At 40.6% G+C, this 72089-nt stretch overlaps 1 protein-coding gene and 2 pseudogenes across 1 annotated transcript; 1 reads left to right on the top strand and 2 right to left on the bottom strand.

Moving 5' to 3' along the window:
* Positions 1–645, bottom strand: part of LOC127786227 (uncharacterized) — a 3967-nt pseudogene extending 3322 nt beyond the window's left edge.
* A 14659-nt stretch (positions 646–15304) lies between these two features.
* On the top strand, positions 15305–17873 carry LOC127785677 (uncharacterized). Its single transcript, XM_052313071.1, has 2 exons — positions 15305–17747; positions 17830–17873. The coding sequence occupies exons 1-2, from the start codon at positions 15305–15307 to the stop codon at positions 17871–17873; spliced, it is 2487 nt and encodes an 828-aa protein (XP_052169031.1).
* An 18316-nt stretch (positions 17874–36189) lies between these two features.
* Positions 36190–47510, bottom strand: LOC127753243 (uncharacterized; annotated as a pseudogene).
* Between the last annotated feature and the right edge of the window lie 24579 nt (positions 47511–72089).

The following is a 72089-nucleotide window of genomic DNA, read 5'->3' as shown; positions in this document are numbered from 1 at the left end:
CACACTATCAATGCCTTGCTCGGCTTCCCTTTTCTTCAGCTTCTTAGCTTCCCCCAAGACCAAGTATCTGTAGCCCTTCATCGAGCTAGGATCAGGCCTCTGCACGGGCACGGTTGTATGCTCATGCCGCATGTAGTCCGTCAGCATCTTCATATTCTCCCTTTGGACATTTTTCGCGTCTCCAGAGGAGATGAATCCGTGGATGATGCGCGCGGAGTTGATGGACCAGAGCAACCAAACGGGAACCTTGAGAAGCATGCTCACGTCATGAGAGCGAAGGATGTGGGCAGCCCAGAAGGAAGACATGAGATCAACAAGGGGAGTTTGCTTCATGGCCATGCCGGCAGGGCTGCCGATCTTGACGCTGTAACGGAGGGTGACCATCAGGACCGCCCACAGCTGGTAGTAGTTGGTTGTCGCGGAGCGGTGTTGCATGATCCCCAGACTGTACGTGATCATCGTGTGTGTCATTCTGTCGAGGAGGGCACACACGAAGATGACGTACACTCTCGAGATGTTGTCTCGTGACCGGTGCCACAAAGCATCCAGGCCGAAGCGGATCACCATTAGCAGGGTAGTGAGGGCGACGATGAATTGGATGAAACCGGGGGTGAGGTCATCTTGCCGGATAAAGATGGACGCCATTGGAAAAGGAGAAGCTAAGGGAGCCAGATGCAGGCCATAGCGCGGAGACTGGACCTCTAAATATAAGGACCAAGACCAAGAGAGAGTTCAGTAGTAAACCATAATTGAAAGCCATCAATAATAATTGTTCACGCTGAGTACCCCAAAAGCTTAAGCCTGCTGCCTGTGATCGATCTGACGAAACAACCTTAGCTCCTCCTTCCTTTGTGTTTACTAATACTAAACGACTTGACAGCAGACGACTTGCTTTGCTCCTGCGCGAGGCTCATCAAATTGTTGACGCGTGAGGACCAGCTTAATTTCTGTCTTTCACGGCTCGGGTCACCCTGGTGTACGTCTGCCTGCTGCAATTGTGTGTGCATGTACGAGAACTCAGACGAAGCAACCTCGCTCCTACTACTTGTTTTATTACTATTATAAGACTTGAGAGGACGACTTAAAAAGGTTAAGGGCATTGACAGGGCGATGATTTCTCCTTTGGGCGCTGTTTAATGAAAGTTCCAGATCTTTCCCCGGGAAAACAGGGCGATGATTTAATAGATAGATACATGGTACGCATCTAAAGTAAAGGGATGTGTATATATATTCGTCCTTTTTATTTGTTACTACTAGGAAGACTCAAGGAGAGGACTTAAAAAGTTAAAAGGTGGAGGGGATTCTAATGCACACATGGTCGCGTTTCGAAAAATAATCTGGGGAGATGATTAAAAAATAGATATAGAAAGAAAATTAAAGTAAATGATATATGTATTATTCATATATATATATATATATATATATATATGGTACTACAATTTTTTTGGGCTGAAAATTTTTAAATATAATTGTATAATTATATTGTGGTTACAGTGTAACTATAATATAACAACATTATAACTTTGCTGACGCAAAATACATCGTGACACATGAAGGCCTGGGAGATCTGCTTAGCTTCAGTGCAGATTCTAAATTTTGATGAGATTCGGACGTGCCGGTTAGTTTGATCCTGCAACTAACAATATAGATATGCATATCGTATAAGACCAAAAAGCCGATCATCAACATAGGAAGTTGATCATCAACATAGAGAGCCGATCATCAACTTAGGGAGCAGATCGGCCAATAGGCAGATGTGATGTAGCGAGATCAGCTGATGTTTTGATAGGGTTTTGATCAATCGACTGTAGGTTCAATGTGAACTCAAATCATCACATAAATAATGAGATTTGTGCTATCATCAGCTAGAACCAAACTATGTATGTATGATCATCAATAAACCATTCTTTATCAAAGACAATTTTGATAGATTGGAACGAACCAAGACAGTATAAGATTGAAGTTGATAAAGAGATATTTAATTAGTGAATATACGAATCTGAATATAAGCCGATGCAACATTTAGAAACCGTCACAAGATAACTAATCGGCTAGAACTCCGATGAGACATTGCGTACAAACCTATCTGCTTAGTAGAAATAAACTTATTAATAGCAATATAATAGATCGGACCTAACCAAGATAGTATAAGCTTAAAGATAACAAGGAAAACTTATTTAGCTGATATATATTTACACAAGCATGACGGATATATTGATCAATCTAAAACAACAATGTGATTTAGAAAGAACATCAACTTGATCAGAATATCGGATATAACCGAGGAAGTTCTAACTAAGTTGATACGACTCTAAACAACAATGTAGTTATAGATAGATTCAATATATCTGATAGGCAACGGTTCATCAACTTAGGTACGTAGTATATCGGATCTAACTAAGGATGTTCTAGCCACGCTAATACAAGTGAAGTTGACGGAAATTACTTCCTCGCTAGAGATCAAACTTAACCGATGCAGCCCTGCTAGAAAACAATAACCCGTCGAAAGGTTGGTGTTGTGTCGAAATGTATTTGTATTGATGTGGATGCCCTTACAAAGACCCCGGGTGTACATATTTATACCCTCGAGTTGATACATATATTGATCGGACACGAGATAAGATTTTCTAAGAAAAGAAAAATAACTAATCCTGTGTATTTAAGAGATAAACTAAGGAATTATAAAATCACCTTGCTATGGTCTTCACGATTCCTCCTTGAATTCAGCCTTATCTATATAAATTTCCATATATCAATCAAATTATTTCCTTAACCGAATCCACGGAAGAATTGTATCAAATTTTGGTGTTAACAAACATCCATATAACTTATAGATAAAGATTAAAAACACGTGTAGTGTAGTTGGCCGTCAGCACACGCTTTTGCCCCCTGAGGTCCTATGTCCAATCACACACGCGCCGTGAAATTTTTTCTTTTCCTGCACAAATCTCAATGAGATCTCACGTTCCAGAAATCCTGATATATTATTCATATGTACTAGAATACTTGATGGGATTACTTTGGGAATTCTAATTCTCACATGGTATCATCTCCAAAAATAACGAGGAGATGATTAAAAAATACTAGATAAAGTAAAGGAATTGATTTATCTTTATAGCACTAAAAGGAATGTAGTGATTCTAAGGTAAGGAGGTAGGCAGTAGCCTTTCTCCGGATGGCTTGATCTAGGCCGTGCTTATGCTGACCTGGCACGAACAGGCCCGCCGTGCCTCTTCTAAGGAGCCTTTCGTTGTGCACATGGTGTTGTGCGCCCTGGCAGCGGCTAGGTCGGTTGGGGAGGAGGGAGGAGGGAGGAGGTTCAGTGGCACTGCATGGTTCCAATTTTCCTATGGTTTGGTCGTTACTTGATAGCCCTTGATGGAAAAAGTTCAAACACGGTTTCAATTTTCAAATTTGAGAATATTACTAAAGGCAGGGATTCAAAAGCGTGTTCTGCCCACTGGAAAGCTCATCAATTGACAACTAGCATTGACGCAATAGTGACCAATCTTCACAGTGTTGAGATAGAAAATGGGTTCCACACCAAGGCACCTTGTGTGCAAACCACGGTGGCATCCAAAGACACGTTGCCGAAGAGGGAAGATGCCGTCAAACAATTACCTAGGAGGGACCAAGGTGAACGCGTGCCAGTTTGTTCTAGGATCGGCATGCTACCTAGGACGTCCTGAAATGTCATAGAGACAAGAGACGACTAGCACTTAGGGATTAGACGGTGAACATACATAGAATATAGGATGCAAGAAGGAGGGAGATTATGTAGAATATAAAGGTAGGGGGTAATAGTAATAGATTCATTTTCACAATCCTTTGGTGATTTTTTTTCAATAGGTCTTAACCTCCTATATTTACTAGCACATCATGTCGCGCATTCACGTGACTCAAAAATTCTATTGCGTGGTACATGAGAGTGGCAACCCATCTTTCTTGTGTTTCTCATTGCTCGTAAAAGAATACGGGTCAGGATAAGTGATATATAATAAATTACATGTCATTTACTGTAAACTTTACATCTCATCCTATAGTTGTTTTCATCGTTGCATGACCCCCTATCATCCCCTTATTTTACTTTGGTGTGCACCCTTTGTAGCCACATACATATATTTTGTTTGTTTTAAGGAATATTAATGTTTTGTTTTAAATCATTGTGAAAATCATTAAATCTATATTTGGGAGACCATGACCTCTCATTGGAAGGAATATGTATGTCCTGTAGCAATTTTTTTCTCAGACGGAAACAAAAATTAATCATATGAGTATATATTTTGAATATGCTCTTAAGAGTTCAATCCCTACCGATGAATCTTACTTAAATGATGAGGGTTCATTTGAAAAAATATTTTACTAGGTGTAAATACTTCCTCTACTTATTTCATGGCTTTCTCTTTCCTTTTCCCTTTCTTTCCTGTTCTAGTAGCTTCCGAAAGCCTCTTGAATGATTTTTCTTATCATCCATCTAATCCAACAGTCAAGATTCATTCACCCTCTTTTAATTTTTTTAGTGAATTTAATGGTTAGTATTTATTGGATGATGTGGCTCATTCATGTTTCAGTTTAGGTTTCACCTTTCATTAGTTAAGATAGGAGCGATGGTTTCGCGTCTACAGGGCTGATCTCCGCATACTATTAGGCTTAGAGATCAATTGAAGAAACCCTAGCCCGAAGTAAGGAAGTATGAGAAATACCAAAACAGATATTAGATGGCAGTATACCTAAGGTAAGTATGTAGTTCAGCTACAGGTCTGTTCAACATTATAACACAGGTTCCCCAATTTTGACAAAACTTTGTTATACTTTGATCCTAGAAACAAACTTGGCTATGAACACATGACTCGCGCACCCATCTGTTTGCCTGCTGCAATTGTGCATGTAGGAGAACTCAGACGAAACAACTCCTGCTGACCTGAGAAGACGACTCAAAAGGGTTAAGGGCGCGTCATCCCCGCGCGGGCGGCTTGGGTAAGAAAACCCTAGCTGTTGCCGCCCCCTTCCTCCTACCCTCCGTCGCTGCCGAAGCAAGTCGCCAAACAATCGTGTGGCGAGCCATGATGGTGAAGATGAGGCCTTTTCCTGGCGGTGAGCCGTCCCTTACTCAGGAGAGACGTTACGGCGCAGCGGCACCCCTGAGCCGCGAGGAGGAGCAAGAAAGCACCGCACAGCGAGGCTGAGCAGAGGAAGCGACCGTGGCAGCGTGAAGGCAGTGAGGCACGCGGCTGCTCCCCCTACCTGCTTCTCCCAGGCGAGCTCAACAATGTGCGCCACCTGGGCTAGATCTAGTGCTAGCATGGCCACATCTAGAGCCGCCACGACGGATCTGGCCGGGGTACGTCAGACAACCTTGGAGGCCGACGTGATGAGGCGCCAGCAACAGGAAGCCGACGTGAGTGGCAACAATAGCGATGGAGGCCGGTGGTGGTCGCCATTCTTAGCAACGGTCAACGACATCATGGTGGTAGGATGCGGGATCAACGACGGGAACAACAATGGCTCTGACGGTGGGTAGGGCTATTGAAGGTGACCTGCGGCGGCGGTCATGAGTGGTCGCCAGTGATGCAAACTGCTGGTGTGGCACCTAGCGGTGGTCAGTGACTCCGACCGATGGGAGTGGTGCACTAAAGTAGGTAGCGGGCCAGCAGAGCTGACAGTAGGGTAGTGGCTAGCAGCTGTGGGTGTTAGGTTCGGTGGCAGCAGGAGTGGTTTGGCCCTGTGACATGTTGGAATATATAGGGGCTAGCTGTCGGTGGGCGCTGGTGTGTTGTAGGATGCAGGCTAGCGAGGGTCGTTTTGGTGGGAGGCGATGGGTTGCAACAATAGGGGAGTGGGGGATGCTACAGGCAAAAACCTAACCTACGGCCGGCAATGGTGACGCCATTGAGTGCCATTATCCCTGTTGAGGGCATTGTCGTGACACTGTCCACTCTTTCTGGAGGAATCCCCTAGGTAAGAACCAGGTTCAGGTTTCTAGACTGATAACGACATGCCTAGCGTCGTGACCTTCCTGGGGAGGTCATTCTAAGGATATCTCGTTCATGGCCTATCTCACCTGCAAACAATTGGTATTCGAAGGCACTGTTGGAAGTCATCATGGGGTTCGCTCGAGGGATCAGTGGATCTTCTTCTCTTACCCTCCCGTCGACAACTCTTTCTTCTTGTGGATGACCAAGACTCCTTTGGTGGCTTTCTAATTGGTGTTGTTATAGGGTGGCATGTTTGTGTCCTAGGGCCTGTTTGTTGGGAGCGCTTAAGGGTGTGTTTGGTTGGGTGGATGAGCCTGGATGGGAGATGGCCGCTCGATTTTTTGTGGTGTTCGGTTGGAGGGCAGGGTAGATGGGGCGGCCCAGAATAAGGAATATTCCCTAAATATGCTGAATAAGTGTATCCGGACGATTTGGTTGGATGAAGCCATCCAGTTTTGGTCTGGGTGATGTGTCTTATCCTGTTTAGCTGTGGTTGGTTTGATTTTCTGTTAAACAAGCTCTAAATGATTTTTTTCTTCTAAACCGTTTATCTAATTTATAGTTTGATTACACCATTATATTTGTTACAATTAAATCTTTAAAACAAGATCTCGGATGATTATATTATGATAAAAAAATATATATGACAAATGGGTCCCACTAACTTATGGCTTCTCCCATCCATACTATATCCCTCCAACCAAACAAGAAATTGGATCGACATATCCATACAAACCAAACAAAAAATTAGATCGTCATATCCAATAAAATATGGATGACCATATCGCATACATGCATGACCGTTAACCAAACACGCCCTAAGATTCTAAGAGTATCTCTAGTGTGTGAATAAATCGAACCGTCGCGCCCATCCGAACACATTATGGAGAGTCGAACCACATATGTCAGAAGCAAAATCGCATTCGTCAGAAGAGTTGAACTAAGCCGAATAAAAAATTGCACCATCATACCGTGAGCACATACATACTGACACATGGAAGAAAAAAAAGAGTAAATTTCACGAAACTACAGGTAGTATGACCAAACTATCATAAAACTACAGATTTAAGGAGTTGTATCACAAAACTACACATTTAGCATCAAATTTATCACAAAACTACACATTTAAGATGAAGTGTAACAAAACTACACGTTTAGTAACTAAATTATAATAAAACTACAGGTTTCGAACCAATTTAATCACAAAGTAATAATGTTTATAGCTCCACCATAACAATAGTGCTAGGGATTTAAACTCTAAAAGTTGTAGTTTTGTGATAAGTCCAATATTAAATATGTATTTTTGTGATACTTAACCTAAAATCTATAGTTTTGTGATAAATTTGGTGCTAAATGTGTAGTTTTGTGATACAACTCCTTAAATCTGTAGTTTTGTGATAATTTGGTCAAAATACCTATAGTTTTGTGAAACTTACTTAAAAAATAATATTTTAGTTGGCTTTCTCTTTGCTCAGTATGAGTGGCGGGACCCACAAAATTAAACGGTGTTTACACTATGAAGTTCGAACACTGTGTACGCTACTGATTTTGCACAGCAAAGTCGATGGAAACACTGGAGAGCAGTTGGTTTATACTCAACTTATGGAAACATGGAAAAGCTGGGTTTTATAGTTTTTGGCTTCTAATTTATTCTTAGATTATACAACTACAGCTTTTAGAATCTGAACGAAAAGCTGTATTGTTTAGGGTAACATCTGATTCTAGGAGAAGCTATAGCTGCCAGAAGCTCCGCCAAACAAGTCCCTATTAACACGGCGACGATTGGTCACGTATTGCGGCAGCCAATTCGGAGCTTGCTCTTTCCTTGTGGGTGTATGTTAAGAGCTGCTAGCTTGTGGTGGTGTCTTTTTTTTCTCTTTTTCCTTATCACAGTCTTTTAGGGTTGTGTTTCTTGTTTTTTTTTTCTGCTATATCAACACGAAATCTCGCACTGTCTTTGTTTTGTTTTGTTCGTTAAATAAAAAGGTTAACGGCATTAGATACACGCGGTCGCACGTACAAATATAACAGTGCGATTATTTCTCCTTTGGGCGTTGATTAGTGAAAGTTCTCTTTCCCCGGGAAAACAGGGCAATGATTGTACAGATAGATACATGTATATTCTCTGTAAAAAAATATAAAAGCGTTTGTGTATATTCTTCCTTTTTATTAGAAGACCTAGGGAGACGACTCAAAAGGTGGTAGTGAAGCACTCATATATGGTCACGTTTCCAAAAATAATGGTGAGGTGATTAAAAGATAGATATACAAAGAAATCTAACGTAAAATGATACTACATACTATATATTATTCCTATCTACATCATTTTCTATGAAAAAGTACCTACATCATTTTCTATAAAAAAGTAGACATTATAAAACAAATGGGAAAAAAAGTATCCAGAGTTTCCTTTTGGTTTCCCCGAAACCCTTTGTGCCCATGCAATGCTTTTCCTCGTTGTAATGTGTGCCTAGAGCTGTGTAAAGGAAGAACCTTTTTTCTCCAATAGATTTTTTTTTTACGGTCGTCACATGTACCCCATTGTGTAAAATATATAGGATGGTGCCTTGCGCAAACGCAGACATTCTTCTTAACTACAGATTATAATATTATAGTTTGCTCAAAAGCGGGTCTATATAATAAATTAAGACTAAGTTAACGAAAATGCTTATGCTCGGTTGCCCGTTACAATGCAAAAGATCAAGCGCCCCGCACTAATCTGCTGTATGCACCAGCGGACCAGCCTCTCTCCATGCAATATGCATGAAGCTCCTCCATTACAATTTTTTCCCTAAATGTATGGTTTAATTATATAACATTGTTATATTTATTGTAATTAAATCTTTAAAAAATATATCCCTCATGCATTATATTCTAATAAAAAAATATTCTTCGGATGTTTTGTATATAATGTAATTAAGAGCGAAATATTTTAATAGGCATACTGTGTATCACATATTTCAATGCCTATTTTTTTTCATACCGATAGTTGTTTATGATTTACGGATATATAGCATCTTTCTTAGAACCGGATTTGAGAATGGATATCTATTTTCATTAGATGTTAAATCTAAGAAGGCAATTAAAGTGTTCAAAAAAGATGTATCAAAAGATAAAAATTGTGTAATATTGCTTGTTAGCTCATAAAATAGCGATTAATCAATTTTTCATAGATGGATTGATAATAGATTTTTATTATGTTTTGAAAATATGGGACATATGGACCAATAAAATTCTTTCCATATTCTAACCTTTTTTTTGAGCTACGTTTCACCGTAGACTAGCCTCTTCGAGATGCTCATGTTTCGGGAGTTTAAAATTTTAAGAAGCAGCTGGTTAGTAACTTGTGATAATCTAAAAATACTTGGTTTCACAGCTTCTGGTTTTTTAGTTCATTTTCTAAATTCTACAATTACAGATTTTTAAAATCTGAACTAAAAGGTGGCCTGTTTAGGAGAGCTTCTGATTCTGCGAGAAACGGCAGGTCTGCAGCTACTATATGCTCCCCCAAACAAGCTAAGACACCTCTCCCCCTAAGACCGTAGCTTCTCTGTTTATCCTCTCTGCATAGCCGTGGACCGCGACCAAAGCCACAACCCAATCGTCCTTTAAATGGTCCATTGCGCCACACCACTCCTCGGCTCGCTCTCGTCTTCTCCGTCTTGAATCGATCGAGCCTATCGATCCGTGGTTCACCGGGAACAGACGCGCTCTCGTCGGCAGTCGGCACCGTGAGCGCACGCGCATGTTAACCAATCACTAGCTACCTTCTACTTCTAGACCTCACACTGACCTCATTAATCCATTTTTTTCTCCTTCACGCAGTCTACGCCGTCGAGCAGCCACCCAAACGGTGGCCTAAGGTGGTTTTGGATGATGGTTTTGTATATTTTGAAAGCTTAAACGAACAATTTTGAATAACTAATATAATATATTTGCATATCATCAGTTATAAGTCATTAATTTATCCTGATACAATGATATGATGCTAGTATTATGTTGGTACTTATATGTAAGTGAGAACTAATAAGCAAATGGAATGATTTAAGTCAAAATTTTAATATATATGTCCAAAGTGTATGACACATGTGATCAAACTCATCCAACTTTTATACAAAATAGATAAAAATTCATTATGCAAAACCACTTTAGAGGGTTATATAAACGGTATCTGAAGTTTAGGGTGTTGAATGTCTGGTTTCATAGTTCAGGGTGCTAGACGGGCTTCCATCGAAAGTTTAGGGGGGTTATTTGGACTTATTTTGTAAAATTTGTGATTCAAAAGTTATATACAATCAGTTAAACCTATATATCGCAAATTGCTTAAATCTGGCATGCATTTGGGCAATGTAAGATATTTTGTTGCAAACACCTTTGCACAACGTTATATCGGAAGAGAAACGTGGGATATCTACAGTGAGAGGGCCAGAGGCGGAGTATGCTTGCATCTAAAATCATGTATAACTTGTGTTAAATCACCTTGTAATTTTCAAGAAAAATCAACAATCCTTTTGATTTAGCAATTTCTGGCTCCGCCGCTAGAGAGGGGGATGCAAGCACAGTGGTGGGGATGGACGTGTAAGTATGAATGATTTAAGCAGAAATAAGGACCATACAATTAATTTGTTTTTTCTTTATTGGAATTTTGTTTAACTTATTAGAGTCACGCAATCAGAGAATTTTTAGGAGCAGGATGTTTAATGTAATCACAGATATTTCATTTGATTTAAAAATACTATTTTTATGTTTCTGCAGAGTATTTGTCAATTACAAGATCATTTCAGGGAATCCAGGTTTAATTTGCTTTTTTCTTTATCGAAAATTTTGTAGGCGTTAAGAGAGTATTAGGAGCAGGATATTTAATATAACAAAATTTTGACTTGATTTAAAAATATTTTTTTGCATGCTATATTTATCAATCACAAAATTATTCATGGAAGCCATACTACTGTCCATGTCCATGGAGTATAGATTAAGTGAAATTTAAAAGTTAACGAGGGCATGCACGTGAATTTATGTTTGGTGCAACTGCAAGCAGCTTGCCGCTGCTACTACGAAAATAATTTTTCCGTGCGGTCAAAATAATTTTTCCGTGTAGAGAATTTGTCCGTCCACACTAAAACACCTGAAAAAATCAATTTTCACATGCGAGCGACCCAACCGCACGGGATAATCATTTTCCCGTGCGGTCGGGTTAAGTGAACCGCATGAGATAATCGATTATCCCGTGCGGTCAAATTATACCGCCCCACGGAAAAAAAAGCAAAAAAAGCGAAAATCGCCGCGGGTGCCGCCGCCACCGCCTCGACCAGCCACGGCCCGCCGGCGCATGTGCACGTGGAGCCGGCGGCGCCGTCTCGTCGTCGTTGTCGTGGCGGCGCCCGCCGCCGTCCGCGCAACCAAGTCATTTTGGTCGTAGAAACCAAAACAAGCAGCAACTGCAGTAGTACTAGTTACAGCCATAGAAACCATCTCTAGGACAATCAGCCGAGTGAGATCAAAGCAAGAAGAGAGCAAGAACTCAAGCACTGGCTATATCGGCATAGAGAAATTAGTAGCGCATCAGCCTCAAAACTACCAAAACATTAGAAATAGCAGCCACCACCAGCGGTTTGGCTGGGGATTCAACTCAACTACTCAAGCTTGAGAGAAATCGTCAGGAGACTGGAAGCCATTAGTTCAACATCACAACCACACCACTTTGCTGTCGTAGCAGCCATGGAGAAGAAAGAGAGTAGGAGATGCTTGAGATCCAGCGCGTGCACGCGGAGTCGGCGCCGCCGCCTCGTCGTCGTCGTCGCGCCCGCCGTTGAGAGCCGCGCGGAGCCCCGCCACCGTCCACGCCCACCGCGCGTGCACGCGGAGTAGCCCGCCACGCGTGCACGCCGAGCCGGCGGCGCCGCCTCCACGTTGTCATCGAGGCGCCCGCCGCCACGACGACCACCACCACGCCCGCAGAGAGGGAGAGAGAGGAGAGAGAGGGGTGGGGAGGAGAAAAAGAGGCAAATAGAGGGGAGGGGAGGAGATCGAGGAGAGTAGAGGGGGATAGAGAATAAAAAGGAAAAATGAAGAGAGATAGTGTGAAAATTTTAAATTGGGTGAGAGAAAAAAGAGAAAGAGTATTTTTCCGTGTGGTCTACTTAAAATCCCGCACGGGAAAATGCATTTTTTCCGTGCAGTCCTCTTAAGTCGATCGCACGGGATAATGAGGTTTATCCCGTGCGGTCTAGTTAAGACGCGCAAGGGAAAATGCATTTTCCCGTGCAGGCAACAGTTCGGCCGGTCTCCTATTTTTCCGTGTGGTTTCAGTTATAGCCCGCCTGGAAAGTAAAGGGCCCGACGTCCAAGGAAAATCTTATCTGTAGTAGTGCGCGCGGAGACAACGAAACGTTGGGCCGTTGGATGAGGTGCACGGGAGAGGAGGGTGGGGCCAGTGGTTCTGATAAATTAGATTGTTACATGTACATGATGGTCTAGTAGTGTTTATAGCAATGCCACGTAGTAGAAATACTTTATGATGTTTAATAGACTTTTATCGTAAAATAATAAATATACATACACCTTTCTAGTGACTCTTAGGTTAAAAGATTTAACCATTAATTGGTTAATTTATGTTATTACGAGTGTCAGATTTCATTAAAATACCATGGCTATACATGCTGATTATATTAGGCACGAGCGGATAGGCCGCATGCAGCAAAGGATTAGGACTTAAAGAGATGGAGATGTGGTGGAGTGGAGTGGAAAGTTGGGACTTGACTCACCACCTCTCGTGTAATATTGAACTCAGGTGACAGTGACACACCCGAGCTATAGCCCACGTACATTGGTTATTAGCTAGTGTGTGGTCGTTATTGAAACAAATCAGCACATCGTAGATTTTTTGGGTGGATTGGTCTTGGTTTCGGTCTTCCCGCTGCTACGAGCCTACGACTAGGGGGTGGAAACGAGCCTGCTTCGGCTCGGATTGTAATGGCGCGCAATAAGTTAGGTTTGGCTTGGCTCGGCTAGTGATTAGGGAAACAAGCTAAAATATGAGCTTGGCTCGGCTCGTTTTCTGGCTCGAGCCAGATCGAGCTAGCTTGTGAGCTTTACCGTTGAAGTACCTTTTCATATATAATTTATAATCATTAAAAAAAGTAAAAACAAATCGTTGACATGTAAAATTAAAATAACTTTAAATATTCAATTCATCAAAATCTAGATAATAATTGCATATTGAAAAATAATAACTTCACTGGAAAATAAAAATAAAATCATCCAATAAATAGATGATGGCCTAGGCTCACGAGGCAAATAAGTGGCTCGCAAGCCATCTTGGGCTCGGCTCATTTCAGGAACGAGTTGAAGAGGAGGCTTGGGCTTGGCTCGTTTGGCAATCGAACCGAGCCGAGCTAAGCGAGCTTGAGCCAAGCCCGAGCTTTTTGTCCACCCCTACCTACGACCAATCAAAGCACCAATATTAGGGATAATTTAGTTTGAAGCCAAATCTTACCATACCAAAATATTAGCATGTTGAACAGTATTTTTGGCAAGTTTGATTTGCTACCAATACTTGCCAATGCCACATAAAATATTGGCATTGGTAAAAACTTGCCTATAATTTGGTATTGCCAAGTCTGGCATGGTTGCACACCAAACAAGCCCTCATGTCTTTTGGGTGGTTTGGTCTTGGTTCCGGTCTTGGGTCTCAGTTTTTCTCTACCTACCCTTTAACTCCGGATGTGACCTAAAGCCACTCGATCTGCAACAATGATGACTATATTTAGGTGCCGTTCTAAGTTCATAAATATATAGATTTTCTTGTTTCCGTTAGCATATTTTTTAAACTACTAAACAATATATTTTATGCGAAAATTTTCTATATAGAAGTTGCTTTAAAATATTATTTTTTAAGTTTATAATAATTAAAACTTAATTAATTACACATTAGTGATTTTCTCATTTTACGTGCCCACTTTTAATCTCCATCCGATCCTCGGAAGATTCAAACGGAGCCATAGTACAGTTGATTATTTTTTCTCGTTAATCATATTACCACCCCTCAATAGGTTTTTAAGGAAGACCCATACGATCATTCAGCCTCCAGTATGATTAATATAATGGTCCCATTTCCAATAGAAGAAACGGCAAAGGTTCAGCTACAAAGCTTGAGGGATCCTGGGAAAGAAACACACCGCTTAATACAACGGCCAGTAGACATGCATCCACATGACTCCCCATATATACTGCAATTTAGACTTTCTAATAATTGATGTTTATATATTAAATCGTGAGTCCATGAGTCGTGAGGCGGAACACTCTATCACTATTTATCACCTCACACACTTTAGACTTAAAAATGACTTGGACAAAATAAAATAGAACATAGAAAATGTCCACTGAGACTAAAGTGGATCGATTAGAGAAAATCAAGTGCTTAGATGCTAATTAATGACTTTCTCTCTATCCTATGCAGTGGCTCTATAAGTTTCTCCACATCTTACATATATAACCCACTGATATAATAAGATTTGAAAGTTGTATTTCTTACTATTAAATTTAAATTTTAATATTTACTTGGTTTTTTTCTAAAAACAACACTACAAATCCCACATATAATAGAGAAGAGGGGCACTGGTTACATATATGTATTCCATCTTTGATGATTCACATCAACATACTAGCTAAGTGAATACCAACCAATTAGATGGGACTAGCATGATGGTACAAATTAACAAAAAACATTTATTAGCAATAATAGTTTTTTCGAGGTTTATTGATTTATACTTAATTAGACCTTATTTCTTAAAAAAAATCTATGTTTTCATCTTAGATGATGAAGTAGCTAGATTGTTAATAATTGCTCATAGGGATGAATAAAATATTATATAGGATAGAGTTGATAAATAGTTTGGAAAAAAGTATCCAAGTAATATCCATGAACAAATCATCCAGATATCTAACCCTTACTAATTAAGTTTTTCAAACGTAGCTTAAGACGAATGCATGTGCATTAGCGCGGGCTACCTTCTTAGTTAAATTAATAAGGCTAACTTGAGAGTTCAAGATATGTACAAATTTGTATCTATAAATTCCAATATTATAATTTTGAAACAAAATAAACTAAAGAGTCCTGGCATCTCCATTTGCATCTTTTGTTAACACATGATATTACCATGGAAGCTCCCTCAAAGTGCCCTTAATTTCAACATTTGCTGCATTGTCCGCATAGGAAAAACTTTGGTTACTTCCATGAACTTTTGTTTTGGTTCCATATACGTACCCTCCTTAAGTAAGTTACTAAACGAATTATTAAGCAGTTGTTGGACGCTTTAACAGGAGAGAACATGGAGAAGCCCAGTGAAATCGTCAAATGGTTCTTTCTGTTTCTTAAATCAGAGAAGGCCATGGTCATACGGATCGAGTTCCTTGTGGTGGTCACTGCCTTACTGTTCCTCCTGATGTCTATCTTGGACATGTTCCGTCGTCGGTCACGCCACAACCTCCTCAAGTGTATTCTATTGGTCCTCGACAGCATAAGCGATTCCACATTGATTTACACGATTGGGCTGATGCAGAGTGTGCCCTCGATAAACAGGAACTTGTTCCCGGTGTGGGCGCTCATTCTGGTCAACCTCCGGAGCAGCGTGTGCTTCATCTCGGCGTACGGCATCCCCGACCAACAGAACCGCCGGTTTACGGAGATAGCGAGGGTGATGGCACTTATAGGTGTGGCCTTCTTGAACAGCACATTCAACAACCGGTTCAAGCATCCTATCTGGGCACTCTGGGCAATGCAGGTAGTGAGATGTGGCTACCTCTTAACGGTGTACAGGTTCGCCACAAGGTCATACTTGCATGGCTGGAGCTCACCGCTTCTGACAGCATACATGGGCACCCCCGATGGTATTGCTGCGAATGGTGATACAGCCACAATGCAAGGATACAAGTACTTGGTCTCTGGAGATCAAAAGCAAACAGTGCAAGTGAAGCCTCCTGAGTATAAGTTCACCCTGTTTGTGCCAGAATGCAGAAAGAGAATGCTCATCACACTTGACAAGGTTTGGCAGCCAAGGAACCAGCAGAACGCAAGCAATGGTCCGGAAAATGAGGCGGCCACCGACAGTTCGGCCGACATCCGGACACCGCAGATGAAAGACATGTGCCTGTCTTTTGCATTATACCGCTTACTCCGTTGCAGATTTGATGATTTGAGCCTGCCAAGTGACAGCGTGGTCAACACCAGAAGATTAATCAGTGAAATGATCGGCAAGAACAGCACGGATTTGGCTGCACAAATAAGCAACTACAGCGAGAGGACTTTCAGGATTGTGAGAGCTGAGCTAGCATTCCTCAACGACTACTTCTACACAAGATACCCCGTCCTCTTTTGGCGTGGCTTCCCAATCTATGCTGTCTGCCACCCTCTGCTAACAATTGCTTTCACTATTTGGCTTGGAAGGGATCTGTACAAAATTTACAAGCCTAAGCAGGGGGAAATTGTCCATGTTGTACACGGCGCCAATGTTGATATCATCATTACGTGGGGGTTCATGGGCATCATCGTGTTAAAGGAGCTTTGGAAGATGATCACCTACTTGCTGTCAGACTGGACCAAGGTGATGTTGCTGTGCGAGTACACTGCCGACAGCTTTAAGCATACTCCACGATGGCTTTGCAAGGACTTTCTCTGGCTTTTATGCACTCGAAGGTCCAAAATTGTCCAGCATTGGCACAATAAGGTAAATCAGTATGAATTCCTTCAATCATTTAATTACAAGCCTTCCAAGTGGAACACTCTCTACTATGGAACCCTTGGATTGGTCCCAAGACGAAGAGATGGCGAGAAACCAGGCAAATCAATCGAGCTGCCAGAAGACGTGAAATCCGCCATTTTAAGGTCGCTCTACTCGCTAAACCTTGAGCAAGATCGTTTCGAGCCAAATTTCCCAAGTTTGTTTTCGAAATTTGATCTTCCAGCATGCTCCCAAATCATCCTCTTGTGGCATATAGCAACAAGCCTATGTGAGATTCAGCTTTCTCAACGTTACAATGCATGCTTAACTAATTCTGAGTTGCAGCATGCAGTCAAGGCTGGTAAGAACTCCCAGCCATACATTGTAAAGGAAGAAAGGCTCGAAAGTGCATTGCGAGCTAATTACATAGTCGCAAGTTGTATTTCAAGATACTGTGCCTATCTGCTTGTTTCAGAGCCAGATTTGCTACCTGACACCTACTTAAGCTCTGCAGAGATATTCGAGAGTACCGTGGCTGAAGCTTCAGATGTTCTAAAGGGATCTGACAACCTGCAGAGCATATACAGAAAACTGATGCATCTTGGAGATGATGCAAATGGCGAGAATATGAAAAGACGTTACTCCAATGTGATACTCAAGAAGAGTGCACAGACTGCTAAGTCCTTGATTGCTATTGATCGCATGACTCGTTGGAAGATCTTGGCAGAGGTATGGGCCGGTATGTTAGTACATATTGCTCCGTCAGAGAATGCAGCAGCTCACAAGAAATGCCTTTCAACGGGTGGCGAGTTCATAACTCAAATCTGGGCCATTCTTTCTCATTGCAACATACAAAAAAGCAATCTCTGGCCACGGCTGAAATCCCCAGAGGATAATGAAGCAGAGGAACAGGAAGCAAGTGCAGGTGGCAATCAGGCAGCTGTTGGCCATGGCGGAGAAATGTTTGCACAGGGTGTGCCAACAAGGAATGATGAAGCTGGACCGAGTGGGACAAAGCCAAATGGTCAATTTGCATGGCAAGATGATCAAGAGATAAAAGAAGCAATAGCTGTTTCACCCCGCGAGCAAGATGAAACGTCAATAATTTCTGCAACGATGGGTGGAAATAATGAAACAGAAGATGTTGATTAATTTGAGTTCAAGAACACCAATAAAATGATAGCCGTACGTCACACTGTGAGTTATAATACTGAACTCGAGCTTTCTTATGTCACATATATGTTCCTTTCTTAAGAATATGTCCAAACATGTCCCTCGTTGTCCATGTAGTAGTTCATATGGTTGTTGCGTGTACTACGGTATGTTATCTTGTATACTTCAAACAGCTGCATTGTGTATTGTGTAACCTTTCTTTTCTTATTAGTGCTCCCCAGTTATTTTTCTGTGAGTCCAGTAAATTGCTCTTTGCTACTCGTACCAGAACTTATATGCACAATAAGATTGTATCAACACAGCCTACTTGTATAGTCGCATGATCTTTATTTAGGCTTTGAGTAAATTGCTCCCACGATACAAGAACTTAGTAAGTGGGTGCGATTCAGTGTAAGATAAGAACAATCACGTGCATTTTAGTCAAAAATACTGATCGGTCCTTCGATTAATCCTGGTACTATAAGCATAACTACTAGATTGTTGGCTCATGGATTCAATTTCGTGCTTTGCCATGTTCATAACCTGAGACAATTAATATGTTGATTAGTCAAATTGCTCAAAATTATGTTATTTGATGCACTTACTTTTGATAATCATATATCTTTTGGTTTCAAATCGATGGATTATTTATTATTATAACTAACCAATTAAAAGCAATACAAAATACATGTAGATCTTTGTCGAGATGGCATGAGTGGCTACATTTTTATATGTCATAAAAAATATGGTGTGGAATATTGATCTTTTAATCAAAATGCACGCACTAACTAAGTTGTTGAACCTATATGCTTATTTTTTAAGTTTTTACACTAGATCGCACTCACGTATACTAAGTTTATATACCGTAGACGTAATTTACTCTTTAGGCTTTCATGGAGCATAATCAGGAAAAACGCTATCCACATAGTACATACCAGTAGTAGTTATAGTTATTAAGTTTTTTCAAAGGAAAATGTAGTTCTTAAATTAGCGTAAATACTAGTATGAAAATGGTACCTGATTGATCGTGCTTCATAAACGTGGTCACTCGAGCTGCACCCTGCTGCTCTCCCCATCTTCATTTTCCATCGCCGTCCGAATCTGACGAGTCGTGACCTCGTATGTAGAGGTTAATCAGACCGTCGTGCGACTCGTGCCCATCTCCGTTCATCGCCGTGGCTGGCTTCCCTGCTCGCACGCGACCGTGCCGACCGAGCGAAGTGTTGTACTCCCTCCGTATTTTCGACCAACGTTTGAACATTCGTTTTATTTCAAATTTTTATGCAAATATAAAAATATTTATATCATACTTAAAGAACATTTGATGACAAATCAAATCATAATAAAATAAATGATAATTACATAAATTTTTAAATTTTTTAAATAAGACAAATGGTCAAGCATTGATTAAAAAGTCAACGGCGTCATATATTAAAATAAAATATAGAGGTAGTAGTTAATTGGCTGTGTTCGGCAGCCCGTGGCTGCGGCTGCAACGCAGCGCTGTCGCTGCATCATAGCAATCTGAACAACGTGTGTACTGTTGCAGCAGCTGCAGCCGCAGCCGCAGCAATAGCCACCGAACAGGCCCAATTTATTTCCAGAATTCTCTAGACATCCTATCAGCTTCCTACCAGCTTAATGTTTCTCAACTACTCTAGAACCTTCTCAACTATTAGTACTTTGTAAAAGGTTATAGGGCCCTGTTTAATTCACACCAAACATCCACCAAACTCCCAACTTTCTATCACATCACATCACATCACAACCAAAACTTTCCTACTCACATAAACTCCTAACTTTTTTTCCAAACTACCAACTTTCCCCAAACTTCTCCTCAATTTCAGAAACTAAACACAGCCTAGATTAGTGTAGTTCTATCCAGCAATGTGTAGCAGTACTAGGTAGCCAGTAGTACTAATTCTACTAGTTTCATGAAGCTTCAAGTAACGTTGGGTGTAAGCCTATAAATAGACAGCCAATGCTTGTGTATGTGACTGATGATAGTGTGCTGCCCAACATTCCAATGTACTTTCTAGCTCTCAAGCAAAGCAAGTAAAAGAAACCATTGGAAACTAGCACAAGACTCTGCTCCTCTTCTTTGTTCCCTTGCATAGCAAAATAATCAACACCAACAACTGGTATCAGAGCGCCCAGGTTCGAGTAGGGCGTGACGGAGTAGCGCGGTGTATCACATTATCAGTTGAAGCTACAAGTATGGCTTCAAGTTCGGGCGCCACAATGGTGCAGTCTATGGTTCCTGTATTTGCAGGAGAAAATTATGATATATGGAGCATCAAGATGCGGGCGCTACTGCTATCTCAAGGATTGTGGGATATTGTTGAGAATGGCTATCAAGAGTATTCCGCTGGAGAAACTATTACGGCGGAACAGAAGAAGTCTTTGGCAGAGGATCAGATGACTGACGCCAAGGCCTTGTTCTTGATCCAACAAGGAGTTGCGGAAAGTCTATTTCCGCATATTATTGGCGCCAAGAAATCCAAGGAAGCATGGGACAAGTTGAAAGAGGAGTTTCAAGGATCACAGAAGGTACTTGCAGTAAAGCTTCAAACTTTGAGAAGGCAATTTCAGAATTTGCATATGAAGGAGTCAGAGAAGGTAGAAGACTATTTCTCAAGAGTTATTGAGATCGTTAATCAGATGCGCCTCTATGGTGAAGATATAAATGACCAGAAGGTCGTGGAGAAAATTTTAATCAGTCTGCCTGAAAAATACGAGTACATTGTTGCTGCTATTGAGGAGTCGAAAGACCTGTCGACTCACAATTTAGCAACTAATGAGCTCGTTGGAATCTCATGAAGAAAGAAAGCTTTAGCGCGAAGGGAGCTCTGTTGAAAATGCATTTCAGTCGAAGTTGATCTTCAGGCCTCAAAACTCAAGGTTTCGCGGAAATTTTCAGAAAAATGGATTTCCAATGCGTGACCGTGGTTATTTTCAGAAAAATGGTTTTTCCAGGCAAAACATGCAGAAGGAAGATGGTCAAGAGAGAAGAGAAAAAGGTACATCCAGTTCAAATTTGTAGTGTGACATTTGCCAAAAATCTAGTCATACTACAAATATGTGCTGGAAGAAAATGACTTGCAATAAGTGCAAAAGAAAGGGTGATATTGCAAAATATTGCAGAACTCGAGAAATTAATCGTGCTAATTTTTGAGAAGAAAAGGAAAAATCTGAAGAAATGGTTTTCTCTTGCCGTACCGCTCAAGAAGAAAAGGATGATGTTTGTGTTATTGACAGTGGTTGTACAAACCACATGGCTGCTGACCCAAACTTATTTCGAGAAATGGATTCATCATATCATGCAAAGATTCACATGGGATATGGCTCTATAGCCCAAAGTGAAGGCAAAGGTATGGTTGTTGTTCATACAGCGGATGGTCCAAAATTTTATAAAGGATGTTTTGTTGGTACCCGATTTAAAGCAAAATTTGCTAAGTATTGGGCAACTTCTAGAACATGGGTACACAATTTATTTTGAGGATTTTTCTTGTAGAATATTGGACCATAAAAATAATCGTCTAGTTGCCAAAATAAATATGAAGAAGAATAGAATTTTCTGCTAAGGATGAATCATCCAACTCAAATGGCTCTCATAAGTGAAGTCGATATTTCTGATTTATGGCACAAGAGAATGGGTCATCTCAATTATAGAGCATTGAAGCTAATCAGGACGAAAGGTATGGTTCAAGGCCTTCCATTTATTACTCTGAAATCTGACCCATATGAAGGTTGTGTATTTGGAAAACAAATTCGGGCTTCTTTCCCACACAGTGGAGCTTGGAGAGCAAGTGCACCATTAGAACTAGTGCACACTGATATAGTTGGTAAAGTGCCAACAATTTCAAAAGGATGAAATTGGTACTTTATCACATTTATTAATGATTATACAAGAATGATCTGGGTATATTTTCTAAAAGAAAAATCTGCAGCCCTGGAGACATTCAAAAAATTCAAGGCTATGGTGGAAAATCAGAGTAATCGCAAAATTAAAGTATTGCCCAGTGATCAAGGAGGAGAGTATATCTCAAAAGATTTTAAAAATATTATGAAAATGCTGGCATACAGCTAACAGCTGGCTATAGTGCTCAACAAAATGGAGTTGCAGAACGGAAAAATCGGACAATCAATGATATGGCCAATTCTATGCTCCAAGACAAAGGTGTGCCTAAATTTTTCTGGGCTGAAGCAGTTAATACTGCAGTTTATATTTTAAATAGAAGTCCTACCAAGGCAGTACCAAATCATACACCTTTTGAAGCTTGGTATGGGAAAAAGCCTGTCATTGGTCATATGAGAATATTTGGTTGCATTTGCTATGCTCAAGTGCCAGCACAAAAGAGAGTAAAATTTGATAATAAAAGTGATCATTGCATATTTGTTGGCTATGCTGATGGTATCAAAGGCTATAGACTTTATAATTTGGAGAAAAAGAAGATTATCATTAGCAGAGATGTGGTTTTGATGAGAGTGCTACTTGGAACTGGAAGTCTCCAGAAGCCTCTAGTACTCCATTATTGCCAACCACTACCATCACACTAGGTCAACCACATATGCATGGTACTCATGAAGTGGAAGATCATACTTCAAGTCCACAGTCATCAAGTCCAAGGTCAAGCTCAAGTGCTAGTTCAGATTCAAGCCAGAGCAGTGAAGAGCAAATTTCTATACCGGAATCAGCTCCAAGACGGGTAAGAAGTATGGTTGATTTATTAGAATCTACTTCTCAAATAAGGAGGTCAGAACAACATGAATTTTGCAATTATTCTGTTGTTGAGCCACAAAGTTTCCAAGAAGCAGAAAAACATGATAATTGGATAAAGGCCATGGAAGATGAGATTCATATGATTGATAAAAATAATACATGGGAGTTGGTTGATCGTCCTAAAGACAGAGAAGTTATTGGAGTTAAGTGGGTTTATAAGACAAAATTAAATCCAGATGGCTCAGTTCAGAAATATAAGGCAAGACTTGTGGCAAAAGGCTTTAAGCAAAAGCCTGGGATTGATTATTATGAGACATGCTCCTGTTGTCAAGCTAGAGACAATTCGTACCATAATTGCTCTAGCAGCTCAAAAGAGGTGGAAGATTTATCAACTTGATGTTAAATCAGCTTTCTTAAATGGCTATCTTGATGAAGAAATTTATGTTGAAAAACCTGAAGGGTTTTTAGTTCAAGGGGGAGAAAATAAGGTATTCAGACTCAAGAAGGCTTTATATGGATTAAAGCAAGTGCTTAGAGCGTGGTATAGTCAAATTGACAAGTACTTTATTCAGAAAGGATTTGCCAAGAGTATAAGTGAGCCTACTCTATATGTCAAGAAAACAGGTACGGATATTCTAATCGTCTCACTCTATGTTGATTATTTGATATATATGGCAATAGTGTGAAGATGCAAGACTTTAAAAAGAATATGATGCATACATATGAAATGAGTGATCTGGGCTTGCTCCACTATTTTCTCGGTATGGAAGTGCATCAAAGTGATGAAGGAATATTTATATCACAAAGAAAATATGCTGAAAATATTCTGAAGAAATTTAAGATGGATAACTGCAAGTCAGTTACAACCCCCTTGTTGCCAAATGAAAAGCAAAAGGCTAGAGATGGAGCTGATAAAGCGGATCCAACAATGTACAGAAGCTTGGTTGGAAGTCTTTTATATTTGACCGCAACACGACCGGATATTATGTTTGCAGCAAGTTTATTATCAAGGTATATGTCTAGCCCAAGTCAATTAAATTTTACTGCTGTGAAGAGAGTTTTGCGGTATATCAAAGGGACCGCAGATTATGGTATATGGTATAAGCCAGTTAAAGAATCAAAATTAATTGGCTACACGGACAGTGATCTGGGATGGATGTCTTGATGATATGAAGAGAACATAGCTACGCTTTCTCACTTGGTTCAGGTATGTGCTCCTGGTCTACAAAGAAACAAAATATTGTTGCTTTATCTTCAGCCGAAGCAGAATATGTAGCAGCATCAAAAGTTGTTTCTCAAGCTGTCTGGCTGAGAAGAATTATTGAAGATATTGGTGAGAAGCAAATTGAGCCTACACAAATTTATTGTGATAGTAAGTCTGCAATTGCGATCAGCGAAAATCCAGTCAGTCATGACAGGACTAAACACATCGCTATTAAGAATCATTATATCCGAGAAGCAGTGGATCGATGGGAAGTTAAATTGGAATTTTGTCGCACAGATGAACAACTTGCAGATATATTTATGAAGGCTTTATCTAAAGAAAAATTTGTCCATGACAAAGAGCTGATCGGAGTCTGCAGGAAATAAATTAAGGGAGAATTTGTTCTAGTTAATTTATTTCCTGAATTCTCTAGACATCCTATCAGCTTAATGTTTCTCAACTACTCTAGAACCTTCTCAACTATTATTAGTACTTTGTAAAAGGTTCTAGATTAGTGTAGTTCTATCCATCAATATGTAGTAGTACTGGGTAGCCAGTAGTACTAATTCTACTAGTTTCATGAAGCTTCAAGTAACGTTGGGTGTAAGCCTATAAATAGGCAGCCAATGCTTGTGTATGTGACTGATGATAGTGTGCTGCCCAACATTCCAATGTAATGTCTAGCTCTCAAGCAAAGCAAGTAAAAGAAACCATTGAAAACTAGCACAAGACTATGCTCCTCTTCTCTGTTCCCTTGCATAGCAAAATAATCAACACCAACACGAAGCGCCCCCAAACCCCGTGACCGCGACCGCGCGCGCGCAGCTGCACACCGAACGGAGCAGCTGCGGCTGCGCCGCAGGAAAGGCAGCCACGTGACCGATGCAACAGAGACTCCTCTCGATCGAGGTCCTCCTAACGCGGCGACCGGCGACGGCCAGCACGGCGCGCGTGCAGCGGATCGATCGCGCGAACATGAGCTGCGGGCACACAACAAGGCCACCTGAACGGCGCGAGCCGCGAGGCCGAGGCCGCGGGGACGTGAACGCACGCAGACCGGGCGGGGCCAGATTTCTCCTCCCGCACAGGACGTGGTAGCAACTAGCAACTATAGAGAGCCGCATGGGCAACTCGGCATATACCTCCGTGCCAAGCACTGGCCCATGGTTTTCAGCCGTAGCGCAGACGAAACTTGATTTTTTTCAATTTCTATTTTTTATTAAAACTAGCTGGGTGGCCCGCGCAATTGCGCGGCTAGCACCTAAACAAAATCATATATTTTTCAGTATGATTTTACTTAAAATTTATTAAATAGCTATCTCGTTGTTTTAAGACTTTGAAAGACCAAACCTTATCATCCCCATATTCCTAATTATATAATTTTTAAAAGTCACATAAGATGCTACCCCTTACTTATGTCATATCATTCTCTATTTGCTTGCTTGATCCACCACTATTTCTATTTATTCTCCTTGAAATCTTTAAAAATTGGATTAAATAGTTTTTAGAGTTTATTATCTTGTTGAGTTTCATCTTTATAATTCTTAGAAGCCCCGTCAAATGCTAACATTATACTCCTCTACAGCCTGTCCATTGTCTTTTCTCTTTATTGTCATTGGGATTTTAAAAATCAAACATAATTATTGTTTGGATTCATTTTTTACTTTATAGAAATCCCGCCAAACCGTCAGCAGCTTTGCCACTGTACTCCTTTATGGCTCGCCCGCTACCTCTCCTTCTTTATTATCGTTGAGATTTTAAAATCAAACATGATTATCATTGGTTTTTTTTTACTTTTTAGAAGTTTCGAACCTTCAAAAATTAGACCATGAAGTTTTTAGAGTTTATCGTCTTGTTGGGTTTCATTTTTTATAATTTTTAGAAGTCCCGTCAAATGATGTCACTATACTCCTCTACGGTCCATCCGCCGTCTAATCTTTATTGTCATTGGTGTTCTAAAAATCGAACATAACTATCATTGGAATTTATTTTTTATTTTATAGAAGTCTAGCCAACCATTAGCGGCTCTCCAACTATACTCCTATACACCTCGCCGGCTACTTCTCCTTTTTATTGTCATTGAGATTTTAAAAATCGAATATGATTATTAATGTGGTTTATTTTTTTACTTTCTAGAAGTCCCAACAACCACCTTGCCCGTTTGCTTCGCGGCATGTCTGTCATCCCTCCTTTTATTCATGATTAGAATTCTATTTGGTTTTTATTAACAGTTTTTATATGTCGTATCAACCGCCACCACTCTACTACTTTATAGGCCAGTTACTTAATTTATCTCGTCATTTGTTTTAGATGGTCTTTTCTTTAAATAGTCTTTATTTTTTATCACCAATTTTATTTATTTATAAATTGCATTCCTAATTGAAATCTTGTTTTCTTTTTCTAATTTTATATTTTTAAAAAAAAAATTAATTAATACCGTATAGTGTTCTTTTAATATTTTAATTTTTTATTTTTGAATTTTAGTTGTTTTAAAATTGTATTCCTACTTGAAATCTTTTTAAATTTTTCTAATTTTGGATATTATTTTATTTTTTATTCTGAATTTTAATTAATCTTGTATTGGCTTTTTATATGGATTCTTTTTTTTTCTTATCGGAATATGGGTTCTTATTTTTAATTCCGAATTTCAGTTAATTTTAAATTGTATTCCTAATTGAACTCTTCTTTTCTTTTTGCTAATTTCGGATTTTATTTTTATTTTTATTCCAAATATTAATTAATCTCATATTAGATTTTTATATGGACTCTTCTCTTAATATTCCTTATTTTTATTTCCGAATTTTAGTTATTTTTAAATTGCATTCCTACTTGGACTCTCCTTTTCTTTTCAAATTTCGGATTTTATTTTTTTATTCCAAATTTTGATTAATCTCGTAATGGGTTCTTATATGTACTTTTCTTTCCATATTGCTTATTTTTAATTCCGAATTTCAATATTGCTTATTTTTAATTCCGAATTTTAGCTATTTTTAAATTATATTTCTACTTGGACTCTCCTTTTCTTTTTCTCCGATTAATGTGGGAATTTCTAGCCCCCACAGCGAACGTGGTGCCTCCTTTCAAAGCTGTTTTAATAATATAACTAGCTGGGTGGCCCGTGCAATTGCACGGCTAGCACCCAAATAAAATCATATACTCCCTGCGTTTCACAATGTATGTCAATGTGGAAAATGCTAGACTGACATACATTGTGAAACGGAGGAAGTATTTTTTTAGTATGATTTTACTTAAAATTTATTAAATAGCTATCTCATTGTCGTAAGACTTTGAAAGATCAAATCTTATCATCCCCATATTTCTAATTATATAGTTTTTAAAAGTCACACCAGCTGCTACTCCTTACTTCTATCATATCCTTCTTTATTTGTTTGCTCGATCTACCACTATTTCTGTTCATCTTCCTCGAAACCATTAAAAATTGGATCATATAGTTTTTAGAGTTTATTGTCTCGTTGGGTTTCGTTTTTAGAATTTCTAGAGGTCTCGTCAAACGCCGCCATTATACTCCTGTACTTCCTACCCACTGTCTTTTCTCTTTATTGTCATTGGGATTTTCAAAATCGAACATAATTATCGTTCGGGTTCATTTTTTACTTTCTAGAAGTCCCGCCAAACCATCAGCTGCTTTGCTAGTGTACTCCTTTATGGCTCGCGCGCTGCCTCCCTTCTTTATTGTTATTGAGATTTTAAAATCGAACATGATTATCATTGGCTTTTTTTTACTTTTTACAAGTTTTAAACCTTTAAAAATTGGACTTTATAGTTTTAAGAGTTTATTGTCTTGTTGGGTTTCATTTTTTATAATTTTTAGAAGTCTCGTTAAACAATGCCACTATACTCCTTTACGGTCCATTCGCCGCCTAATCTTTATTGTTATTGGGGTTCTAAAAATCAAACATAACTATCATTGGAATTCATTTTTTATTTTCTAGAAGTCTAGCCAACCATTAGCGGCTCTGCAACTATACTCCTATACACCCCGCCGGCTGCTTCTCCGTTTTATTGTCATTGAGATTTTAAAAATCGAATATGATTATCAATGGGGTTTGTTTTTTTACTTTCTAGAAGTCCCGGCAACCGCCTAGCCCGTTTGATTCACGGCCTACCTGTCGTCCCTCCTTTTAATCGTTATTAAGATTTTATTTGGTGTTTTATTAACAGTTTTTATATGTCTTATCAACCGCCACAACTCTACTTCTTTATAGGCCTGTTACTTAATTTACCTCGTCATGTGTTTTAGATGGTCTTTTCTTTCAATAATCTTTATTTTTATCACCAATTTTAGTTATTTATAAATTTTATTCCTAATTGAAATATTTTTTTTCTTTTTCTAATTTCAGAATTTACTTTTTTTTTCAAAATTTAATTAATATCGTATAGTGTTCTTTTAATATTTTTATTTTTCATTTTTGTATTTCAGTTGTTTCAAAATTGTATTCCTACTTGAACTTTTTTTTAGTTTTTCTAATTTTGGATATTATTTTATTTTTTGTTCTGAATTTTAATTAATCTCGTATTAGGTTCTTATATGGATTCTTTTTTCAATAATCAATATTGTTTATTTTTAATTCCGAATTTTATTTAATTTTAAATTGTATTCCTATTTGAACTCTTCTTTTTATTTTTGCTATTTTCGGATTTTATTTTTATTTTATTCTGAATATTAATTAATCTCGTATTGGGTTCTTATATGGACTCTTATCTCAATATTCCTTATTTTTAATTCCGAATTTCAGTTATTTTTAAATTGTATTCATACTTGAACTCTTCTTTTCTTTTTGCTAATTTTAGATTTTATTTCAATTTTATTCTGAATATTAATTAATCTCGTATTGGGTTCTTATATGGACTCTTCTCTCAATATTCCTTATTTTTAATTTCGAATTTCTGCTATTTTTAAATTGTATTTCAACTTGGACTCTCCTTTTTTTTTTCCTAATTTCGGATTTTATTTTATTTTTATTTTGACTTTTGATTAATCTCGTATTGTGTTCTTATATGGTAACTTCTTTCAATAGTACTTATTTTTAATTCCGAATTTCAACTATTTTTAAATTGTATTTCTACTTGGACTCTCCTTTTCTTTTTTTTCTCTTTTTCTCCTATTAATGTGGAAATTTCTATCTCTTGCAGCGAACGTGGTGTCTCCTTTCAAAGCTATTTTAATAATTTAATAGATAGATAGATAGATATTTATAAAATAATTGTTGGTTTTACAAATTTACGCATATACACCGCTCACGTACTTAGAAGAGCGGAAGAGGCTTAAATAAAAAAATTTACTGACGTCCGATGAAATCAAACTTTATATCAAAATTATGAAGATTGAGTATATCTTCAAAGTTGTTAACAATATTTTTATTGAAAATTGTTTTGGAGTCCAAATATTTGTTACAAAATCTAAATTTTATTTTACAAAATCTCAAATTTACATTTCAAATGACCTTCGATGAAGACGAAGAACTTCATATAAAAGCTATAGATCTAGATGAGATCTATAACTTTATATTTTACCAGTTTTTCTTTTAAAATTATTTAGAGTGCCAAATAATCATTTCTAGTTTTCTTAGGAATTAAAACCGATATGAGGGGTCTAAATGCTAATAAAAAATTTACATTTGAGGCCCTTCTCAAACGGCGAGTTTTAAAAAAGTCCTACTAGATGTCACTAGGTGTGTAGATATGTAAATTTACATAAAAGAAAAAAAATCATCGAAACTTCGTGTATCCTTCCATGTTTTCGGTCCAATGCAGCTAAGAGGAAATGGAATAGGGCCATTTGACTCTTTTAGTGGCTGAATTTGATTTGTATATCTAAACCGTAATATCGAATATCTCGACCCCCCTCTTAGCTATTAAAACCAGTACAATTTAATTTCTTGATAGTTTTGAAGGATAGTTTCGCTGACGTGGCGTTTTGACCCGATCCAACCTGCTGACTCAGCATATGGGACCTACATGTCATTGTCATATTTTTTCCTTTCTCTCTTTCTTCTCTCTTTCTCCTCTTTCGTCTAGGAGTGCAAGCGGCCGTCGAGTCGGCGGAGCGCCTCCACATCACTGCCAAGGCCAGCGCGCTAGTGACAACGCGGTCCCAAGGCGACGCTATGTTGGCCTACCCTGACACCGACACCGCTCCTGCTTATCGTCTTCGCGGTCGAGCACTTGAGCTCCTCCCCAGAGAAGAGGCGTGGGGCGGCGGCGAGGTGCCGCAACCCGCCACCGTCCTAGTCCTTAATTTGCGAGGGCCGCCACGGAACCGGCCGAGCGCCGCCTCCGTCCGCGAGGTGAGCCCGCGTCGCCACCGCTGGACCGGCCGGGGAAAAGCGTCGATGACGCTGCCACGCTGGGCAGACGGCCGAACACATCCGCCGGGAGGGATAGTAGCGAGGTGAGCAGCAACGCTGGCGTACGTGATGTCCTCACACGGTAGACCGCCGGAAGAGCGAGTAGCCGCCGACGCTTCGGCTTCTTCGCAGCAACGAGCCAATGACAGTGGAGACCGAGGCCAAAGATGCGGAGCAGCAGCACCGTCCTGGCGTGCGGGCAGGCAAGGCGGCCGCCTAGGATGGAGAGCAGCGTCGTCTTGCGGCACTTGCCGGTCCCTGATGGGCGGCCCAGCACCACCAGCACCTCCCCTGGCCTCGTCTCGCTAGTGATCCCCTTCAGTATCGTCCTCTCCTCCCGCGCGCTACGCTACCACCACCACCGTCGCTTGCCCTCGTGTGAGATATCCTCCCAGCGGCGGCCCCTTCGCCGCCGCCACCGCTGAAAACTCCACCTTGACGCGGTACGCCAACTGAGAACACCATCCAACCAAAGATCAATCATTCACCTCAAGTGAAGTACTGAACCGGAAACCAGCAATCAAGCACAAACATGCAACATCTAGCGATTTTTTTTTCTGTATACTGAAGATTGAGTAGCATGCAGACGGAGGACAAGAAGCAGTCCATCTTGAACGGCGGCAGCGGCGTCGCCGGAGACGAAGGAGAAGATAGGAAGACTACGCCGCCGCGGCAACCATGCAAGTCCTCGCCGTTCGGAGCCATTATCGCGACCTCTCTATTGCACTAGTATTTCCTTGACCATTATCGCGACCTCAATGCTGGGCGTCCGCGCCGCACCGAGGTTCATGGCGCATGACGACGTGTTCCACCCCCACCTCACCGTCCCCGGGGCAGGGTTTGAAATTTCGAAACTAAGATTTCTGCCGCTGGGCGAAAGAACCGAAATTTCGGATTTTTTCGTACGAATTTTTTTAAAATTTTGACTGATTTTGAATAAGATTTGACCAAATTCACAAAAAATTAAAAAAGAGTTTTTTTACGGTCCATCATGACTATTGGTACCTCCCGTACCTGTAATCAGAGCCATCAATTGAGCCCGATCTGACGAAGGAGAATCCTTGGTACTGCCAAGTGCCAGAATCCCCTCAATGGGATTCGGCTTCAATGACATAGGATATGTATGCCACACGGTGACATACCGTGCATCTCAACCATTCAAAACGAATCCAACGGCTGCAATACTTGGGCCCACCTGCAATCCAAAATAATCCCCAATCCATCCATCCTGACGAAGACGGCGTCACGGCGCCCCCAATCCATCCATCCAACACGCGGAGCATCGTCCTCGTTCGGCCGTCGCTGCGAGCCGACTGGGAGGCGCGCCGCCGTCATAACCGGAGCGTCGGGCTCGCCGCGAGTGGAGAGGGGACCGGGCGACCGCTGCGCGAGGCGCCCGTGCTCGCTTCGCCCGTGTCCGGCCGTTGCCGAGAACCAACCGGGGCCCTGCCGTGCCGCCTGTTTTTGTACATTCTGATTACTGAAATGTTGTTTCAAAATTATTGATTATAATTTAAGACCAAGCGAGACAAATTTTGGGATGACGAAAATTGATTCGAACTCAAACATTTTTTTTATAAAAGCTTATCTGTTATTGGGACTCTCTCTCTCTCAGGCTCTTAGCTGATCATGCACAGAAGCAGATCACCTTCCTACCATCAATCACACACCATATCGCAATATCACTCACAGAGGAAAAAAAAGAGAGTAAATTACATATTGGGCTGCTTTTTTTACCAGGCATAGGACAATGTTTTCACTTTACACCAGGAAAAATTGCATAATGTTTCAGTTTGGTCCACTTCTTCTTCAACCACTGTCTCCAGTCTCCACTACTACTATCCTCGAGCGACTCCCACCGGCCACCGCCGCAGCCCAGCACCGGCCACCACCGCAGCCCAGGAGAGCTGCCCGCTACCGCACTCGTGTGCTACTTTCAGTCCACCATCCTCGACCTCTGAGCAACTCCCTTTATTCTTGAGCTGTAGCCAGTTTCCTCGTTAGTTCGCTCCCCACATTTCACGACCACCAGCGTCGCCCTTGACCAATGGACACATTGCGATGCTTACATATGCCACTAGCTTGAGAAGAGAGAGGTGGAATGCTAGAGAAAAAGAGGCACGTCGCGACCTCTGCCAGCGGCCAGCGCTGGGGCCACGCTTGACCTTCGGCCATGGTCACAATGATCTCGATTTGGATGGAAGAAGACCGAGACAGTGATGGGGATACCGGATAACCTTGCGATGCTCTTGCTCCAATAGCATGGGTCTCCAAGCTCAAGCAGCCATGCGCACGCGTCTATTCGAGGAGGATAACTCCTGAATCACTGGATGCATCCCGTGCTCACTCATCTGCAGCTGGCATCCTCCTGAACGGGGAGAGAAAAGCACAGCATAGCAGAAGAAGGACCGGCGCCTCGGCGGTGGCTTGATGCTCTCTGCCAGTCCTGCAGCAAGTGGAAAGGAGATGGAGCAGGGGTCGGGCGCTGGCCACTGGCCAGCCCAGCAGCCGCTACTTTCTGCCATGAGGGGAAATTGATGAGCTCCCTAGATTGGACAAAGTCAAGATCAGGGATTTCGATCAGGGAATTCTAATGAGGAAGAAGGCTGCCTGACATGCGGGCCACTAGCCCAAAGTGCCAAATTGGTAACAATGTTTAGTCCAAAATGAAAAGACTTGCTAATGTCTGGTCCAATTTGCAAATTAGGTAATTAAACCTAGTCCAAAGTGGAATTCACTCAAAAAAAAAAAAAAACAGTACAGACTTTTGTTTTCCGAAGAGCCTGGAACCTTGCCCTTGTTCCTTCTGATTGTTTGAATCTCATACAACAACGGCAGCGTTGTCCGTCCACCGCCGCCCGCGTCAGCCGTGCCGTCGTACGTCTGCCGCCACCACGCGCGGGGATTGGAGGAGGCGAGCGGGTTACGAGCAAGACGGCGGAGAATAGGAGAGCCGTGGTCGCCATTGGAGGAGGTGGAGGGCTCACCTCGAAGTCCCAGCGAGAGGAGGCGCTGAGTGAGCCACTGAGCCGATGTTGGTGCCGTCGAGGAAGGTGGTGGACGCGTCGTCGTCGGGAGACTGCGCCGCGCGCGGTGTTGTGACCGCTGCGGCAGGCAATGCGGGAGCTGACACAGCCGGCGTCGCCAGTGCTCGGCTTCATGAGCAGCCGTTGGTACCTCGGCGACTGCGCCGGCGAGACACGTCGCTGCGGGCCACGTCGAGCGGTGGAAGCCGGGCTAGCTCCATGCGGGCGACGTGGCGCGGTCAGGTGAGCGTGGACGGGGGGCATTGTCGGCTTCGACGCGGACTCGGCAGGTGGGCGACGTCCGCGACGCCGGTGGCTGTGGCGGCCGCGACGATGGGCGCATGACGACGAAAGGCGGCGGCGGCTGGGTGCACATCGATCTCGCCGTGCCCTGTAGCCTGCACACATGGGCTGGTCCACCAGGCCACCAGCATCGTGGGACGTGGGCCATCTCTGTATTTTGTCTTGTGCAGCTGGACAAAAGAAGAAAAATACACTGCTCCCCTCTGGATATACGTCTCATAGGGTATTCGTACATCCGAATCTTGATGCCATCTTGTGGTTCCTAGCCAAGGTGCAGCTGCACCTAGGTGCTAAAGAGACTTTCCCGTTTCCTCCATATATGGAGCTTGTCGAAACAAGATTTCGGCAATACTAAAAGGGGGTGGCTATCAAGTTGAAAAAGTGGATGGGTTTAGAGACAAGGAATTTTATACAGGTTCAGGCCTTCTTAATCAAGAAGTAATACCCTACTTCTATCTGGGGATTGATCCACCAAGTGTACTATTGATTGTATGATCTGGGAGAAAAATCGTGCCTCTAGAGGGACCTGGACCCCTCCTTATATAGGGGAAGGGGTCCGTATTACAAAATACAGTCCATATCCCTAACGGAATATGTAATTACAGATAAAATACAATCGTAACCGACTAGGATCTCGGATATTTCCTTGACATACAAGTTTAAACCTAACCCGAGTCCTCTTAAAGATATTCTATCTATATATGGAACCCTGTACCCAGTCGGACTATACATGCCATGTAGATATGGGGTATCCATAATCTCCACGGAGCTCCTCCCCTCCTTGGTTGCTTGACGCGGCCACATGGATGGCCAGCTACTGCAGCTGACGGCGGTGGTAGGGCGGGTTGGTTCTGTGTTTCTGACTTTTCCCAACGTCTGCAGCTGGATCCCGCGATGGCAAGCAACAATGGCTGACGAATGGCGCGCGACGGTGGCAAGGCAGGCTAGATCTGGCTCTTTCCTTCCTCTCATGCTTGGCCATGTGTGGCAGGCAGTTCTGCGAGGGCCGAAGAATGCTGAATGATGGTTGGTTAGGTCTTGGTGAGTTGGAAGAAGGTTGGGGAGGGGTTGTGTCGACGACAGGGTTTGGTAAGCAACAGATAACCGATCGATTTCTAGCATGTTGATTCTTACGTCAAAGATTCTAGGGGCAACCTCAATGTATGTGGATGTGGATTTTCATTCCTTAAGGGGATATCCCCTTATTATTTGCATGTCATTCAAACAGTTATCAAAAAAAATTTGAAAAAAATTGAGAACATAGATTAATACGAAATATATCACTCCACAAGAATGCAAGACCAAATTCAACTTCTATAAGTTGCAACAAAAATAACAAATTAAAGTGAAAATAGTTATCGCACATTTGCAACTATATTTGCTATTTTTATTACAACTTATAGAAGTTGAATTTAAACTTGTATGTATGTTTGTAGTAATATATTTCATATTAATCTATGTTGTCATTCTTTTTTATATTTTTTTTGAGTATTTAGGTGACATGCACGAAACAAGGGGATATCCCCTCGAGGGATGAATTTACTTTCCCAATGTATGTTGCTAAACTTGAAAGTAGTGTGGGGCGCCCAAGAGTGGGACCAAGAGCAGGTGATAGTAGTATATGATAGAGTCCACGATGTATGTGTGTAAGCACTAGAAAATAAGCTGGGACCCTATTAAAGAAAAGCATCTATTCTCAGCATCTTGTGACCTTATTGTACTGTACCAAAATTATAGTTTATTTTTTATTGCCGGCAATAGCACTATAACCTGGTTGTTGTTGTTTATCACTTTCACAATACTTCTTACCAGGTAGTAGTGGTCTTTTCCATGCTTATTACCTGGTATTTTATACATTGTGGATGTCCTAAGTAGTCGAGCAATATGACATATTATTGCTACGTAAGGATAAATATAAAGTTAGAGCATGGACATAGAGGAAATTTTGAAGCTTAGTATTCTAGCATTCTTTCTTAATTAGTCCTATAGATTTCTTCTTTAATTTTTTTTATATTCCTCCGTATGGAGTCAAAGTACTCATGTTTGTAACGTTTGGTTGCAACAAACGAAAGGGTATCCTCTGAAATGATAATAACAATTTCCCGACATTGTGTTATAACCTGGAAGAGTGATTTTATCCCTCGAGGGGATATCCACTCGTTTCATGCATGTCATCTAAATAGTTATAAAAAATATTAAAAAAAATTTAGCAACATAGATTAATATGAAATATATCACTCCACAAACATGCAAGTTTAAATTCAACTTCTACAAGTTGTAACAAAAATAACTATTATAGCTGCGAATGTACAATAACTATTTTATGTTTAATTTGTTCCTTTTGTTGCAATATGTAGAAGTTGAATTTGGTCTTGCCTGTTTGTGGAGTGATATATTTCATACTAATCTGTGTTGTCAGTTTTTTTCAAATTTTTTAATAACTATTTAGATGATATGCAAACAATGAGGGGATGTCCCCTTGAGGGATAAAAATCCACATCCGTTATAGTCGTGAAATTATTTTACTACTACCACTTTTGCCCTGGCCGATCGAGGTGAATATATTACTAATCACAACCTAACATATAAAAATACCTATTATAACAGAAATATATACGAGGACACATATGAAACTGAAAATGTAAAATGCATGTTTGGACAAGTTTGCCAAAATTAGGGGCCAAAGAAATGAAACCTGAGACAATTATTCTGTTTTACATAAACACAAATATAACATGGCACATATCACACGTACTGCATGTTAAACTAACAAAACGCCGAAAGCTCTCCTATGACATTCGTAAGGATTTTGTTACCATTCTTGAGAGGATATTGGCAGAATATTGAGGATGCCATAAATTAACACTACCATCTATGCATGCTTTCTTAAGAATGGCAAAAATACTCGCCCCTTAATACTAAAACACTGATAGGAGATTAGGAGTACGACTGGTAGGAGATTAGCGAACTGCTTACCGTGCTCGTAGCTAGCGCGCGGTGAACAAACGTGGCGGATCCGTTAATTATTTCTCATCCTAAGTTGCGTTCTTGCTCAGAGTGGCGTGCTGCAGCTGCTGCACGATGAAGCAAAGCAGAGTGATGATGGCAACGATGCCGAGAAGCAGCCATGGGTTGGGGCAGTTGGCGTGTCCTCGCACCCAGCAAAGCAGCCTCAGCGTGCGGCTGCGGCAGTGCTCCTCGACCGCCCGGTACACCGGCCTGAGGTAGTTGTACGCGTCGTCGTCGGCGTCGAAGATGATGCCGTCGCAGAGCCTCCTGAGCCCGTCGGCGACGTCCCCGTCGCCGCCGAGCTGGTGCTCGATGACCCCGGACTCGCAGAGCAGCGCGACATCCTCGGCGGTGCCGGCGAGCTGCGACATGAAGGCGCAGTACGCCGTGACGTAGAGCCCCACGTGCGGGCTCCCTTGCTCCAGCAGGATGAGGTTCGCCATCTGCCTCCACGTGCCGCCGTCGATCTCCAGCCGCGGGATCTCCAGCACGCCGCCGCCGCGGAACGCCACGTCCAGGATGCTGCCTGCCGCCGGAGCCGCCTTGCCTCCGACGATCTCCAGCTTCTTGAACCGCACCATGAGCTCGCGGAGCTGCGTCGCGCGGCGCAGCCGGCCCACGGTCGCGCCGCCGCCGCCGCCGCCGCTCCAACGCCGGGTCCTTGGTCTCAGGTACATGTGGCTGAGGTGAAGCAGATGGTGGACGTGGTCGGCGGCGGGTGGCTGCGCCTGCGCGTCGGCTCCATCCGCGTACACGGCCATCACCTCCCGCACGTACGCCTCCACGGCGCCCACCACGCCGCGCTCCGCGTATGGATGGTTCTTGACGAGAAGCTCGTAGATCTTCTGCACCACGAAGAACGGGATCTGGTTCTCCGCGAGGAAGAGATCACGCGCGACGTTGAAATGGTGCCAGCTATCGACACCGCCACCGCCGCCGCCATTGTTCGCCGCGGCAATCTGATTCTCCTCGTCGCCCTGCTGATCCGAGCAATCGGAGCAACGATCGTCCGAGTTCTCCGACAACAAGCTCTCCGTACTCTCTGGAGTCAGCTGTTTGAGCCGCTCCGTCCCGCGGAGGGAGACGAGGACGAAGCAGCCGTCGAGGAGCAGCATCTGCGCCAGCGCCTCGTCGTCCATGCCGATCTCGTCGGCGTAGTACTCCCTTGCTCGATCCAGCACGCTCCTCATCTGCCCGAGCAAGTCGTGGCGGCTCCTGCCGCTCAGCTGGACGACCTCGTCGACGCATTGCTCCTTCAGCCTCTGGGCCTTCTCCGGCGTCGGCACGCCGGAGCGGGCGTGGTACGGGCCGACGGGGAAGGCCAGTGGCTTGTAATGCTCCGGGTTGCTGCTTCGGATGTGATCAGGAGCTCTGGAGATGTGGCATCGTTGCTGGTCGCTAGGCATCTTCAACACTGCACACATCGAAAAATAAAAAGCACAGTACGCACGCGTGAGCAAGTAGTATGGTGAGAGTGGCGTTGCTGGTCGGTTGTGCACGAGGCAGCGCCACAATACCGGTGTTGTGCGTGCATGCATGTCTCAACGGTTGACCATGTAGTATCATTTGGTGGGCAAATCTAGCTAGGACGTAGGTCCAGACAGGAGACTCCAAGTTAATAATTTGCTAACCAAGGGTTAATTACGGTCTCTTTTAGTACTCCGTCTCTTAACATAAGTGGGTGGCGGGGCCGCGAGGAAGAGTACACGGCCCACGCCTGAAATTGATCGGGCGGAAAGCACGGCCCAATTTTGACGAAGGCCTAAAAGGAAGCGGAAGTGACTTACTGTAGACTGTAGTCGCTGTGGGCTTCGCACATAAGGCCGGAAACAAGATAGACAGGTCCTGCGGTGTATATGTCTATTGTCCTTTCTATTTGGAAAAAGTACACCGTAGGTGGCTCAACTTGTCAATCGTCCTTGAACCGCAAAACCGGATACAACGCACGCCATAGCTAATACGCGCGCGCGCGTCGGCGGTGCGCGTTTCAGGCCCCAAAGACCCAGCGCCGGCACGCATGCGTGTGGACATCGTTCATTTTTTTTCGCTTTCTTTTTTTATGTGATTTTTTTCCTTTTTCGCTTTTTTCTGATTACTTTTTTATTTACACTTTCTTTTTTTTCGTGATTTTTTTTGCTTTCCTTTTTTTCGCTTCTGATTACTTTTTAAATCTTCAAACAACACATTTTTTAAAAATGTTTTGTGTTGAAAGTTTTTAAGTATTGACTTGAAAATTTTTAAATCTTAACGTAAAAATTTTTAAATCTTGAGTTGAAAGTTTTCAAATCTCGAGTTGAAAGTTTTCAAAATCTCGATTTGAAAGTTTTCAAACCCGAGTTGAAAGTTTTCAAAATCTCGATTTGAAAGTTTTCAAACCCGAGTTGAAAGTTTTTTCAAATTTGAGATGAAAAGTTGAAAGTTTTCAAATTTTGCCTTCAAAAATTCAAATTTCGAGTTAAAAAATTTTTAAATCTAGATTAAATGTTTTCAAAAATTGACTTACGTATAGATTTGTTTTTAATTACCGTCGTTAAGTTTTATCTTAATTACCGTCGTTATTTAAAACTAACATGTTAGTTACGTTAGATATACTCGTCGGAAAAAAATCACGGAAAAAATCCACCGGAATACGCGATAAAAAAAAACCATGAAAAAAATGGAAATCCGAAAGTGAAAAAAAGCAATGGAAAGAAAAAAAAAGGAAAACCCACCCACCCTCGGGCTGCGTGCACGTTGCCGGTGCGCACGCGCCAACTAGGAAGCCCCCTATAACGCTTCCCCTAACTTACAAAACTAGTGTAAATTAGGTCCCTCGGCGGTTTTGACTCTGGTTTTAGCCGACGTGGCAGCTGGCTCAGCGTGAGACCCACGTGGGCCCCACATGACAGCCTATTCTTCCCCTCCGCTCTCCACCTCTTCTCCTCTCTCATCCTCTTTCCACGAGCCACAGTGACGGAGAGCAGCTGGGCACGATGCGGCAGGCGTGGACGGCGGAGAAGGAGTGGCAAGAAGGCGGGGCTGATCAACGCTATATAGGAACGCCCATGGTAATGTCCCGCTCCTCTTGCTGCCCCCGGCCTCGCAAGGCAGTCGGGTGAAGAACTCGGCGGGTGAGCTAGCTGGTCCCTACATCATCAATGTTCATGAGTGAGGATGTTGGCTAGCCACCGATGCTGAGCGGCGATTCAATTCGTAACGAGACGGCAAATGAGGCGATGATAGGTCTATGCCTCTATGGTTGGGTGCAACATCAACTGTTGCCAGCCCGACGGTCAAGGCTCTAGGCGCGACTGGAAGCAGAGGCGAGCTCGAGCCGATCCAATAGGGTGTCGTCCAGTCAGGGATGCTAGACGACACGGAAGAGCAGCCGCTGGCTGGGGAGCGTGGCTTGGCGTCTGGGGAGTGGGGATTAGGATTAACCGAGTGAAAGGGTGAGGAGGTTACGAACTTGGGAGTGGGGAAAATTATGGTTGAGTTTATAGACAGTTGTCTCAATTCCTTCACTGTCACAGCCTCCTGATTTTCGTTTTAGGATTTATAAATTATTTAATAAATTATTAATAGAATTTATGTTAAATATTCTTTAATTTACAAGTGAAGTTAAATGTGGGAAATAAAATTTCCTAAATATAAAGCATGGATGGATTTAATTTTTATTAAATTATCCATGATTAATTATACTCTCTGAAATTTTCTCGGATTTTTCAGAGCTCAATTCCTAAATGATACAAAGAACAATTCAGTAATTAGTTAATCAATTAATGATATAATTATAATTGTTAAATGCTTTTCTTGTTTAAAAATACTTAAATTATAAATTGTTGTTTAAAAGGAATTATTAGAAATGATCTTAAAAGCCTAAAAGAGAATACCTAATTTTAATTTATTAAATCTCAATATAAAAGTGGGCTAAATAAAATTTTGTTAAATACTTCTCTTGTTTCTATAGTTCCTAGATTTTTCTGGGATTTATTTGAGCCAAGGAAGTATTTTTAATCAATGGAATATCATTTCATGAATAATTTAAATAGAAAAGTGTTTTAAATCTCCCTTTTGGCTTTGGGCCGAAAGTCGGCCCAAGTCTCTCTCTCCCTCTCCTCGGCCTGCTTGCGCCCGGCCTGTTCGGCCCAGTCCGCCGCGCCCTCCCTCCTCTCTTCCTTTCGCTGACAGGCGGGACCCACCTGTCAGGTCGTCTTCCTCCTCCAGCCATCAACCGCCGCTTGTAGCGCCACAAGCTGCCGCCGCCTCCTTCCAAAATCCGGCCGCCACTTTCCTCCTCCGGCCGAATTGATTGAGGGGAAATAATCTCCTCGATCTCCTCTTCCTTTTCTCTTTAGGAAACCCGAGCTAATTCGTTTGGAAATCGTCGGATTCAATGCCGATTTGGTTAGCTTCTCTTTCCAAACCCTAAAACTTTCCATCTCGTCGCCGGTCGTCATGGGCCTTTGTCGCCGCCTCCAAGCCCCTATAAAAGCATCCCCGGGACCTCCTCTATCCGCCGCCACCTTTGCCTTAGCCCACCATCGCGTGTAGCGCCGCCTCCGCGTAGCCCTAGCCGTCGCTGTCGTTGTTGTCGGTCCAGCCGCGCCGCACCACCGTTGCAGCCGCCGTTTTCGGTCGTCGTCGCCACCGTCGGGATCGCGAGAAGGAGCAGCACTTCGTCCACCCCTCTGTTGCCGCCGTTTCCCACCGGAGCACCGCCGTCATCGCCGACCCGAAGACCGCCGCCGCTTCAACCTCGCCGCCGTCGTCATTCGTCGTCGTTTGCCGTCGTCCAAGCCTCTGGTGAGTTCGCCGAGCCGAGCTCTACGCGTTGGTGCCCTCCGTTTGCGCTGCCTTGCCGCCGTTCGCCGTCGAGCACGAGGTGCCGAGCCGCCGCCGGCGATGACATCATCGCTGATGTCATTGCTGACATCAGCCGTAGACCTGTGGTGGACCGGATCAATCTCGGCCGTCCGTTTGGCTTAGATTAGATCTTGGCCGTTGGTTTCGTAGACCGTCTCTATGAACCCGGTTTACCGTGGACCGCCTTTGATGACGCAATAAATTCCTTTTTTCTTTCAAAAATAATTCTTTATTGCGTCATAATTCAATTAAAATCCATATAAATGCTTTAATCCGGTTTAATCTTTAAAAATTCATAACTAATTCATTGTAACTCGGTTTAATGTGGTTCAAGTTGCAAATGTTGTATAAAATAAAGATCTACATATTAATATTATCCATAAATTGATTTAAATTTATTTAATTCTTTTTAAATGGGCTTTAATTAGATTAAATCTTGTAAATTTCGTAATTAATTCATATGAAGTCAGAATGAGGCCGTTCAAGTCTCATAATTCATCTAAAATTATGATCTACATGTTTGTTTACTTTATATGTATTGTTTATTTGAAGTTTCTTAGTATTTTTCCTTGTTTTGCGTTTTAGCTTGTCGTTTCCGTCGTTTCGAAGGTTCGCGAGTGCGTCGGAAGTGTTCAAGAAGATTAATTGAAGACCCGTTATTGCAAGGCAAGTCACACAGATCCCAAACACAATCCTTTGAGCATGTTGATCCTATATTTAAATTCTCTATTTATTTCAACTGTGCATTTATTTTCGAATGTCACTGGGTAGTGTGAACCTATTCCTTTGTTATGGCCTGTTTGCATTGATCACTCTATTCCTTGATACATTGGGTTATTATAATTTGACTAGTTGAGCTTTATATATTGGTTCAGCTAGATGTTAGACATAATTGCTTAGCCATGCTTACAAACAATAGCTCACTAATGGGATAAATCATGTTTCACTATCACTTATGGATATTTAATGGAAGCTCACGATGGTCAAATCGTGATTGGTTAATTAATTAATGTGCCTACTAAAACTTGATAATGGTGGGTTGTGAGCACATGGTTTTGATGGTAGTGCTCATGACAATTAAGGACCGGTTCACGAGTTTCAGTTGTGAAACATTAACCGTGTCAACCACAAGCCAGAATGGGCAACGGCTGGACATTTTATATAACAAGGCTCATTGCGGAGCACCAGACTGAGAAGTGGCAGAGATAAGCCCACGGGGGTCGCTGGGGAGTCCATGCCTCTGGTTTTTGAGGGGGTGACTACGATCCAGGAACGGTGCACTGCTTTGGGTTGAGTTATGCGAGGGGTCTTGTCACAACTACACAAATGGTGACATGTTCAGCATGGGCACATGATGATATGGTGACATATTGTGGAGTTGTGTCTTGTGGGTACAGTGGTACACCTCTGGCCAGAGTAAAACTATTCGAATAGCCGTGCCCGCTGTTATGGGCGGGTCGAACAATGTCTTTCGCGATTAGTCCCACACTACTCATTAATAATAACGTGATAATTGTTGGTAATTAATTTAGCTCCTGGTTTGGAATGGTACATTCCTGGTTTGGAGATAGATCTGTGTAGCCGGGTATGGTTGTTCAGGATGGTTGGGCCTGAGCAGCATGGGTGTGCTGTTCAGTGTTGATTAATATTGATGATTAATTACTCTCCTGTTTTACAATTCTCAAATGTTTGCTAAATGCTACTTTTGCAAATGAGCCCTATATTATGCCATCCTTTGGTATCCTTATGCACTTGCATATTTGCTGTGTGGCTTGTTGAGTATGTCATATGCTCACCTTGCAATAATCAATCAAACCTCGGTTGAAGACAAGTTACGAAGGAGAAGACGTTTGGCTTATACCCCAGTTGAGCTGCCTGTGGGAGTAGAGCCGGAGCTTCGCTAGATTTTATTTTCCGCTGCAGTTTTCTTCATGGTGAGGACTAAGTGCCTCTTAAGTAAGTATTTATCGTTTTAGTTAATTTGATGAATATGTATATTAATTTGTCAGTTTGTGTACCTCGGCTGAGTCCTGGACAAGGATTCAATGCACAAATTAGTTTGGAAATTACTTGTGAATTTCCGGGCGTGACATTCACCTAGGTCCCGCTCTTTTCTCTAACTCTAAGTCCCGTTCTTTACTCCAACAAGAGGGAAATTATCTTGTTGAAGCTTGATTTTGAAAAGGCCTTTGACACCTTAGAGCATACTGTGATTCTGAATGTGATGAAGCATAAGGGTTTTGATTCTAAATGGATTGGCTAGATTCAAAATATTTTGTCTTCAGCTTCCTCTTCTGTGCTTTTGAATGGAGTTCTTGGAAAGTCTTTCTATTGTAAGAGGGGTGTAAGGCAAGGGGACCCCCTTTCCCCTCTCTTATTTGTTCTGGGTGCAGATTTGCTTCAGTCAGTTATTAATAAGGCTTATCAAAGTGATCTTTTAACCATGCCTATACCAACACCAGACAATGATTTTTCAATTGTTCAGTATGCTGATGATACTATGCTCTTCTTGACAGCATCTTCAAAAGAGCTTTTCTGTTTAAAGGCAATTCTAAATACTTTTGCTTCCTCAACAGGGCTGAAAATCAATTTCAGTAAATCTTGTATGATCCCTATCAATGTATAGCCAGAGAAAGTTGAGCAACTGTCTAATTTGTTTGGATGTTTAGTAGGGGATCTACCTTTCACATATCTAGGCATTCCAATGGGAACCTCCAGGCCTAAGGTAATCGATTTCAGTCCTTTGGTAGATAGAGTGGAAAGAAGATTGTCTGCTACCTCTGCTCTTCTTTCTTATGGGGATAGACTGACCCTAGTTAATTCTTTTCTTTCTTTTTTGCCCACATATTATATGTGTACGCTTTCTTTGCCAAAGTCTGTCATTCAGTCTATTGATAGGGCAAGAAGACATTGCTTGTGGAGAGGATCTGATATCAATTCTAGCAAGAAATCTTTGGTTCTCTGGGATCGAGTCTGTCAGCCTAAATCTAAAGGGGGGTTAGGGGTTATTGATCTCAGGCTTCAAAATAATGCATTGCTAATGAGAAACCTGCATAAGTTTTATAACAGGCATCCTATACCTTGGGTTAGCTTGATTTGGTCCTCTTACTATGTTGATAAGGTCCCTCATGCCCTAACTCTTAAAGGCTCTTTTTGGTGGAGAGATGTTCTTCAGTTTGTTGATATCTTTAGGGGTCTCTCTCAATGTGTAGTTGGTGATGGCAAAACCTGTTTATTTTGGGCTGATATATGGAATAATAAGATAAGGCAGATGAGTTATCCAAGAGCTTTTTCATTTGCTAAGAGTCATAAGGATTCAGTACATAAGACCTCCCTAAAGGATTTATCTCAGATCTTTACTCTGACAATGGATTCAGTACATAAGACCTCCCTAAAGGATTTATCTCAGATCTTTACTCTTCCATTGTCAGAACAGGCATTGCAGGAGTATCTTGTTTTAATCTCTGATGCTTTCCAATGAGCCTGATACTTGGTCTTATGTTTGGGGGAAATGACAAATATTCATCAACAAAGGTTTATGCTACAAATTTTATGCATAAACCAACACAAGTCTTTTCTACACACTTTGTCCTCACTCGTGCGCACTCGGGAAATTGCACTCGAGAAGAATTTCCCGATCAGTCACCCATCCCTAAATTACTCCAGGCCAAGCACGCTTAACCTTAGAGTTTTTTAGAGACCGGCTTCCGGTAAAGAAGTTGCAACTTGTTGATATGAGTATTCTATTAATCCTATTAAGCCCTAGGCCGGGATGTTACAATAGATAGGTTAAACACTAGGGACATGCTTGATAGAAAGTTTCTGTGCTCCTGCTGGAAGTGATTTAAATTGTGTCCTCTGTGACTCTGGCCAAAGAGAAACTCTTTTCCATCTCTTCTTCAGTTGCTCTTTTAGTACTGAATGTTGGGTGCATTTTGGAATAGTTTGGGATCTCTCTATGTCTTTTGACAACATATTTACTCAAGCAAGGAGTTCCTATCGATCTTCGCACTTCTTGGAGAAGGTTTTATATGCTTCATGGAATATTTGGAAACAGCAAAATTGTTGTACCTTTGATAATATTGCCCCCTCTGTTTCTTCTTGGATGGCATTCTTTAGGAATGATCTATCCCTTCTTGTTCTTCGTTTAAGTTTGGATGAGAGATCAACTTTTGTAAACTGGTTAAACCAGCTGTAATTTTTTCTTTTTAATAAAATTTTTAATCAACTGTGGGGGCTTCCCATACAGTGCTTCCCCTCAAAAAAATATTAATATTTTCGTGATACGCTTTTTCAAACTGCTAAACAGTGTGTTTTCGCATCTATATGAAAGTTGCTCTAAAATATCATATTAATCTATTTTTTTAGTTTGTAATAATTAAAACTCAATCAATCATACGATAATACCACCACGTTTTAAATAAAAAACTTAATTTTCATCTTCCAAAGAAAAGAACATCACCTTAATGAGTCAGCTGGGCCTTTGGAATGGGCTAAGCAGCTCAGTGGCTCATTTCCATTTGGGCTAGATGGCCGCAAGTCACTAGTCTGGCTGGTCTACTATACATACTGGCAGCGACCAATTTAACTGGTGAAACCCCTACTTACGTAGGAAAACCCAAAACGCCGTCAGAAAACCGATGATATGTAAACACTGATCACATGGATGATGGATTCATAAGCGTATAGCCGTATAGGATAGTAAGGCCTTGTAATTTAGAACTTACAAGCAACCACTTATCGCTATGCATAGAACGAAAATGAAAATGAAAATGTTCGCTGCGCAAAGCATGTCGATCTACAGTAAAATAAGGCCTTGGTCATGTTGGACTTGGCCAACTTAGGTTTGAACTGGATTTACTTTATTACCACTAAAGGACCTTTTGAATTACCTTCGCTCTGAATTCCTTAAAAAGAGTCACCGAAACAGATTCTAATCCCTCGAGTAAATGTCCTTTTATATATCTTTTTCTTTCAAATTATTAAATACCAACAGTTGTACACTAATTTAAAAAATAAACAAAATTCCTCGAGTGAATGTCCTCTTATATATCTTTTTTTTCAAATTATTAAATACCAACAGTTGTAAACTAATTTAAAAAATAAACAATGTAGAGTTAGTATAATGATATCTATCACTCCACCAACCTACACGTTAGGAAAAAAAGAAGAAAACTTCAGGTATTAATAGTACCACTATATTTTGATACGCTGAATATGTTTTGTATATATATTTTGATGTGTGAGTTAAGTTTACACCTAGAATTTTACACAGTGGTATATGTATGTTGTATGAAAGTTGTCAATTTTTTGAGATTTTTTATTTAGATAGTGTTTAAATAATTTTTTTAGATAATGAGACGATATCTTCTGGTAGGATCAAAACAGGTCCCCTTTCCGCCACCTATCACTAAAATGAGATACAGGAATCATATACTACACTGGTAAATCAACACACAAAGTAATAATTAAGAGCATGTGCAGTCTGAGAGTCTAATTCTAGTTTATCGTCTAAAAGTCCAATTTTAGCTTACATCAAGTTAACCCCCCTCTTAATCTGATCTGGAGAAGGAGAACGTGGGCTCATTACAAATTTACTCACCGAAAAAGAGTAAATCAAGTTCTAAGGTCTTCAGCCCAAAACTCTTCTCAAAAGAAGACCTAGCTTACGTCTTCCTTTGGATCGAGTCTACCCCCCTTGCCAGATCAAATTTGCAACTAACTGAAATTAAACGAACAAGAAGACCTTATTACTGTTTAATCAAGCCTCCCCGCCACCGGCGCCGGCGCCGGCGACGCGAACAATGCAAACATGCTCGATCCATTGACTTCCGTTAATGGCATGTTGTGCAATGTTCTCCATTGACTGCAATTAATGGCTGCCAGGTATGCCGATCGATCGAAGACTCAAACCATATATAGTTTTTGTGCTAAGATTAACCGTGTCAACGACGGCGTGGGCGGAGGAATCGGAAAACCAAGTGTATAGCAATAAGGAAAACACAAATTGGAAGAGCAGAAACAAGAATACCAGAGACAGAGTCACAGAGCAAAGCTGAACATGCAGGGGTGGAGGTGAGCTAGCTAGGCAGTTTAGTGTCATACCTTCGGCCAAGTCAAACGTCTGCTCGGCTTTTCCTTCCTTGGACATCCTGGATCTAACTCCAGTACATCAGGCTAGCCACATTAAGGATCCAGCTGCCACTGCCAGAGTGTAGTTTTATAATAGGTGAGAGTTGCTAGCTCAGTGGACCCTGTAATCAGCTTTTCAGGGGTTAATTTGTGAAATAAGTTTTAGAAAAGGATCGAAATGATAAAAACTTTAGTTAGGTGTATTTTTAGCACTGGTGGCAGATAGCAGGAACATGTAGCAGATCAAAACAATCATGTCCGTTTCAAGTAGTAATAACCAATAAATACAAGTGACATAGATAAAAAATAATGCACAACTGAAATGAGAAACTCAGATTTTATCCCATGTTGTTAAATAAACTAAACGGAAGATGTTCGTCCTCACCTTGTACTGACAGCCAGTTTCTGCTATCCAACTGCGCACCCTCGGATGCGTGATGATCTAATCTAAATTTGTAGCACCAATACTATACTACTAGCTAGTACTCCCTCCTTTCCGAAAGAACCAACAAACTCCATCCATCCCTAAAAATCTAGTACATCTCCACATCCTACCATACAATGAATCTTTGCAAAACTATGTCCAAATTTATTATATTAGGATATGTCATATTCAGTCCTAGATTCGTTTTTAGACGGAGGGACACCATTACAAAAACCCTTATAGGGACCGGTCTCATAAGTGTCGGTTCATTTAAAACCAACACCTAGGAGCTTTTTCCCACCTTCACAGAATAAAGAAAGAAAAAGAACTAGCACCTTTAAACACTAAAGTGTCGGTTCTAGAGAAAAACCAGCACAAGTACTATAGGTATCAGGTTTTTAAAAGAAACGATACCTATACTTATATTATAGGTGTCGGTTCTAGAGAAAAACCGGTACCAATATTATAGGTGCCACTTTTTAAAAAGAACCAACACTGGTTTTTTTACAGAACCGGCACCTATAAAAAAAACGAGCAGGCCGGCGTCCTTATCCACTTGATCGGGTCACATCTCTCCCACCGTCCCACGCCGCTCCTCTTAACTCCTCCCCCTCCACTCACATCCACTCGCATCGGTCCCCTCCCCTCTCACCAGCTACTCCTCTTGCCTCCTCTTGCCTCTTGTTCCTCCTCTTGCAGCGGAGGTGGCCCTCCCTTCGCCAGCAGCGGCGGCGGCTCCCTTCGAGTTGGTGGTTGCCGGATCCCTCGACGGCAGCTCTCTCTCCCCAGACTCCCTCCCTTTTTCTTTCCGTCCATCCGTCCTTCCCCTTCTCCTCTAGATCCGATGAGGCGGCGGTGGAGAAGGCCGGGGCGAGCGAGGTGGTGGCGGCAACGGTGAAGGTCGGTCAGCGTAGAGGCCGGGCGAGGTGGTGGTGCTGACGGCGGTGGTAGGGTATGGGCAAGGTGGCGGCCGACGGCAATGTAGGTGCCATCGTGTAGGCACCTATACGGACAAAGGTGCCGATCAATAGATTCCGGCTGGGAAACCAGCACATATAGCTAATTCCCAACCGGCATCAATATAGGTTTGTGTGGTAGTGGGAGTAGGAAGGAGTTTACTCATTTCATCTCATAAAAAACCAATATAGTATTTGATGTGACACATCCTAATATAATAAGAATCTAGATATACCTCTATCTAGATTCGATGTATGTCACATCTAGGTCTAGAGCCTTTTTTCGTGGGACGGAGGGAGTATAAGAGTACATGAGGTGTCGTGTTCATGTCATCCACAGGTCACTTTAATTTGTTTTAAACTGCATGTCGCACTTTAATTTGGTGGGTGACTGGGAGGGACTGTACTATACAGAACAAACTTATTTTAATCTTTGAAAATTTTTTGCAAATATACTTACTTTTTTAATAATTTACGTTTATATACTTGCATAGGAAAGAATTACAAAAATATTCCCGTCCTGTGACGGTCCCACAACACCAAAACGCAGGACCGTCGGTTCCGCGAGACGGTCGCGCGCGGCACCACGACGGTCCTGCTGCTCCAAAATGCGGGACAGTCACAGTCCCACGCAACCAAAATGCGGCACTGCGGCAGCAGTGATTTTATTATGCGTTCGGCACTACCACTGTTCACGAGACGTTCCCGCGGTTCTATTGTGCGGAACCGCCCCCATGAAGTGCCTAACAGTATCTCGATAGTACCAACCACTGTAGCAGCAGTATCAACACATTGATAAAATGGCTACTATCGCGGTGCCGTGTTTTGGTTGTGCGGGACGGTCGCGGTCCCGTATTTTGGAGATGCGGGACCATTGCCATGCCGCGTGACCGTCCCGCGAGAACATCGGTCCGCGTTTTAGAGCCGCGGAACCGTTGTGGTCCCTCGTTTCCACCCTGTGGAATGGATATATTTTTGCAAATCCTTCCATTGGTATATTTTGCAAATCCTTCCCATGTATATAAGGAAACGTAAATTATTGAAAAAATAGGTATATTCGCAAATTTTTTTCTCATAAACCAAAGAAATCAGAACTGTTGAGTGCTTCCTTTTTCGAATCTAAGAGTTCAAAGGTAAAAACTAAATTTACGAAGAATCCAGAGATTGTAAAAGACTTCATTCCCTTGCATATATATATCCATGTAGTCCCTATATCCATGAATCAAGTACTCAACAATCAAAGGTTCGCTCAAAACTCTTTACACCGAACAGAGGGTTGCATACTTGCGTTGCATGACCACATCATAGAATCGACGTCATCACTTATGGATCCGAAGAAACGAATCTTAGCCTGGCAAGTTGGCAGTTTGACATCCCCGGTTGTTGACCCATGAGAAGCACAGAGACAGCTATACAAGGACTCTTTTCATCTCATGAAAAAATAGATATGATAGTAAATGAGACACATCCTATTATACTATAAACATAAAGTTCTTGATTTCTACTTTCTCCATTTCACAATGTAAAACTTTCTACATATTAATGAATCTAGGCATATGTATGTGTTTAGATTCATTAACATCTATATGTATGTTGGCAATGCTAGAAAGTCTTATATTGTGAAACGGAGGGAGTATGATTTATCACATTTTATACTAGATTAGAAAAGATGCCCGTGCATGGTAACCGGTAGAGCCAATTTAATTTATACATATGTGTCGGTGGATAAATAATCACAATCCATTATTTCGTTTATTCATGTGCTTATCCAAATTACTTATTACCAAAGACTATTTATGTGCAAATCTTTTATATACATGTTCTTAGTGACTCAAAAGCAAATGTTGTAAAATTATAAAGTACGATAAAAACCAAAACGTTAAATTCAAAATTAAGTTCTAAAATTTAAAATTTGACTTATAGGAATAAGCATAAGCAAGTCCAAAAACACGAGCTTGATTTGTCGTCCATCTTTATCTTAAGTTGGGGAGGAATTGATGATGGACGAAATCAGCAACTTTGATTATCTTTTATTTCAGTTGCCATGTTCTTTTCAAAAGTAAAAGTGATTCTTATGTATTATCCTTAGTAGTACGTACGAGCATGTGCGGAGACTGACATGAAATCATGCTAACATGTCTTAGGAATCGTGCCGTGTAATACGAATAGAATTGGATGATCTGGGCATCAACGTACGTGATATCCACATGGACTCTGCGAGTTTCATTTGCTTGGTATCCACATCACACGGACTCTCTTTCGCACTTCACTCGCGAGTTTTGACTTCGCAATGAATCTTACGCATGACAAGAATCGAATACGGACGACGTACCATAATTTTGACAAAAACATCTTCAATTTTTAAATTTCGGGCAAGGGTGACGCAGTCCAAATCAGACATGCGGTAAGGGTAAATTGCGTGTGTGAGATCGTCGTGGGCCCAATCAGACATGCGGAATATCGCGCGCGCGAGGGCGTTGCAGACCCAATCATGGCGGCGCACAAAGGCAAGTGTGGAAAATGGACTTAGGCTGCGTTTGATCTCTCTCTTTTGATAGAGATTTTTGACGCATGCAAAACGAGAAATCCCATTAGCACATGATAAATTAATTATTAATAAATATAAACTTAAAAAATGGATTTATTTGAATTTTTAAATAACTTCTAAACACATCATTTGACAGTTTGAAAAGCTTGCTAACGGAAAATGAGGAATTTGAAGTTTGAAGTTGAGAAATAGAACTAGGCCTTAGGCACGGGTCGGATCGCTGCGTGTGGGATGGGACACGTGAAAAAGGTGTGGGCCCAATTAATCGGCGTGCGTCTCGGATAAGAGGGACACTCTAGCGTAAGAAAAAGAGAAAGGATTTGACATAAACATACAATTAAAACCGAAATATAAAATTAAAACCGATTCAAATATGGATAATGTACCAAAATTTTAGCTTAAAACCGATTCAAACACAGATGACGTACCAAAATTTTAGCAGAAACATATTTAAATTTTATAATACTAGAAAAATGTCCATGCGTTGCCACGGGTAAATACTATTCTAATATTATTATTATTATATGGTTTAGCTAGAATGAAATTCACTTTAAGAATTTACTTGGAATTTTTTTTTAAAAATATGAGCTGCAATTAGGAGTCCGACTTTCATATCAAGTTAGCATGCGAGTTTCTTAAAGAGAATTCTTATATGGCTCCTTTTGTATTAATTTCCAAAAGCAAACAAACTTAAAACCAACTCAAACACGGATCTATATTTCCAAAGCGAATGAACTTAGGCCATGTTTAGTTCCTCCAAAATGACAAAAATTTTACTGTTTTGAAGCACTTTTTACCAAAATGAATCTAAACACTAGTAGCAAAAGTTGGCAATTTGGCATTTATCATTTGGGATTCTAGAGTAGCAAATTTTGCCAAAAAATATGTTGGAAGCCGTGCTCTCTGTTTTTACTAGTAAAATGGCAAAACTTTGCCCTGCATCTAAACACTAACCAAATCTTTTACCACCAAAACTTTTTAAAAAAATTTACCACAGCAAATGATCTAAACAGGCCCTTAGAATCCATCAAATATGGATGAAGTACTAAAATACAGCTAAAACCATCTTTAATTTCTATTATAGTAGTGATTAGAGATTTATTTTATAGGACACATGGAATATATGCCCGCGCGATGCGACAGAAACGCAGGTCACGCACTCCGTCCGATCCCCAACCAATATTACTGACATGTTTTTCCTCGGCATAACTGTGTGCGGCGTGAGTTTCCAAGGGACAACTCCGATTCTCTGACAATCCCAAAGCCCGAAAGCTCAAAATTTAAGGTTTGTTCCCTCAAAGATTCCTTTACCAACTTGGCCAAGACAGCAGCAGATCTACCATCCGAATCTGAATTCCACACTCCACTGCTGACCTGCTCGTCCAAACTGTAAGAAAACGCTGGTTCTTTTAAGGAAGTAGTAGGTGGATATTTTACCTTTTATTTTTTTGATAAGTTATTCTACAAAAAGATCTTTAGAAAAACTATTCTAGAAATGAACTTTTTTACACGCTCCATCATCAGTGATCCAACATGACGGCGCAAGAGTAATTGGCATCGTCCCCCTCACCCTTTGTGAAATCAGTCGGCACTGAAAACCTATTTATAAGAAAAATTTATCTACATGTTATTCATTTATTATTATTTTCTTTTACAAATAGGTCTTTGCTGTTAGTGTCGATGACGCCGACCCTCTTCACATTAGTGACTAATTAGCTTCCGAAGGGGGCATGAGTGTCGGCACATATGATATTGGTGGCTAGACATTAACTTAACCTCGGCTCTAATAACCCTAACGCTGAGAAAATGGTTTATTTTTTAATAAGTTTTTCAAGAGATCTAATTATAAAATAACCTTTTCTGTTTCATATTATAATACTTTCTAGCATTGTCCACATTCATATATATGTTAATGAATCTAGACATATATGTGTGCCTAGATTCATTAACATATTCATATATGAATGTGCACAATGCTAGAAAGTCTTATAACCTAAAAAGGAGGTAGTAAGTTTTTTAAAAGAGATAAAATGTAAAAAAGGCCGAGTACTACTTCTCAGGGCATAAACAAATATGTCAACAAAAAAGCTTAGGTAGAAAAGAAACTTGAAGCTTGATTTGAGTCTACATTTACCTAGACTCAAGGAGATTCATCGACCCATTGTTCAATCATGGATTCAACCCATTGCTCAATCATGGATTGATCTTTTGTAATCTTGTTTTTTGTTTTCTGTTCTTGCTTTTCTTTTGTTTTCTTTTCTGCTTGTAAATATCTTCCTTTTCATTTAATATATACCGTGGAGGCCTCCTCCACTGTGTCTTCATAAAAAAAAAACAAAAAGCTTAGGTACTGATCGGTGGGAAGTTGTGTTCGGGCTTCCGCCAATATCAACTTGATTGAATTGGATGTGGCTTGTGTTAGCTGTAGGAGTCCTAGCAGTTTGCCTTGAGTTGCCCTTCTCTCATAGGAGATGTATGACATTAATATATCCAAAGTGTACCGTACTATGCAAGTAGAACCTGGGAGGCTGGGACAAAAAGTGAGGATACGGTTCGAGTAGTACTAGTAGGCCGTACATAGAACTCTGTTTTTATCGAGGACTCCGTTATTTTATTTAGATATTTTAGGGTTTGTTTCTGCATATAAATTGGTATATCTATTATTTTCATTGAGGTACTTATATTATGAAGTATTTCGTATATATTTACTAAAATGATAAATTACAGTTTTGTGCTGGCCTGGCGTCTAATGAAGCTTATAATTCCCATACGGCTCGCGAGCACACTATGCAAGGTCAATATGGCGCACAACTTGATGCCCATACACATTGAACTTTCTTGTGGACCCTTTGTATTTATGAACACATTGAACTTTCTTATAGCCCCTTTGTATTTACTAAATCCAGTTTGAATGAATTTGTTGGTACTGAACTTAGATGGGCTATTTATGTAAGTAGGGGTGGGCATTCGGACTAACCGAAAAATTCGGTTCGGTTCTTCGGTCTTTTAAAAAAATCGGTCTTTAGGATCACAAGACCAATCGGTCTTCAAGAAAACTCAAGACCGAGCACTTCGGTCTTCAGTTAGTTCGGTTCGGTCTTGGTCATACACCGAACCCAGCACAACAAATAATTGCAAAAAAAAAAATTCAGTACTATGTACAAGATGGATGAAAAAGCAACTAGGATGAAGGACTAAAATATGATGATGCCACCAACAAGTAGCAAGTAGAGCATGATTCATGGAAACAAATCAAATCAAGCAAATCAATCCGGCCATGGATCCCGTCGATCTCAACCACTCCACCAGAAAGTCCAAATCCCATCCATCTCGCGTCTCCCATCAGCCTCCTCCGTCATCGAGGCCTCAGGTCGCCGAGGGAGGACAGAGAAGTGAGCAGGAGAAGGAAGGTGAAGCGGTTGGGGTGGACGCCGCGGCCGTGGAGGAAGTGGCAAAAGAGAGGAAGCGGGGAGCGGGCGCGCAGACACGTGCATCGTGGAGGAGAGGGCGGCGACACGGCGCGAGGAGAAGGCAGAGAGGTGCGGTGCGAGGAGGAGAAAGTGCGAGGAAGAGTCCGGCGCAGGTGGAATCGTGGGTTGGGGAGGACTGGCGGAGTAGGAAGGAGAGGTGGGGATAGGGGATGGAAGGTTAGGGTTTTCTCTAGCTAATGGGCTATGGTCTTGGGCTTTCACAGTGATTCGGTCAGTTCGGTTAACCGAATGAGATGACCGAAAATATTTGTGTAAAATTCGGTTAGTTACAACTGATGACCGAATTTGTGACCGAATTTTTCGGTCTCGGTATCGGTTAGTTCGATTCGTTTTTTTCTGTCCACCCCTATATGTAAGCTTTGAAAGCTTGAATTTTGATGTATGAATTGAGATTGATGGACATATATTTGTCGAAATTGTCACGTGTATTTTATCTCTTTTTTTTTCTTTTTTTTTTGGGCGTGGAAGTCATTTTTTCTGACGGTGAGTGAGTTTTTCCTGATGGGTCCACGTCAGAAGAAAGATTTCAAAAACCTGACGCTAATGGATATTTTCTGTGAGCCAACTGAAAGGAATAGCCGACAGAAATGTCATTTCTGTCGAGTAACCGATAGAAAAACTGAATTTCTCCGTGGCCTTTTTTCTGTTGGATATTTCTCTCGGTGCACTCACAGAAAAATATTTTCTGACGGTAATTCTTATTTTTCTGACGGTTTTCGGCCTACAGGGTAGACCCCAAGTCTGTTTTAGTGAGGATTTGAACCGAGAACCTCTCACTCGACGCATAACCTACTTATCATCTCACATTCGAAGCATTTAGAGGAGACATATTGTTGACTATACATTTTGAAACTTGTAATGCGTAATTAGACTCTAAATTATCTCGAAACGAATTTGTAACGAATATCCGGGGCTCCAAATCATGTCAGCTAAAAAATAAAATTCAACTACGATATTATGGATCTCGCAAAGAGCTATTATTTTCGTATAAATTTTGTCCTCATCTGACTTCATATAAAAAGTTTATGATCTTTTAGGATTGTTTTTTTATTTTTTAAGGCTGTCAGTTAGGAAGATCGCTTGCAAAAAATTGCCACAGGCGGGTCCTCTATGAAAACCGCTTGTGAAAAGCTTTGTTTTCCCACATTAATTCTTCAAAAATATCCAAACTTTGAAAATTCAAAGAAAAAATATATTAATTCCGATTGATGTCATCTAAACATATATATGATCCTTACTAAATTTGCGTTAAATATGTTGCAAAAATACTATTCCAGGGAAATATTTACTTAACCATATTATAGTAAGTATGGTAAGGACGATGTTCAACGATATTTTTTTTACTTCAATCGGACTTAGAAATTAATGAGTTTGCAAAGTCCAGTAGCATTTTGAAAGAATAACCAAAAGAGCTTAAACAGTTTTCTTAGGTAACCACCTACCTAACAATATCCAATGGATTCAATAATGTAGGCGGTTGTCTTAAGTAACCGCCTTTGGAAACACGGGCAATACCATGATTCACTACAAGCTACTACTCACTCCAGTTTGATAATACTTATCGTTTTGGACAAGAGCACGGTCTCCCAAAATAGTTTTGACCATTATTTTTTATTATAATATGTATAAAGTGTTAACAATATATGGTTTTATTAAAGTACTTGTTAAGACTAATCTATACATGTATTCACCATATTTTAAAGACAAATATTTTAAAAATGAGTTCAAGTGTTAAAGTGAATTAGCAAAGAGTTCAAGTGTTGTAGGCAATGGTTGCTAAATGTATCTTGCTAATATATATATACTAGTTGCTAGTTACAACCCTCGAGCGGATCCATTAATTCCAGATCCAAACTAAAATTCGAGCAAACAGTTGACCTCGCAAAAAAAAAAAAGATCGCAAGTCGCGGGAGTCAACTGACTGCATGTAGAGAGGCAAAACGCTAACACAATAACACTCTAGCTATATATAAGCAGCAACGTATGCATCCGATGACATGAGACTAAGAGTGCATGAGATCAGTAGTGCTCATCCCCTCATCATCGGTTCATCGATCGATCAGCGTTCGCAAGAGTGCAGCCACGCCGCCGCGATGTATACAAAACCACCGACACGTACGTACTCTTCCATATTAGTGTTAACGTGTTACTACTATATATACTCCTCTGGAGTATACATATGGTTGGTTGTCAGTTTGTCTTCTTCACTGCTCCCTCCGTTTCACAATGTAAGATATTTTAGTATTCCTCACATATATTAATGTTAAGTTTTTTAAGATAATGGATTATATTAACCCGGCCTCTACACCTTAGAAGGTGTACACAGCCCAAACCACAATCAAGAGTACATATTGATGTTAATATCTAAGTTATTCTAGCATTTCGATATTAACTTCAATACGAATATAAGAAATGCTAGAATAATTTACATTGTGAAACGGAGGAAGTACTTTTCTAGAAGCCTTTTTATCCTGTACGGGCACTGTGTAAGACTTTTCGTTATTATTAACAAAAAAACTGCAGCGGGGTGTTTCCTCGTTGTAAAAGGGGGCAGGATCGTTCGGTTCAGTAGGTTTGCGATTTGAGGAACGGCGCGCTGTACGTTGCTAGCTTATACACACTGACCTGGTATGAAAGCCCATCGTCCGGCATTGCGCATGCATGGCTGCTTCCGATCCCTTTCCGGCCGGAATATCCTGTGGAGAAATCAACGATAACACAATCAATGTTGTACTAGTATATACTCCATGATATATCCGGTAAATGCCAAGGAGTACTAGCTAGATATAGTATTACGTCTTAATAAGCTCAAATTGGGTATATTATCAGATCGCTTTCAAATAAATTCCAGCGTGCATCCTCAGCCATTATCGTGCAAGGACGGCAAGAAGATATATATATACTAGGTGATTCCCCGCGCTTTGCTGCGAAAATTACTAAGTAACTTTTAATATTTTTTAATAATCGAGCTAAAAGTAAAAATTATATTAGTTATTAACAACAAATAAAACTGGTTTGTCAAACTATGTTATGAGATGATGAAATATGATATCCCGTATCTTGATTATATGGATGAATATATATGTTAAGTATGATAAAAATAATGGATATATATATATATATACATATATATATACATATATACATATATATATATATATGTGTGTGTGTGTATGTGTGTGTGTGAGAGTGAGAGAGAGAGAGAGAAATAATGTGAAGGAAGATGATTGGATGTTGATTTGTAAAATTCAATGAATTATAGATGATGTTGCATGCTTGTATAAGTTTTGCATGTAATTATTACTAGTGAATGATGAGTGGCATGTTTGCATGTTGAGCTTTAGAATTAGTGGGTTATAACTTTACAGTAAGATAGGATATGGTGAATAGTGTCGGAGCTGGGGTAGACTAGATGACTGAAAAGGTGCATGCGCTGGGGCCGCGAGTGTGATTTTTGGGGATTGGGGTAGCTATAGAGCTCCATTTTATGTACGCTATGAACTCAATCACGTAACAATAAAAAACAGCCGAGTGCTACGTACACACCGTACACTTTGTAACAAACAAAAAAAATAGAGGATATATTTTTTTTAAGAATTTGAATCATATGGGGTTTTCTTAGCCATTTGGAACAAAACAAAATTATTGTGCACTATTGAACGATATGAAATTCCTTCAGAAGGCCTTAATCCATGGAAGTTTTCAAAATTCAACAGGAGGAAAAGATCATGGAAATTTTCCAAGTCATTTTGATCTCTCCACAAATTTATGTGCTTTCCCTACTGTCATATGTGTGCCTGTTTGGGAAAGTTTCTGTCAGTTACAGCTTCTCTCATAATCATAAGCTTCCCAAACAATCCAGTTTTTTCATTTAGATTCTAATAAAATGTAGTTGTAGAATAAAAGAAATAAAATAAAAGACATATGCTAGGAAACCCATCTTTTCCAAATTCTCGGAAACTGGCTCCTAACAAATTGCTTATCAGAATCTTAAGCTCTCAAAATATATCTTATATATCCAAATGGTCAGTCGTCCTGTATTTTTCTTGTGTATTTCAATTCATTGTTTTACAATTGTATTCATGCCAAAATCATTCTTTTATGTTTTCGCAATGTTGTGTTACTAATGGACTCTTTAGAGTCTAGCTACAATGGGTTTTCTCTGTAAGTGCTGATCATCACAAAGAAAACGGACGAAAGAACCTTTTCCAAACGCAAAATCTAAACCGAGAGCGCTCTCGATTTAGTGTTAAAGAGCGACACACTTATTCGTGAGAGAAGGTCCAGTGCTACTAGTACGTGAGAGAAGGGCCTGTGCTGCTAGTACAGCTACGTGAGAAAAGGTCCAGTTGTTACTAGTGCACACAATGCATGTCTTTTTTTTTTCTTTTTAAAGAATTTTATCTCAAATTACTTATCTGATCTACAATCTGATTACACCATTACATTTGTTGCAATTAAATCTTTACAACAAGATTTTACATGAATATATTACGATGAAAAAATATTTATATTTATAAATTACTTTTGTTATATACGTAAGTTACTTTTATCATATATATATAAGTTACTTTTAGATTTGACTGAATTACTTCTATACATTCATGATGCTCTAAGTTGATTATTATTATTATTATTTTTAGTTAATTCTATATTTTGTGGACTTTATAAATTTCTCTACACTCTACATAGTTTCTTATTTCAGCTCACTCACAATATAATTATTTCTACTAAAGAGAGTTACTCCCCCCGTTTCATAATGTAAGTCATTTTAGTATTGCCCACATTTATATAGATGTTAATGAATCTAGACATAGTTCTAAATTAAAGTTACTTTCTTTTTGTTATAAGTTACTTCTATAATTATTGTAAATTACTTTTAAGCTTTACTGAATTTACTTTTATATGTCTAAGAAGTAACTTAGTGAAATCTAGAAGTAATTTAGACATATCATAAAAGTAATTTGTGATTTTTTATCAAAATATAATCATGTGAGATCTTGTTGTAAAGATTTAATTGTTACGAACACAACGGTGTAACTGGATTATAAATCGGATGAGTAATTTAAGAGAAACTTCTCTAAGAAGAAAAAATACATAGATATTGGGTGTACTACTAGCTATTTTTTGGAAAGAAGGGTGTCTCTTTTTAGCACTATCCATCTAGCACTCTCGGTGTGGTTGTGTCCTTTTTCCAAAACGGAGGTGTCACGGCGCCCATCAACTTGTAAATCCCACATGCAAGTATGTAATCTTGGTTTAATGTATCATTCATCCAAACGATGTTAATTTGACAGCTAGCTTAATCCAAACGACCTTTGGCTGGCTATGACTGCTGACGTGGCTGTCCACGATGGCCAAAAGTCTGCTCAGCTACAACACATCAAATCGATTCCACCACTTCGATCGACTCCCTTAAGTAGGGGCGGCGATTGTCAATAGTCGGAAAACCTCGGAGTGGAGACAAACAGTCCCTATATCAGCGGTATTCCTAGCCTTCTCCTCCGGTGATCGACTTGAAAACAAAGAGCTGGTTGGAGAAGCCATGGTGGTCAGGATGAAATGATGCCACACTTCGCTGCCTCCCTCCCCTCCCTTGCCGCAATTGACATAGCCCTACACTCCCTACATTTTGTGCCACCGCCGCTTACCCCTTCCTTATTTGAAAGAGGAGAAAATATAGATTACAAAGGAGTCAGAATAGGGACAAATCCGATGCCAAGGGGATAAATGCAAATTAATTTATTTTCATTAAGGACTTTTGGAGTGGGTGAAATGCAAAAGGTTTACCACTATTGATCTCGTACATACGTGTCAGTATTACATATATTCGAGTATCCATGACGATGAGTCATCCGTGTTGGATCAATGTGACTTGTTTAATTATATATGATGGCTCATCTCTGATAGATGATAATAAGTAAAGTAGTCCGTTTTAGAAATGGCTACAAATCAGTGGATGACCCATCACATCTGTGGTTGTAGTTGTGACCTGCGACTTACTAGTATCACATATATATATATATACATATATATATATATATATATATATATATATATATATATATATATATATATATATATATATATATATATATATATATATGCCATGTGTGAGTGGGCTGAAACGTCACTGGGACTCTGGGAGCTCTCATCATATGTGATATAGTTTATAGATGACATTATCAATGACAGTTGGAAGCTAATAAACGTCACAGACGAGGGAATACATAAATCATAGTTTTTTTAATAAAAATAGATAACGTTCTCATATGAAATTAGATAAAAATAAACTTTATATAAAAGTTGTAGAGCTCGACGAGATCGACAACTTTATAATTAACAATATTTCCATTATAGATATTTTACATGCTAGAATATGCATTATAAGTGATGAGATATATTTTGAAATTGATTTTTGAATGACCTTAGTGTCGACGGACTATGTCCGTCTATGGTATTTGTAGAGTATGGGGAACACTGGAACCAACGTATACACAATATTGTATCAAGGATATGAGGGACAAATATTTATACTAGTTCATGAGCTCAAGATGAGTAATAACGTACTATATTCCAGTTTATATGTATATATAGGGAAAATACTACACGTATTACAATGAGGGAGCAAACTAGCTAATCTAATCTGTCGACTAGAACCCACCAAGTACGGCTCGGCAGAATCTTATCGATGACTAGGGCCTTGGCTTCCTCCGGATTGTCTCTCGATGTGGCTCTAGCTATGACTTGTAATTCGATACCCTACCCACCACCGCGGGGGGGGGGGGGGGGGGGGGGGGCTTGTATTTATAGCGATGACTACCTTCTTCTCCAAGTAGGATTCGGAAAACTTTGAACAATATACGGACTAAAGTGACCTTGTTTTCCCCGAATAGGACTACAATCTATCGCGACAAGACAATTTCCTTCTAGAGTTGTCGTATTGCTTAGTTTAAGTATACCTTCCCGTATACCTTTAGGTATGTGATGCTTCCGTATAGTACGAACCCAAATATAGGAGGAATGCCTTATCCTTAACACGGACACTTGGAGATCGATCTCCTTTATGAAAGTTGTAGAACTTAATGAAATGTACAACTTTGCACTTGAAAACCTTTTTATTTGAAGTCATCTACAGTGTAAAAAACATATTACACTTTTTTGATAGGAATAGCAAAAATAATAATATCAAAAGAGTAGTCAACATTTGTTTTATATTACACATTCATGGGTGTGAATCCTACATACTGCATGTAGGTGTATTTCGCACAAAAAAATCATGTAGGCATCGACAAATTGTTACGTATCAGTAGCCACAGGTTACACGTGATAATTTGTCGATGCCTAAGAAAAATTTAAAATATTTTCAGACTTTTCATTAGTGACGGTTCAGAACTCATATGTAACAGGTGGTAAGTTGCCAACCGTTATGAACATCTTGCTCAGGTGTCTCACATGGTCATCCATCCTGATAAGGGCACTATTACAGAAATCGTTTTTCCATATGGTCAAAAGTGAATTTTGCATGTGGATGGGTGGCTTGCTTGCATCCAAAAGTTTGCAAAAATCGGATTTTTGCATATGGCCAGCGTAATTGCATGCGAGAAATCTCATTGTCGCACCTATACCAACCGCATGCAAAAATAAATTCGGTGAAAACAATAAAAATTCGAAAACACCAAAAAACTCCGAAACCCTAGCCCACCGCCGGCCAAAACATAAGGTCGCCGGAGTTCGCCGTCGTTGCCGCAGCCACTCCCTAGGACAGTGGATCCAGTCCTCCCGAGAACAGCACCACCGCCAACTGTCACTGCTCGCCGTTGTCATTGCCGCAGCTGTTGTAGAGGGCCGCGGATCCGGCCCTCTGGAGGACAGTGCCACCGGATCCACCGCCCTTGTTGCGCGTGCGCTAGCGTCACCGCCTGCCGCTCGGGAGGGGGAGGTGAAAGGGAGAGGGGTAGAGAGATGAAGGTGAGAAATAGGAGGAAGTGAGAAGATAAGGATGTCTTGAAATTTTTTTTGAAGATGGTGAGAGGGAAAGAGGAGGTTAGACTTGTAGGCGGGCCTTTTAGAGGTCCGTTTGCGAAAATCAATTTTCGTATGCGGCTACTTAAGAGGCCCGCCTGCAAAAAAAATAAATTTTGCATGCGGGTCTGTTAAGGAGCTTTATCAAAAATGCAGACCAATTTTTGCAGGCGCGACCAGTTACTGTCCACATGCAACTTACAAGGGCCCTCGTCCGAAAAAATATTTTTTTGTAGTGGTGGGAGAGAGGAGAGATTTGGTCCAGTGCTATGTAAGGGAATAGTGATTTTTTATGGCATAATAAGGAAACTTGAAATTTCCTAAGTAATTTTTTCATTTTTATAACAGTTCATTCATATGAGAGACATAATTTTTATTTAAACAGTCTCTTGTAGTATTTCAACATTCCCAGCAAAAATAAAATTAAAATTTCCTGTCTCCATCACCAAAATTTAATTTGAATTGGATGTGTCTGGGGCTTATCTTTTCCACCTCTCATTCTCGTTTCTCTTTACCTGATTCACTCCAGCTGGGAAGCCAGTGTCATCGTCACGCCGTGATGACCGGAGGGATACAGAAGGTACTCTCCTCTAGTCCTCTTTCTCACTTCCTACCATTTTAACATCTAGGTGAAATCTCATGCGTTTATGTGGGAGTTTAGTGTGATGACAATAAGTATAGCTAAACAATATAAGCCTACATAAATTGATGTGGTTCATGATAATTTAAATTTACATAGTATAAAGAATGATGGTTCAAATGTAAAAGTAAGATGTGGCTTTAATTTATGAGAGAAGAAAATGAGAAAGATAATTTAAACCATAGATATTAATGGGGGAATTCTTATATGCCACTCTAAATTGGCTTCTCCCTTCCATACCATTGGTTCAAGTTTTTTCACCTTTTTTGGCACTCCCATCATTCCACCGCGACCCTTAACTTCACAGTAACAAGAGAATTGGATGTGTCTGGGGCTTATCTTTTCCACCTCTCATTCTCGTTTCTCTTTACCTGTTTCACTCCAGCAGGGAAGCCAGGGTCGTTGTCACGCCGTGATGACCGGAGGGATACAGAAGGTACTCTCCTCTAGTCCTCTTTCTCGCTTCCTACCATTTTAACATCTAGGTGAAATCTCATGCGTTGATGTGGGAGTTTAGTGTGATGACAATAAGTATAGCTAAACAATATAAGCCTACGTAAATTGATGTGGTTCATGATAATTTAAATTTACATAGTATAAAGAATGATGGTTCAAATGTAAAAGTAAGATGATGTGGCTTTAATTTATGAGAGAAGAAAATGAGAAAGATAATTTAAACCATAGATATTAATGGGGGAATTCTTATATGCCACTCTAAATTGGCTTCTCCCTGCCATACTATTGGTTCAAGTTTTTTCACCTCTTTTGGCACTCCCATCACTCCACCGCGACCCTTAACTTCACAGTAACAAGACACAGTTATCCTTCGGAGTTGGTGATACACACACACAATATGAAAATTGATTTTTTTTACCACCACCATCACAAATGAATTTTTAATAAAAGCATGAAACATGCAGCTTTCCAACAATATTTTTAATATAAAGAGCATTCGCTGGTTCTGACAAAATTTTGTTTACTCAAAAAGGATTTAAAATAAATTAGTTATGAATTTTTGAAGTTTACACATTTTTTAGTTGTGGGGGATATTGGTCATTCTGACTAACCGTCAACAAACGGTATAGTGATGGGAGTGGCATAAAAGGGTGGGAAAACTTGAACCAGGGAGAAGCCAATTTTCACTACAAGAATTCTAACATTCACCAAGTGTCCAATAACTGTCGGCCACTATCTAAAACGCTCGGAAACGACAGTTGCCAACTTCCCCTCAGTAATTCGTGGTCGGGAACTTGACCAATTGCCGACGGTACCGTCGGCCACAAAGCTACCGATGGTTTAAAGCCCGACAGTATACACTCAGCCATCTCCTGACCACGCTGGTGGAGAGAATGGTCACCTGTCCATTTACTGACCATAATTGACTCTAGGCATTTTTATTAAATTTGAATTAAAAACTTTTGGTCATTTTATTTTTATTTTTTAAATTGAGTATCATGTGTATTTTTCTAGATATTTCATTAGTTCTAGTTTCATGATTTTTAACACTTTACAATTTTAATATGCAGTAATGCTCCCGGACTATAGTGTATAATCGTTTCAAAATTTTCTCAATAAATGTGATCACTTTAATTTTTCACTCGTATATACATTGAAGGAAACAAATAATTGTTTACAGAAGTTACATATATTCCAAGTAAAATGATCATATACAAGATTTTTTTGGGAAAAAAGTAATGCTAGTCTTCCATCCCTTTATGCATCTGTCTGCCTCCCATCCATTACTGCTCGATTGACAGCACATCTGACAACAAAAAGAACAGAAAGACCATAATAAATATGTTGGGCCGTTGGGACTGCTACGAAAATCAATTAGTAAAAAGTGAAAAAAAAATCAATGACTTCAAATCAGGATGAGAACAGCTTTGTTTTCAGCAAAATGGATCAGAATATCGTCTATCAGCAAAATGAACAGAACAACATAATTAGATGGGACTGGCAAATTGCCCACGGGTAGTACTGACCCTGAAAACAGAAAGCAAAATAAAGGGATTAGTTTAGCAGCAAAAGGATTAAGGCACATTTTGTTACCGCGAGCAGGTAGATTGAGATCGGAGAACACACTTGTGGCAGTGATGCCTCATCACCGTTGATCGGAGGGATCATCGATGCACCCATTTGCGGCAGCACGCGGCGTGGTTGCCTTGCCAGCGGCATGGTGCGTGGACTAAAGTACGTCTTGATCCTGCAGGATGGAGACCTTCTTGGATCGGAGGAATTTTTGGATGGGGAGAAAGAACAGATCAGATGAGAAGATTCTGGCGGCTAGGTTACATTAGGTCCTTCTGTATATGTAGGTCTTTAGAATCCATGGAACGAGATTTGGGCTTAATTATTTCACGAAGGCCCACGAAAACTAGGTCGACGCGGTGATTTTGTGAACTCTCGGTGATTTTGCGTACTCTCGGCCACTAGCAGCTGTTAGATGGGGTAAGAGCAAACCTTCGGAGATAAACAAAACCATCGGCCATTAGATCCAATACCCGAAGGTAGTGGCATGTACACTCGGTTAGATATAGCACTGTCCCCCACTTGATAGGTTCCTGAGCGGCCTTCGGCTATTCCCTAAGGACTCTCGGATAAAATTAGGATTCTAGTATATAATTGGGTGGAATGTTAATTGGGTGGAATGTAAGGAACTGACCAATTTCAAGTGGCGTATAAGGAATTCCCCCTATTCATCTAAGAGCTAAATAAATTGTTTGACCATAGATTAATCACCTAAGGACGAAAACAATTGATATCATATGACTTAATGAGAAAAGAGAGAAATAACATTAACTAAGAGGTTGAACTATATAGTTATATATGATATTATAAAAAATGATGGAGAGATATATTGAAATATTATATGAATTATGTGGTATGATGATTTATTATATTTGTATTTTAAAGCTCTAAAATTTAATAAATTATAAGTATAGATAATAGTGCATGTTTGCATGATATTTATAAGTAATTATTGTTAGTGGATGATGATGTGGTATCTTCACATGTTGAGTTTTAGGATTTAGTGATTTGTAAGTTTATGGTAAGATAGGATATCTTGGATGGAAAATTTATTCTGACACCTAGTTTGTGATATTGTTGCAATCACTACTTAGAAAAATCATTTCCCCCCACGAGCCACTTTTTTTTCATAGACACTCATAAAAGAATAGCGCGTCTGAAAATGGTTGTGGCTGCCTCAGATCATATACGACTTGTGAAAACCTACTTTTACTTGCGAATTTCTAATAAATCCACTTGTGAAAATATGTCTATTTTTATGGACGGTTCCTTACAAAATCAGCCTGCAAAAGTCAATTTTTACGAGCCACTCCTTAAAAATGGGAACACCATTAAAATATGAAAACACTACTTTAAAAAGATTATTCCTTGCGGTCAAAAGCAATTTTTGCATGCACCCAAGTGTTTGCAAGCAATCACATATGAAAATCCGATTTTCTCATGCGGGCGCTTAAGCCGACCAACCGCAAAAAGGAAAAATTGCAAAAAAAATATTCGAAAATCAAAACCCTAAGCCTAGAGTCTAGAAGTGTCATCGCCGCTGCCTCTGTCGTCATCACTTGAAGCCGCCACCGCCATTGGTGTAGCTCGAAGCCCAAATCCTCACACATGGTGGGGGGGGGGCGAAGAAGCAGCAGGATCCACGCGAGAGGTGGAGGTGGCACTGGATCCGTCCCTTCCGTCGTCGCTGCCGCCGGTGGATCGTCACGCGCCTGGGTCGGAGAACCGGCGAGATCCACGTGAGAGGGGAGAGGGCGCCGGATCCGCTCGTCCAATTGCCACCACCGGTGGATCCGCGCGCATGGGGAGCGGAGAGGTGGCGAGATCCATGTGGGAGTAGGAGGGGTGCTGGCTACGCCACTACCATCACCCATCACCGTCACCAGTGGATCCACGCGCGTGGGGTGTAGAGTGGCGACCGGATCCGTTGGGAGAGGGGGTGCCATATCCACGCCTCTCGTCACTGCCGTCGGTAGGATCCTCTTGCCCGAACCCACCGCGTCACCTAAGCCCACCGCTCTCGTCATTGCTCACCGCTGCCCTCACCCTTGCCCACTACCGCGGAGCCCTCTACCCTCTCGTCGGGAGGAGGAGTGGGGAATGGAGTGGGAGTGGGAATGGGGATAGAGTGGACGGGAGGAGTGGGAGTGGGGAGAGAGTGGACAGGACTTAATGGGGTAGAGAGGGAAGAGTGGGAGAAAACAGCAGGGAGAGGGGGATATTTTCGTATTGGGGTCTCTGTTGGTATTTCTTAATGACATTACTGGAAATATTCATTCTGCGCAGAAATGATCCTGGTATATTCACGGTTACATAAGTTATCCGCAAGCGCACGGATATACCATTGTAGCATTTCATCCGGAAGTATTCTAAGGTATCATAATATTTAATCCCAAGGGAAGATGTTGAAAGAGAGAACCATGCTAATAATTATATGCATATCTTACTTGCTTTCATCAAAGTCTAAACAGGGGTTAATTCAATATATGGGTAGAGTGACACGAAGCGAAGCTTTTAGATTCCCTCAAATAAATAATCCTAAGCTAAGTAGAAATAGAAATAGAAAGAATTCAATTCTTTTACTTCTAATATACGCTCAATCTTTAGTCTATAATTGCTAGTACACAATCATGTGGCCAATACCCCATAATAGTGCCCTCCTAGTGCTTTGAGATACCACCCCGGTTACCGAGTTCCGTACGACAACCTGTCATGGCCGTCTAACCGGGGCTAAATATGGAGGAGTACCCTCCTCAGGAATTTGTCTTAGGGATATATATTAACGTGGAGGAATACCTGTACTGAGCTGTCACCATCAGTGGCCCACCTCTACTATCCCGCAGTATATATGCCAAGATACTAGTACTTATTAATCTAAGCACCTTGTTTACACTAATAAATACTACTCTCCATCCCCGCGAAGAACATAGAGCATCCGATGAATCAGACATTAAACCCACACCATTGCATCTCTCTGGTAGGCTACCCACACAATTAATACGACACAAATGTAAGATACTTAGACTAAGTAAAGTACCGAAAGTATATAAAGAAAAACATTTCATTAATACTGAAAGTCTTACAAGAGTAAAGAGATAAGCTACTAGAGCCATACCCGAACTCTTCCAAAGACTCCAAGGACTCCGAGAACTATTCTATTCTACTCTACTTAGCACTAAAACTACTAAACAAAGTGTGGAGAGGAATCTTGAGCTTACTTGAGTGTGTTGTGAAGTGCAATGAGCTCCTCCATTTATACGGTCGGTATGATGGTTACTGAGAAGGGGAAATGACCAGCCTGCCCCTTAACCTTTATTGGGAATGCATCCTGGACGTCCACATGTAAGGCCGGGCTGAGTCGCCACTAGGATTCGGCCGAACCCCTAGTTTGGCCGAACCTGGCCCAGCAGGCCTCCAAACTTTGCAATGTGGCTGACAGGTGGGTCCTCATGACGGTTATGGTAGTTGACGCAGTTTTCAAGACGGTTACACCTGTTATGTGGGCCCATCTTATCCATATGCTTGCTTCGGAGTGAGTTTTCCTCATTTCTCTTTATTTTATTTGCTATATTCCTGAAAGACAATATTTTGCAAGTACAAGTGGAACTATTTCATTCTGAAATAAATATGCATGGTAAGCATAGCCAATTCTCTATTATTATAGTTATATTAACGGTTAAAATTTGTGTGTAACGACCGTCAACAGTCTCTTAAGAGGTTCACATGCAAAAATATACTTATTGTTGCATGCGGGCTGTTAATAGACTCGTATGCAAAAATTGATTTTTCTATGCGGTTCTTGAACCGTGCTCGAGGGATCGATTTTTTTATGTGGGAGCAGTTATGGTCCGCCTACAACTTAAAGAGGTCCAATCGAAGAAAATTAATTAGTTCAGTATAGTAGCGGAAAAAAAAGGTTTTAAGTCCTTCCTATGAAGTCAGATGATGACAACGAGTTCCATAACTTTGTTGTTGAAAGCTCTCTTTTGAGATCATGTAGAGGGTTCGAATATTCAATTTTCACGAGCAGTTCTATGAATGAAAACTGCCTTTAAAAATGAACCGCTCGGGAGTACTATTGAAATATGAAAAAAATTGTAACTCTTTGAAATGAACTCAGATGATGACAAACGCTATATTAAAATTATAGCCCTCGATAAGATCTACAGCTTTCTAGTTGAAAATTTGTTTATTTGAGATCGTTTAGGCATTCAAATATATTTTTCTCTCAGATCTATTCTTGAAATTGCTTTTTTTCAAACAACCTAAGATATAGACATGTTCTATATGATATGTACAACTTTGTATAAAATTGTTTAGGTTCCTAAATATTCGTTGCAAATTTTGGTATCTATTTTGACAAGGATTTCTTTAGAGAAACAGTTTAAATAAATTATAGAAAACTCATATTAAATCTGATGGAGGTAAACTAAATATTCTTATAATATTTCCGGTAATATGAGACCTAACTAATACATTAATTGATTTTTTTACTATGGTCATTCACTAATGTCAACTTAAGTAATACTCCTATATCAACTCATATAGAGACTACACGACAATGAACAATCATATTAAAATAATTTTTTAATTAAATATGAACTCAACCATAATTATCGGACCGAAAATTCACTTCTATACCATTTTAAAGTTTAGTCATTTTCAAAAAGATAACGGAAAAATGTTTATGCATGCGGAATTCTTGAAGAAAACTACCCTTAAAATAACTTTTACAGGACTTCTTTAAAAAAACTACCTTAGAAATGATAAGCCTGTAAAAATCAATTTTCGCGAGCTGTTATGTTTAAGGAAACCGCCCTTCAAAATGAGAAAACCACTAAAATATAAAAAAACGTAACTCTTTCCTACGAAGTCTGATAATGATAAACTTTATTAATTATAGCTATCGACGAGATTACAACTGTGTAGTTATAAACAGTTTTTTCATTTGACATTATTTAGGGGGTCATATATTTTTTACGATCTCTCAGATCTATTTTGATAAAACAATTTTTTTAAGTTTATCAAATGAGTTTGGATGGAGATATGCTTTATATGAAAGTTGTAGAAATCAATGCGATCTACACGTTCATAGTTGATGACGTTTCATATATTCTCTATATCTTTTGATGTCATATATAGTGCAAAATATGTGTCACAAGTTTTATGCGAGGTGACACTAGTGGAGAAATGCTTTTTACTCCCTGTTGGTAAACTAAGAATCTAGAACTAAAGATCGCTATCTTTACTCCCGGTTCAAATACCTGAGACTTAAGATTGATGTTTAGTCCCGGTTAGTAACATCAACTCGGAGTAAAGAGGAGAATCTCAACCGGGACTAAACAGGCTAGCGCCACATCTCTGGTCCATATCCTTCTCTTTTTTTTTCATTATTCTTTGCATATTGATTTCACACCAATCTTACCAAAATCATAAAATCATCATAAATTTCAAATCGAGATGCTCCCTACATCCCCAAATCAAAGTAACAACATCACAAATCATAATATTCACATCACATATTGTCAAAACAAAAAAACATTGCAAATTCTAAAAAAAAATTACATCACAAATTCATCAAAGATCACAAATACATCACAGATCAAATAACACAGATACAATAACACACAAATTCTTAAAAAAAAGAAAAATAAAGAAATCCGACCGCCGCCACCTCCTGCCGCGGGCGGCCGTGGCCGCCTCCTCCCGAGGCCAGCTGCCGCCGCCGCCTCTTGCCGAGGCCGGCCGCCGCCGCCGCTGCCGCCACCGCCTCGGCCACCGCTTCTCCCATCACCTCGCCCCGCCTGCTCTTCGCCAGCGCTCCTTGGCGATACACCGAGCGGATAAGTCTAAGAGAATAGAGAGGAGGAGGAATAGGAAGGTAAGGAGAGGATAAGAGTGAGGGAGAGAGGAGGAGGAATATATGAGATATAAATTTTTTAGATAAGAGCAAGGGATTATATACTGTATATTAATTTTTAGTCCCGGTTCAAAACAACAACCGGGACTAAAGATCTGTAGGGACCTAACAGGCTCTGACACAAGGTGAACCGGGACTAAAGATCATCTTTAGTCTCGGTTCCCGGTTGGTGTTACTAAAGATCACGTAGTCCCCTTACACTTGTAAACCGGGATAAAAGATGCTTTTTAGTCCTGGTTTTTTAGTGAACCAGAGCTATTGTGGATTTTGGACAACCGATCAAAGATGGTTTCTCCAGTAATGTGAAGTAAAACATGTCTGCTTCATAGGTGAGATGGTAAGAGGACTACGCATTGAGTGAGAAATCTTGGGTTTGAATCGTATATACCGTATGCACACTACATATTTCACACGTAAAATCACGTAACTTGTGACCGTGTATACCTACTAAAATACATAATAGTTTTTAGGTTTTATTTGCAAATACAAAAATAAAAAACTGGAAATAGCTTTTTATGGGCAGCTCTTAAAATAGATTTCCAAATGCCGTCAGAATTCTGCCCGCGTAAATTCTCGATTTTTACGGGCTCTTGGTTTCAAAA

Source organism: Oryza glaberrima, chromosome 10 (genome assembly GCF_000147395.1).
Source record: "Oryza glaberrima chromosome 10, OglaRS2, whole genome shotgun sequence".
Taxonomy (NCBI): Eukaryota; Viridiplantae; Streptophyta; class Magnoliopsida; order Poales; family Poaceae; genus Oryza; species Oryza glaberrima.
This window is presented reverse-complemented; position numbering and strand designations above follow the sequence as displayed.

What these genes read in the sequence shown, in the direction of transcription:
- LOC127785677 (XM_052313071.1), top strand. Translation starts at nt 15,305, where the DNA reads ATGGAGAAGCCCAGTGAAATCGTCAAATGGTTCTTTCTGTTTCTTAAA. An exon ending in ATGGCAAGATGATCAAGAGA is followed by an intron (nt 17,748 to 17,829) that starts TAAAAGAAGCAA and finishes AAATAATGAAAC; the next exon opens with AGAAGATGTTGATTAATTTG.